The sequence below is a fragment of the Ammospiza nelsoni genome, chromosome 14 (genome assembly GCF_027579445.1).
Source record: "Ammospiza nelsoni isolate bAmmNel1 chromosome 14, bAmmNel1.pri, whole genome shotgun sequence".
NCBI classification, from domain to species: domain Eukaryota; kingdom Metazoa; phylum Chordata; class Aves; order Passeriformes; family Passerellidae; genus Ammospiza; species Ammospiza nelsoni.
This window is the reverse complement of record NC_080646.1, coordinates 6,030,905-6,102,452: the sequence shown is the minus strand read 5'-3', so window position 1 is coordinate 6,102,452 and position 71,548 is coordinate 6,030,905. Positions and strand designations below refer to the sequence as shown.

The 71,548-nt window shown below is 44.6% G+C and overlaps 1 protein-coding gene and 1 long non-coding RNA gene across 3 annotated transcripts in view; one reads left to right on the top strand and one right to left on the bottom strand.

The window, feature by feature from the left end:
- FAM174B (family with sequence similarity 174 member B) overlaps positions 1-13,739 on the bottom strand; it is a 16,010-nt gene extending 2,271 nt beyond the window's left edge. The window contains exons 1-3 of the mRNA XM_059482102.1: positions 13,465-13,739; positions 6,595-6,726; positions 1-1,500 (exon numbers count right to left, since the gene is read on the bottom strand). The exon at positions 1-1,500 is cut by the window's left edge and continues 2,271 nt beyond it. Coding sequence (XP_059338085.1) covers positions 1,497-1,500; positions 6,595-6,726; positions 13,465-13,739 — 411 coding nt within the window. The 3' untranslated portion in view covers positions 1-1,496. The remainder of the gene's footprint in view (positions 1,501-6,594; positions 6,727-13,464) is intronic.
- Positions 13,740-42,687: 28,948 nt separating this feature from the next.
- Positions 42,688-70,655, top strand: LOC132079380 (uncharacterized). Of its 2 annotated transcripts, none has more exons than XR_009419398.1 (5): positions 42,688-42,867; positions 59,906-59,978; positions 60,689-60,775; positions 64,885-64,945; positions 70,271-70,655. It is a non-coding gene; the product is annotated as an uncharacterized LOC132079380 (long non-coding RNA). The 2 variants fall into 2 exon arrangements; XR_009419397.1 differs by lacking the exon at positions 42,688-42,867 and adding an exon at positions 56,924-57,307.
- Positions 70,656-71,548: the final 893 nt, after the last annotated feature.

Below are 71,548 nucleotides of genomic sequence, written 5' to 3'. Positions count from 1 at the left end.
AGGGGAACCACACAGAACTGGCGCAGGTCGTGGTATCATGACAAAGCAGTTTGGTTTCTCAACAAGCCTCAAATCTCAATAGGGCTCTAAAAAACAGATAAAAATCCCAAAAGTGGCAGCCTGCTGCAAGGCTGGTGCTTTGCCAGGAACTGCAGTCTCCTTGAGGGACTGCAACTGCAAGGCTGGGAGAGGGTCAAGCAAACAGTGGGACAATCCTAAAACAATTGGAAAATATGCATTGCCCAAGAAAAGCAAGGTTTCAGCCACCTTAAAAACCCAAAATAGAAGGTGTTAAGGAGTGCAGTAAACAGTAAAATCTGAACTTCATCTGTGGTTACTCTGAAGGAAAACCACAAATGAAGAAAGTAACCCAGTTAGGTTTGTCCTTTCTGCCGCTGGCCTGGAATGCCTGGATGCCTGTGGTCTCCCAAACCCAAGCTTTCCAGAGCTGCAACCCAATTCCCACAGTGTCATCCCACAGCTCTGACCTCTGCAGCACAAAGCACAGCAGGGAACAACAGCTAAAAATCGTCCTTGAGTTAAATGAGCTTTGTCAAGCAGGTAGTAAAGGAAAACTTCCAGTTTGACAGAATAGGATCATTTACATGAAGCTTCCATGAAAAATAAGACATGTTCTCTCTGCAATCCAATCATTCCACATGAGGACTTAACTTTGCTTAGAAAAAGGTAATGAATTGTAGACAAGTTACAGTCAGCACAGGACAGTACAAAACACTGGTTTTACTCCCAGTGGAAGGGCAGAAAATTACAAAAATATATCTTCTTTAATCCAAGATTGTTGTAGTTTAGAGCATGCCTGATTCTTCCTATTTCCCTGTGGTCTCACTTACTGAAGTTGATCTGATCAGAGCTCCTTGGGACAATGAGTGTCATCATGAAAACTTAGTGCAATTGTTGTTTAAAAAAAAAATCAGTAGCAAGTCAAGAAAATTTCCTACATGAGTCGGCCTCCCCACCCCTTCCCACCCAAACCCTACACCAAGCACAGTGTGGCATTTCAGCATGGCTTACATTTTTACCATCTTAAGTCCTAAGTCACCTCTGTAAGGCCCAAAAATACTTCTTGATTTTTTTTAAACACATGATCCGTTTAACAGTGACTGAAGTGTTGAATTAGGATTTTAGAAAATAAAATCCTTGGGGCAGCTTGCTTTAATCTTCCTTGTCTTCCTCCTTCTGCAGAATTTATTTAGAGTGTAAGGAGCTGCACCTTGTAATGCTTTGGTGACACTGCAGCCCTCCTAAAGCAAGAGAGCCCAGTTTGCAAAGAGGAACTCTGGTCATTCCAACGCAGGAGCTGGGACACCAGGGAACCAGATGGTGCTGTTTGAGTCAGAAGATCCACAGCCTGCTGTACAAACAGCACCTCGAGGAGGTGCAGAGATGAAAGCCTCCCCTTTCACAGTTATGGGTTCAGCAGGTCCCTCGACAGCAGAGTGACGTCTGGCAGGGCACTGACGCTCCACGGAGCTGCTTTACCTGGAAAGCAGAAGAATTAATACAGCTGGAGATTTGCAATTAAAATTACTCACAGGCAGAGATGAGAACCCACGTGTGAAGTGGAGAAATAAAATCCCAACGGGCACAAAGGAAAAGGCAGCATCATTCACTGGGATTGCCACCGATTCCAGCAGTTTGTGTATCTGGTGGCAGTGATGGGATGTTAGTGCCATGGCAGAGAAGAGATACCAAGGGAAGACAAAAGCAGAGTTAGATGAGGGAAAAGCCAGATGCTGAAAGATCCTGTGGTCACTCACTGTGCAGAGCAGAGAAGGGAATGTGCACAGGGAGGCACATGAAACCACATTCTGCACCTCACAGCTTTTACACACCAGTGCACCCCTTACCCATCAACACACACGGACCATCCTCCTTGCTGTGGATGCTCCTCCTGACACCCTAACTGCTTCAGGGTTCAAAAAAAATCTTAACAGGAACCTGTTACACTGCAGGAATAAGGCAAGAGCCCTCCCATAGGACTGCAAGAGCAGCAGAACATGGTGTGCTCTGCAACAACTGTCAAATAGCATCAGGAAAGAACTGGCCTTCAAAACCCAGCCAAAATTGCTTTTTGACTATCTCTTTTTCTCCCCTGCTGTAGACCTATGGGAAATCCTTAACAACAGCACCAAAGCTTTGGCAATTTGTTATATTTATAGTGAGCTGCTGCCTGTGTTGGTGATTTGCACCCCCTTCAGATGAGGATAAATGATACCCCTCCATTTACACACAACTTGTCACTGCTGCCTGCTGGGGAAAAAAAAATAAGCTGCTATAAACCCCAGTACAATTCACCTGGCATCATCCAGAATTGCCTGCAGCTTTCACTGGAAAAAAAATCCATTAGAGCTGCTCCCTTGAGAGTGAACACCTCTCAGTAACAAACAGAACAATTCCATGCTCCATTCAGAGCTGCACACACAGCCAGGATCTGGAAAGGATGCAATCCTAGAGAAGGCACCAGGAGTGTAACCCATTTTTACAGATACTCCCAAGGCTTGGGTACATCAAAGGCTGAGCCCTGCAACTGTGCTGAAGATGTTTCTCTACAGTTCAATGCTATCAGTGCCTGGAAAAGGGATGAATCCAGGATCCAGCCCTTACATGTGGTGTATCTTTCCTCTAAAACATCCTGCAAGCTCTCAAAAGCCCTTTAGACCCACAATGGTCGAATAAATATTCCTATCCTCTTCCCTCAGCCTGCCACTTCTCCTTACACATAAATCCTTCTACTTTCAAGAGCACTTTGGAAGATGCATTCCTAAACCACTTCTGCGTTCGGCCGGTGCTGCTGCTGCTGTTAGAGGAAAAATGACAATCCACAGGGAAAACAAACTGAGGAATTTTACTCAGCCGACAGGAAGGACAGAGGCTTCAGTCTGCCCCAAGAAAAACTTTCTATCAGTATTTATTTAGGAGCCTGACACCAAAACTGGCATTTAAATTCCAGGTTCTTTCCCCAGCTCTGGGCTGTCACATGGCACATGTGGCCCTGGACAGTTGTGAAATTCACCCAGCTGGGCCCAGCAAGCGAAGCAGGAGCAGAACTCGCTGCCTCCAACAGCTGCAAGTCAGCAGGGAGAGGAGTCACTGCTGATATCCCAGATTACTGAAGTGCTTCCAAAGCCTTTCATGTGCAAGGCGCCGCAGAATTTATTCAGAACCTGTTTTCAGTTTCCTATTGAAGCTGACAAGAAATCCCCCAATGAGCCTCGCTAGAGTTAATAAGCTTAACAAGCTAACAATTTTATTTACCTTTTCAGAAACTGGTTCTTTTTGCAGCTGTTTTAATCTCTTTTATTACAGAAAATAAGCAGAGTGCTCTGTGGTGGGGGATGGACACCAGTTTGCTGGGGATGTTTGCCTGTAACCTACTTTACTTTACTGCTCTCTACTCAAGTGTCCCTGAGTGCCAAATGCCTGATGAATCCATGGCTGAGCTCCATCACAGAGATCACAGAACCCGTGCAAATTCCCCCTGCCCTCCTGAAAGAAAGAGCTAAAGGAGCAAAGAGGAGACGGAAATCTTCAAATCAAAATCTATTTGTAGGATGAGAAAAAGCACATATGGAGAGTGGGATCTAGCTTTCCACTAACTCATTTTTGAAGATGTGCACCAAATCCCATCATAAAACTTGAAAAACTATCTGACATCTGGGAAATTATGACCAATATAGTTCATATGGTCCAGGAATCAACTGGACAAGAATACTTTTTGGCCTTCAGCACAGACTGAATCAGTGATCAAGAAGCAAACACTCTTTCCATTGCTCTGTTTGCTTTCCTGGTGTAGCTTTATAGCAATTTCAGAACAATTCTGGAGCTATTTATCCAAATGCCTCTCTCAACAGCAGAGCAAATATATAGAGAAACATACATATTAAAACAGTGGTTTCCACAAAGCTTTTTAAGGAGGTATCAATGTCCAAGTGATCTGGCATCTTAAGTCTGTGACAGTCTTTGTTTCATACTTTCCACCTCTTTTCACACAGAAATGGTGCCTGCAGGATTAGAGGCCATGGACAGAGCTGCTTCCCTGCTACTGGAATGAGGTTGCAAAGAGGGGATCTGATCCAGCACACATTTGACAGAGGAAGCAGTGGGTGGCTTTTGCATCCACAGAAAGGACTCTGTTTGGGCAAGATTTTGAAGTGCTCTCATTAGTCTGCCTTACTGGAGAAAGGTGGTTATTTCTTGTTGCTCCACTGCCCAAGGGAAGCCGGGGGGGAACTACTGGGAGCCTAAAACTTTAAAGCTTCCTGAAAAAAAAATGGAAAAAAATAGCAATGACCTTCATCCAACAGCCCAATTTACACTGTCTGCTGTTCTTTGATGCCTCGTGTAAGACTGGAAACAAATCTGCACAAGGACAGAGCATTAAAGGAAAGAAAATTAACTGCACGAGAACCAATTGGAGAGGTAAATGTCGCTTCTCCCCTGTTGCTGCTCCACACCAACTGTCTTTTAATTAGAGAGCTGTTTGCATTACATGGGGAGAGAGCACAGAATCTCAATTACACCCCCAAATACAGATGCAAGTGCCAGCACAGATCTTTCAGCAATGGGAGGGGATCTCAAATAAATCAGCTCAGAGCCTCCCACACCATGAATACCAGCTTGGGGGGCAAGGACTGAGGCAGATATACCAAGAGAAAACCTGTTAGAAGTTTATCCCGTGACTCCCTGTGGGCAAGTGTGAGCTGCTCTTTCTGCAGCTCTATCTTCCCCTTCCCATCTGAACACAAGCACCTATGAAAAAAATCCTGAATAGTTCAATGGTCAAACTCAGCAACTCCAATTTGCAAAGGAGTCTCTTTACTGGTGACAGGATTTGTGAACTGTTTGGGATACACTCTCCAAGCTGCACAAAGGAACCAGAGAGCTTGACACCTTCCACAGCAAATGTATCCTCAAAGAAGCTTTCCCAAAACCAGCACTGCTAAGGGGCTGTCTGTAAGATGATCTTCCCCTCCAAAATGAGTAGCTCTGTTTGAGCTAAACAAAAGAATTCCTGAAACAGCAAGGACTGCAAAAATCGTGCAATTTAATAGCTGCTGCACTATGGCAGAAAGGAGGAATTCCCACAGCTGAAAAGAGGACTGCTTGGCCAAGAGCAGGGACCCAGGATGAGCTGATACCTTCAGTGATAGCAGCAGAATTCCTGCTCCAGGGAAGCAACACCAGACAACACAAACACAGCTCTCAAGAGACAAATGGTCTCCAGCAAGCTCTCTTTGTTCATCCAGTACTTCACTTTTAAACATCTTGTCCTGAAGCACTGCCATGATTGAGATTCTTCTGTTCTCACTCTTTGGGGAAAAACCCTCAGATCGCATTTCCAAAAGTTCACAGAGAAAGTATGGAGTTAAAAGGAAAAGGATGGGACATGGGGGCTGTTTAAACTCAGATCTCTGCACTCTGGGTTTAACAAAGCTTGATCACAAAAGACAAACTGCACAAGCTGAAATTATTAGAGTAAACCCAGGGCAGCTACAGGGAATGGCAAAAGTCAGGTAAGGACTGATAGGAGTCTTCTAAATCATGAACTAATTGTTTACACTAAGGCTTGACTCACACCCTTCATTGTTTCATGGCTCTCAACTATTTCCTGATTTTTATAGAGAACTAATGCAATGATTTGGGAAACAACCAGTGGAGCATATGGTGGGGTGTGGTTCAGATGTTAGCACACGTGCTCAGAGCAGATGTGGCGTTCCCCCTTTCCAAAGTTAGTAGATGGGCACTGTGAGTAAAGTCTGTAAAATCACCAGTTAGAAGTTGTCAAGATCTGCATTTTTATAATTAGGAGAGCTTATTTCAGCCAAAGTAGGACAGATTTTAGAGTAGGCCTTATTTGGATGAGAACACAACTTGAATAGTGTGGATGACTTGATGCAAACAAAAATAAAAGATGCAGATACCCTGATGCCATAAATCAACAAGCAGCATCTTTATGTGCTGAGTTGTTGCCATAAATCTTCAGGCCCAGAATAGGCAGCAGAACTTTGGGGTTGTCACACCACTTCCATCTCAAAAAGACAAACATATTTAAGGAAAGTTTGTTGCTAAGGGGTAACTGCTAACAGCATCACTGAGGGCACACAGTCCTCTGTGCCACAGACCAATCTGACACAAATCTTATGGAGATTCATTCTGATTTCCCTGCCAGGCTCACAGCCTGGGAAAGAAGCCCTGGATCCACAACCCTTGATCCACAGCCCTCCATCCAGTGTGAGCACACAGGAATGACTGCCAGCAGCTGCCCGAGAGGGGAAGCTCAGTCTGTCAGACCCTGTCAGCTATTTGGGACACGTGTATCCCGTTGTGCTGCTCTGCAGGGGAAAGAGGAGTTCAGACAGCCTGGGCAGTGACAGGGTTATTGCAGGAGCAGGGGAGGACAGAGCCCTGCTGGGAATAGCCCTAGGAGTGTAAAGGAAAGGGATAATACTTGGGCAAAGAGGGAGACTGTGACTGCGTCATCCCTGCCAAGTTAGCCCAGCAGAGAAATAAAAGAGCTGTTTTCACTAACAGGAGCTCAGTGAGCAAGCCTAACTGGATGGATGGCAGCAGTACCTGTATTTCACATCAAACACTGTTGAGTCTTCATCCTCGTCGTCTTCTTCGTTCAGAGGAGCCATTTCCACCCTCTCGGCCGGGGTGGTGATAATGTCATACTTCCTGGTCTTCTTAATCCTCTTGCCAGACCTGAAACACAGAGGGGGAAAACACTCTGTATAAAATGCATTATACAGCATTCCTTGGAGAGGTGAAGCTGCTCTCAGCAGCTCTGTTGGATTCAGACCCCCTAACAGGAACGCTTCAGAACCAGCCCCTGTCCCCTCCTGCTGCCTTTCCAATGCTCCTCTTGGTGCCTGTGTGTGGAGCAGTTCCTGGTCAGCTGCAATCCAGGTCAATGTCAGCCCTTCCACTGCTGACAAACCAGAGGTGCTCTGGCACCCAGGGCAGGCACACGAACGCTGCAGCCACCACGTGCTCCTGCTGCCACCCTCAATAAGTGAGACATGGGCTTAATCAGCTCAAGCAGCCACTGGTTTAGTGAACATGTTCAGATGAGAAAGCACAGGTTAAGCCCTGCTGAGCCATGGGAATGTTCTAGGCAGGATTAGGAGCAAGGAGGTGATGCTGTCTGGGTACAAAATTGCCTGCTTTCCTTGCAGTCAGGCCAAGCTCAGGACTCTCACAGCAACAACCCTGAGTCTCACTGAAGCAGTTTCAGGCTCCATCTGTGCAGGTGCTATGAAAAATAATCAACCATTGTTCAAAGCTAACTGTGCCTACTGCCTCTCCTCCCACAAATGCCAGCCTTACCTTCCTTTGTAAATGGACATACACACCTGCAAATCCCACAGTTTTGACAGATCTATTTTCTAACACTTACTTTCAATTAATAAACACTTTGTGTGTGGCTTTTCAATGTATTCTCTGCCTCTAGCTTGAATTGTGAGGGTCCTTTTTTTTTACTTCACCTACTGTTTTCATGTATACTAGGAAGGTCACACTGCTCATGCATGAATGCATTTTTGTGATTATGCATTCAAGAACATGTTGATGTGTACTCGGCCAGCCTTCAGGGAGAAAAGTGGATGGTTTTGGTTAACAAAATGCAGAACTTTCCCCTACACCTCTTAGCAAACAAAACTGCTACCTGCCAAGCATGACAAGGGAGCTGGTGCAGGCACAAGCAAGCAGCCCAGCAGAGTTTTGGTAATCACAGCTCTGAGCACATCCCGAGTGCACTTTCACCATCAAGAAGCCGTGCCCTGGCACATCATGCAAGGTGTGCCAGATTCAAAAGCACAGCTTTGCCTCAAGAAGACTTTAAAACAGTTCCACAGCACTGCAGAGACACTGGGACTCCAGCCCTGAGCGTGCATCTCCACCACAGTGGTCCCTTCCAAGCTTAAAGTTAAGGAAATTTAAATCAGTGACTATCTCTGATGTGGAAATCTCAGTACCTCTGCCAAGCACTGCTTTTGGGCAGTAGTCCAAGGCTGAACAAACAGGTCCCAGCCCTTGGGATGAAGCAGTTTGCATTTCCTCCCTGTTCTAAAGGCTGGGGTTGCATCAGGAGTGAGGAGAAAGTCACCTCCTGGTCTTATCTTTAGAGCTATCTGTGCTGCTGTGTCACGCAGAGCACGGGGTGGTTTGCTCTTTTACTGCTGTTGTTGAAACAAATGATTTTATATCCAGTACAGGAGGACTCTTAACCCAAACACTTCAAAATCCTTTTGAAACCACTTCTCTGTTACTCTGCTTCCCTGCTAAACTAGCAGCAAAGTGACGCAGGGAGGTCTCTTCTCACAAGTAAAACATTGTTTTTACATGAAATATTTACTCATGCTGGGAAGCCTAAACATAGACCAAGACTAAGCTGTCAGAACTAACCAAGCACAGCCTTACCACTCTGCACTCACAGGCTGCAGGGGGTTTCCATGGGTTCCATTTAAGATCCTGCCCAAGTATCAGGCCCACTTTACTGAGACCCCTCCTCCCACATTCCCTCCATTAGAAAATGTAACTTGTTCCACAGAGTTCATCTTAAAACTGTTAATAATGTAGTGGCTGAAGAAATTACTGCAGAACAGATATTTTTAGAAATAGGAAACTAGAATCCTTGTGCCTCCAGCCATTAATTAGTCTATTTGGGCTACATTTTCAAGAGGACCTGGAGAAGAACTCACTGTACAGTGACCTATTAATCCTCACAACCTCACTTAATGATGGTGCTCATCTAGGATAGGGAAGAAGCTCATTTGGCTGCTGGATTTTGGCTAAACTGTTACAAGCAGTTGTTTGCCATTGATAAGGCAGAAAGGTCTTTCTTTCCCTCCCACCCCTTTCTCAATCCATTCCAGCCCAGATTATCTAGCTAATTTGCCATTAATCTGCTTTCCAGCAGTCCGTTTTCTCATTTGCTCAGCTCCCCCAGGCTTCATAAATACCAGAATTACCCGAGCTAACTTTGCAGGAAAGCCTTGGGAGTTTCCCTACATGCCTGTCAGGAAACTGTTTCCCATTAAAACTCCTGAACCTCAGTGGGATCCCTGTAACCATCAGCAATGACAGCACAAAAAGGAAAAGCACTTTATTCAGCAGGTGGGACCAGGCAGCAGAGTCAGCAGAGCAGCACAGGGCAGGAACTACAGAACACAAATGTTTCATGAACTCTGGAGACCTCCTGGACAGGATCAGGACACATCAGATCATGGGCAAACAGAGCATCTCCTTTCCAGCCACATTCATTTTGTGGGGTTTTTTTTAAAGCAAAAAAGAAGCATGCTGGAAGCTGTGGGCAGAGTGTGGCCCTTGCACAATGACAATGCACTCCCTAGGGTAGAAGTGGTTCCGAGTAGTTTAGCACAGAAAACCATCTTCCACTTAAAAAATCCTGTTGCTTCTGCTGATTCAGCCACCCCCTGTAATTAGGAGGGAATGCTACAGGTCTTGCCCAGAATTATGAGGAGGAAAGAAAACCTCCTCAGAAAGGCTAACTGGGGGCATGGATATGAACCTTTCACTGCAGACCCAGGGCTGAGGCACCACACATCACACCAGGGTCTGCCTGCTCCACCCCACATCGCTCTCCAGACAGCAGGGAATGACACACAGAGAGCAGAACGCTGCCTTTGTGGCTGTACTTTGACCAGGGGCTATTTTGATCAAGCACCAGTCATATGCAGCACTTCATCCTCCTTTCTGAGGCATCATGTGGTGGGCTAAGTGCTCGAATCAACTCACTGGTTCATTGTATTATTTACGCCTCTAATCTATTTTAGTCCACAACCCTGACATTCAAAGATTATTCTTTTCCTGACCCAGAGAGAGAGAGGTCTCCACATTTTTTACCTCCTGCTAAGAGATGTAGAGAGAAAGGACCATCCCCTAGCAAGAAAGAAAGAAAAAAACAACAAAAAAACCCCAAATAACTAAAAAAAAACCCTTATCCCTTCTAAGTAGAGTGCTTACTGAAAGTCTTACTAAGCCAGTCCCTCCTAGAACTGCAGCAATGTTCTATGCAGAATGGAATCAGGACCAGTTTATTTCATGTTAATGGACTCCCTTAGAAGTTAAAAAAAAAATGGAATTAAAAACCTCAGGAAACTCCAGGCTTCCTACCAGCTGATGAATTAGATCAGCAATATTGCATTCCTGTTGATCTCTCTGGCTATCTCTGCTCTCTGGATGGTGCTGTACACAACAAAGTTGAAGCACTAAGCCAAGTCCTCATGTGTTTTCTGGAGATGGCACATTTCTGGACTGACAGGACAAGGAGGAATGGTTTCCAACTAAAAGACAGCAGGTTTAAATTAGATATTAGGAAGAAATTTTTTTACTGTGAGGTGATCTTTGAGGTCCCTTCCAACCCAACTGTGATTCTGTGATTCCATGATCAGTGCTGCTGCCTGCCCATGGCTTTCAACATAGGTCACATACATATATATATATTTTAAGGCTGGATATTTGGTTGATTTGGGTTTTTTTTTTCCTCTTCATTTAACATAATTTAATTTGAGCTTTTCTTCCCTGTTGCTAGCAGGAACATAAAGCCTTTTCTTTGCTGGAGTACTGTAACTGGTTATAATGCAATTATTTTAAATCAGTAAAACTCTCTGGGGTTAAGCCTTGGATGGCCTGGAGCAACTGTCCAGCTCACAGAACAAAGGGTCTTGTATCTTATGATCATATGCTTGAACCTCTCTCCTCAATCTCATTTATACCAGTTTTGCTATTACTGGAAAACTAAGCTTAAAGTGGTATTTGATGAAGAAATCAAAATTGAACAAGAAGAAAAAAGCCAACGCAACAAGATGCAAAATAAGCAGGTAGCTTTTCTCTAAAAATCTAGATATACAGCAGCCTTTCCAGCCTGGATTCTGTTTGTTCAAGACATGATGCAAACACTTACAGAGTTTTCTGCAAGTAAAGCTTTGGGTTGCTCTCAGCTGGCCCACTGGAGCAAAAGTAACTTATCAGCTTTCCCTAGAAGGCACACGGTCCACCAGCACAGTTGGCCACATCTGAAAAATTGTGTTTCTTGTGAGCTGATCCCAAAAATTGCATTGAAATGGAATGAACTGAGCTGCACCAGGGGAGAGCAACAGGGCAGAACACGGAGGTAAAAAAGCAAAATCCAAAACTCAGATCAAAGAGTGCATTTAGCCACACACAATCTGTTGCTGTGTGTCTTGGTAATGCAAACTACCTAACTATGTGCTTGAGAATAACACGGAATTTGGTTTGTTGTGGAAATGGTTTTGGGTTGGGAGCATGCAGAGCCCACGGCTGTAGGAAAGAAAGCAAACCCTGGACTGAGCTTGCAAAAAAGAATAAATAAATAAATACTATAGCAAATTAGAGCTTGCCACATGCAGACAAACAGCAAAGTCTTGGCTGGCCTTCACAGACCCCAGCAGCCACAGAGAGAAAGGAAATTCAGACCACTTCGGGTGACACCACATTCTGAACCACACAACCATCAGATGAATTCAGGGCATAGCATTTCCAAAAGGGATGAAAAGGAATCTCTGAGTGCTGCCTTAAGAACTAAGCTGAAAGCGGGAGACAAATCTATTCCTACTCAAACAAAAAAGGGAAATAATATCAACAGAAAAATATGTAAAAATGAGATGTAAATAAAAAATAAAATGTATAAAATATTAATCTGATGCCTGTGACGAGTATCTGGCCAATCACTGGTTTACTTAATCTCTACAACTCATACAAAAGGACAATTTACTTCCAGCAACACAGAATTATTTCACAGTGAAAGTTTAATCAAAGATTGGATTTCAGCAAAATCTCTTTAATAGGAATCCATGACTCTTCAGAAAAAAAAATCAGAATGTTTTTGACTAAGTGTGAACAAAGCTTGTATTCTGATGGAGAAAAGCTTTACATTTATTGAGGGTAAATCCCTTATCTCTTCTGCAACAGAATCTCCACTGATCTGTGTTGTCAGCTACAAGTGTGACGCTGTACAAACATACCTGTTGGTATTCTTGCCTCGTTTGCAACTGGGATAACTGTTTACAAACAAGTGCTCTGTCAGATAAAGAAACATTCTCAGAAGCCAATAGCTTCATTTTCCACTTCCCCAGCAGGTTCTACCAAAGATACACATGACATCTCAGAGGGTGTTTAACATATCTTTAATGCTGCATTAACTCTGATCAGCTGTATAATGACGACTCTGGCATGGGAGAATAAATCCATCCTTCCCAAGGTGACTTTAACTTGGACTTGTTTATGCTGATAATGGTATAGGGAAGGCCTTTAAAGGTTATCAGTTTGCCTTCTTTGACTACCAATATTCAGCCAGGTCTCCTTGACACAAGATATTGGTTCATACTCAGAAGAAACTGTAGCAAAGAAAATAAACTCCCCAAGATCACACGGAACTAGGAGTAGAAACTTAGTGCAGAATGAAAAGCCTTAGTTATAGACTTCCTAATTCTAGCTCATATAATCTCTACCAATTCTGCTGTTTGTATGTGACAACTCTGTACAGCTGCAAAGCAGACATATTGATTTTAAAAAAAACCAAAAAACACCTCTTCAACATTTTATTGGGCTCTCCCAAACCACATCACTTTATGAGCACATTTATTTGCATTGCCTGTGCCAGCTGCTGCACACACTTAAGCAGAATACAGTTAAATGTCAATTTCTTCAGAAAGTAGCAGCCCTGATAATTTCGGTTTATAGACCACACTTTGGAATACTACCATCGTCAACGCTGCCCTTCCTACACGGAATTAGGTCAAAGCAGGGGATGCAGAGCATTCAGCCACGCACAAAGGAGCTGCCTGAAGACAGAACAAGGAAGAATGGGCCAGCTCCACTTGTTTAACTGCTTCTGTCACTTGAGCCATGGCTTCGGCGCCGAGCGCCAGCTGTTCCCGTCTCTTTCCGGCTGGCCCTGCCCAGCAGCCGGACACCGAGCTGTGACACCGAGCTGTGACACTTGGCCATTGGGCCCCATCTCCGGCTGGGCTTTGTGTGTCCCCATGGCCAGGCTCCCCATGGCTCCCTGGGCACCAGTGTCCCACCACCATCCCCGCGTATTCCCCGCTGTTCCGGCGGAGTCTCCCGCGCTCCGCTCCGTGCCCAGCCCAGCCCCACACAGCGGGTGCAGCCCCGCTGGAGAATCCCATCGGGAGCCCAGCTCCGGTCCCGATTTCCTGCGGGAGCGGAGCGAGGCGAGGCCGTGCCAGGCCGGCAGCCCCGCACGGCTCCCCAGGGACCAGCCACACACACCGGGCTTTGAGCACATCACTAGCAGGTTATATAATACATGTCTATCTGTAAGATACGTATGATATTTATCAATAATAAAGCAATAATACAGGAGGGGTTTCCCCCCTGCGGCCCCTCGGCGGGTGCCGCCGATGGCGGGTCGCGGCTGCCGCGGGCGGTGCCCACCTGAAGACGCGGAGCAGGAGGCAGGCGATGAGCGCGGCCGTGAGCGCGCAGGCCCCGATGACGGCGGCTTTGAGCGCGGAGAGGTCGCGGAGCATCGCGGGCACGGGGCTCAGGCGGGCCCCGCTGTGGTTGCCGGGGCCCGGCGCGGCGGGCGGGCGGCTGCCGTTGCCCGCCGGCGGCTCCAGGCTGCCGCGGGCGGCGGGCGCGGCGGGCAGGAGCAGCGGCAGCAGCAGCGAGGCCGCGAGCAGCGGCAGCGGGGCGGCGGCGGAGCGCATCCTGCCCGCTCCGGCTGCCCCGGCTACGGCCGCGCTGCACCGAGCCCCGGAAGGCAGCGCCGGCCGGCCCGGCCCGGCCCCCGCCCCCCGAGAGGCGCCGCCTCCCGCCGCAGCCGCCGCCGGGGCCCCGCGGCCGGGCAGAGCCGGGGCCGGGCCGGGGCCTCCGCAGGCTCCGCTCCCGGAGCTCCCGCGGCCTCGCCGCCGCCTCGGGCCCCGCTGCTGCCGGGCCCGGCGCTGCTCCCTCGCTCAGCACGAACAGCTCTTATCAGAGAGGATGCAAGGAGAATGCGATGGTGGGGAAGGGTCTGGAGGGGCCATACGAGGGCATTTGGTTGTTCAGCCTGGAGGAGAGTGAAGACAGAGCCCACCGCGGGCTGCAGCTTCTCAGGAGGGGCAGCTCCGATCTCTGCGCTGTGTGACCAGCGACAGCGCCCAAGAGAACCTGGGGGTCCGGGGAGGCTTAGGATGGGTATTGGGAAAAGGTTCTTAACCCAGAGGGTGGTGAGCACTGGAACAGGCTGCCCAGAGAAGGGATCACATCACCGAGCCTGACAGAGCTGAAGCAGCATTTGGACAACAGTCTGAGGCACAGGATGGAAAAGTTTGCATCTCCTGTGCATAGCCAGGAGTTGGACTTCGATGATCATAGTGGGTCCCCTCCCCAAAACTCTCTGTTTCTGTGATTCTGTGGCCACTTTTAATTGCAACACACAACATCTGCCCAGCTGCAAAACAATGGCAGGGTTCATGCTGCCATCAAACGGGGCACAGACCTCCCGAGCTGCTGGGTCAGCACGGCCCAGCTGCTACATCAACAATTCCTACATCAGATTTATGTCTTTTTGCCTTTTCACTGATCACCAGGGCTCTGCTTCCAGGGTAAGGTATTTACAGATCTTTCATATCTTTAAAAATGTAAGATGTGAGAAAATCTCAGCCATGGTTCTGCAAACCATCCTGGGGCACTGAGCATGTGAGTGGTGCCATCAGCCAAGCCAGGCAGGGAGCATAAATCATAGAATTATAGGAATCAGAGAACATCCTGGGCTGGAAGGGAATCACAAGGATCACCCAATTCCTGGCCCTGCAGAGGACAGCTCCCAAAATCCCACCTGGTGTCTGAGAGCATTGTCCAAATGCTACAGGCTTGGTGATGTGACCACTGCCCTGTTCCAGTGACCAACCACCCTTCTCTAGATCATCCACCATCTTCATAACTCTTCTTTGAACACTCTCTAATATCTAATAAAGATATCTAAAATATCTTTAAATAGCTAAAATTCTAAATATCTAAAATGTCTTTAAATATCCGGATTAATAAAACACTCTCTAATATCTAATAAAGGCTTTATATCCTTCTTGTATTGTAGCACCCAAAACTGCAGTGTTTGAGGTGAGAGGTAAATGAGGGAGCAAAGAGCCTATGCCATAATACAGCCAAAACCAACTTTTGCTTTCAGTGTTCAGTATTAGCAAGAGCATCATTGCTGCTAAATAATTGTATGTGGAGAGAAGGGCACGTTGGCACTGAAATGATGTGAAACAAAGGGGGAAGATGAAAGAGCTGATTTCTGTCCTATTAAGCTCTGCACTTCACGGCTGGCAGGGCAGGGTATGATCAATATTATATGTGTGACTAAGCCGTGCAGGACATGACAGAGGTATTTCTGCAGGCAGTGTCCCCCCAGAGAGGTAGCAGTGGAATAATGCCTGGTTCATTGGCCTCCCTGGCCAATTGGGATGCTGTATCAAATGCCACCCACTCGGTAATAAAAGCATCCTGTGTGTTTTGCAGGAAATTCTTTGCATGAGGAAATTTTGACATGGACACTGTGCAGAAGGCCCCCTAGACCGTCTGAATTGGGCATTGTTCCGAGTTTATTTCACTGCTGACTTTTGTGCAGTTTCCCAGTTTCCAACACGCGGCCTTGGTTTATTTCTGTTCAGAAAAAAAAATAAAATAAATAAATCAGTAAAAATTCCATCTGGGCAGGAGGTCAGATTGGTGGTGCGGGCTATTTCCCAAACGCTGGTGTGAGCGCTGCTCACATGAGTTATCATTTGTAAACACTGACCCTGTTGCTGGCCCTGCCTGTTCTGAGATGTTTGCCAGCTGCTGCTGGCCTCTGGCAGATCCCTCTGGCATTCATCCTGGCAGAGCAGGAGGGGGAAGATGAGGATGAGGGAAGATGTGTAAAGGACTTCCAAAACAAGAACGACCTCCTGCAGTTTGAGTGAATATATTGGAGGTGAAGAGCCATTAACAACACGATTTTGGAGAGCATAATTTGTTTCAAGTGGCTTCAGGATTTCTTGTTTTGGTTTGGCCTTTTTGTAGGTTTATTTTTATTTTTTTTTCTCCTCAGATCTTTACTGATATTTCCCATGTAATTTGCCTAATTTGGGAATCATTCCTGGGTCCCAGTCTGGAATGTGGGATTTCGCAACTCTGTTCTTCAATGACATCATGTGGTTTGTTCTGAACACAGCAGTAATAAATGAGAGCAAGGGGAGCTTACCAGCCCTTCTCTAATAAACATTTTATCTGAACAGTCATCTTTTGGGGATCTGAACTAATTTGTGGGGTTTAGATTTTACCCAGTAAGTCATGTTTTCCATGTATGTAGGACAAAGGGTCCCACTTGGATAACAAGGAAGGATCTTGGTTTCATCTCCCCCTTAGCAGTGGTGGCTGTGAAAGCCAGAGCTCCCGAGAGCTTTGGTAGAAGAACACGACTTTGAGAAATCCAGAGGAAGTTCAGACAGTAAAAAATGCAGAAAGTATTTGGTTTCCCCTCTGATGAAGCTTGTGTTTCATTCCTGACACAAACACTCTCCTGGAGGAGAAGGCTCTGCGGGTTGCAGGGCTGGGAGTTGGTGCAGCTTTTCTCCCTGCTGAGTTTTCTTCCCGTTTACACCTGCTCGGTGTCATTACAAGTTGGAGCTCACAGTAGCAATTGCACTTTCTGCAGAAGAGCCTGTGCTGGCTAAATAGGAGTGAGCATTTCTGTATGCAATTGCTGCTGGGAATGGCAGATTTCTGTATTTATGGATGCCTGATACAGGAGCAGCCCTGTTTGTGGGGAAGGCTCTTCATGCACTGCTTAGCAATGCATATGAAGCTCGGGCTGTCCCTTCCTTTGTGCTCTCAGATGGCCTCCAGGCAGCACCCAGATGTATTTTTAGCTCTCAGAATAGGGGGAAATTTGCAAGAAATTGTGCAGAGAAGAAATAAGCAAAGGAGTGGAAGCTGGCTCAGTCGTCAGATTTGGGCATGCTGGATTTGCAGGAATAAATAAGTGTTGCTGTGAGAGAAATGAAATGTGTGCAAAATGAGGCAAACTACATTCCCAAGGATTTTCTGCAGAAGTAATACACCTCCTGGAAAAGACCAGGGTCCAGTAAGGAAGGAAATAAAATGGAGCTGGTAAGATATCTGTGCTCCATGAGCCCACCTCTGACATCTCAAAGCCAAAAAGCCAGGCTACCAGCAGAGATATAAATTCAAGGAGCAATCACCTCTCCATCAGAGAGTGTTTGAGCTTGGATGTCAGACAAGAGAGCACAGGGTAATTGCAAGATTTAATCATTCTTCCAGTGACTATTTCTAGATAACCTCAACCAGCAGTGCAGTAAAACTGCAATGCCTCATCTATCAAGTGTGGTCCAAGGGCTGCAAATATGTCCTATTGCTAAGTGAAGAGCAGTGGTGTAGAGCAAGCAGGAGCTTCAGATATACTTGGACAAGTCTTTGCACATTCCTAGTTAGCACATTACATTAGCCTGTTATTTCTATAACCCTCTAAAACATTTATGGCTTTTTCAGACATTAAAATCCAGTGTTACTGCTGCAAAAGGCTTGTAATTTAAGTCTTGATAAGCAGCAGATTCCTTTTAAATTAGGTTGGTGCAGTCATTAAGCTGGGGTGCAGAGATTATCTCTTGAGCAGGTTCTACAATATTGCTAATACACAGAATGTTGCAGTGCAGCAGTTAATCTAAAGAAAACAGGGAAAGGAAGGACAGCAGTAAACCACAAATCTTTGTTTAGTTTGGATAACAATAATCAAAGAACACAAAAGCCGATTAGGACTTTGCCTCCCACTGCTTCACTGCCTATTCATGCAGTCTGTCCTGGCTGGCCTGCTGAAGTGCAACCTGAAGGAAACTGACAAATAATGCAAGCCTTTTTTTTTTTTTTTTTTTTTTAAAGCTAACTTGCAAATGATGTCCTTAGACTGGTTTTCTTCATTTCAGCTGCATGGAATAAACTTGTCAGGGTGGTAGTGGCTAATCTTGCAGCCTCAGATATGGTTTTAGAGGTTCATTGATGATACTGAAGTGATTGCCAAGTAGCAGGACTCCATCCAGAATTGCAAGTGACTGGGATATGGAATAAACAGAATTGGATTTAACCTCTACACTATCTCCCAGTGCAGCTGAACCATGGTCAGACACGGCACTTATTCTGTCATTGCAGGAAAATCAGTCAGACCAACTCAAAGGGGAAATATCTGTGCTGTGATAGTGCTTCTCATCCATCAGAACCTACTTACCCACGTCTCAGAGGTCTGCACTGGCAGAAGAAGCAGGGAATCCAGCTGTGCCCTTGCAGGATGCTGCTCTAACACGTGGTGGTCATTGCTGCAGCGAGAGCAGCCTGGGCTGTCTGTGGAGCCCTCACCAGCACACATCCCTGTGCAGAGTGCACAGCTGGTCTCCAGAAGGGCTGGAGGGCACAGAGGTGCCCTGTCACACTTGTGTCCATCCCACGTGGAGCACTGTAGCCATGATATTTTCTGAAATATCCTTTCCTTAGGATTTTTTTCTCCTGAGAAGCTGAGAGGCCTCAGGAATAAAATGTAAACAATGATTATCTGCTGCTGTGGGATGCAACAGGTGGGTCTGTGATTGGTCTCATGTGGTTGTTTCTAATTAATGGCCAATCACAGTCCAGCTGTCTGGACTGTCTCAGTCAGTCACAAGCCTTTGTTATCATTCTTTTTCTATTCTTAGCTAGCCTTCTGATGAAATCCTTTCTTCTATTTTTTTTAGTATAGTTTTAATATAATATATGTAATAAAATAATAAATCAAGCCTTCTGAAACATGGAGTCGGATCCTCATCTCTTCCCTCATCCTAAGACCCCTGTGACCACGGTCACAGAGCCCCTCACCCTGGCAGTGCCTCTGGAGAGGGGATCACTCTCCCTGTCCCACACCGTGCTGTGATTTGGAGCTGCTGCTCCTGGGTGCTCTTCTGTAAGAGATGAACCACCCCAAAGGGCTACAGAAGAGGGAGTTGTTGGGAGTCACACACCTGGCCAAACATCTGTTTGCAGGTCCCAGGAATGCCAACACCCAGCAGAGCAGGGAGCAGGGGTGAGGCACAATATATCCCCCTTTATCCTCCAATACATCCCCCTTTAAATCCTGGTTTAACTGAGCACTGCCTGTAATTGTCATCCCAGCACAGCCTTCTCCCTGGAATGACAGTGATCTTGAGTTGCCTGGAATAATTCTCTGTGTGAAGCAGCTCCCCTGGAAGCTGTGAGATTAAATCCTTGTGGCATCTTGTTACAGGGATCAGCTCGTAGAGGATTATGGATGTGCAAGTGGCACCAGCTCTCAGGGAAAGTAGGAAAACATCTGTTAACATCTGCAGCCAGGCTTCCAAATCCCCAGTGTGAGCCAGCCCTCAGACTGCCCTGTGGCAAGATGGATATCAGGAGGAAGGTGTGCTGACCAAAAGGTGTGCTGACAGCAGGAAATCTGTGAGCTCTCACTGCAGTTTGTTGCTTTCTAAAAGGGCTGAACCCTGTGGTTTGTTGGTGGGGTTTTTGTTTAGTTGTTTCTGTGATTTCCAGAGAAGGATTTTTCTGGTTTTACTTTAGCATCATGAAGCCTTATCTTTGTGTGGCTGGAGGGTCTCTATGGATGAGTGAAGAAATAGTAGGATTATGACTTTACTAGATCCAAAAATAAAAGATAAGCAATCAGGAAAGGAAGGATTATTTCTTAAATTGCCAAAAATTTACTGTTGCTTGTTATAATCTATTTAATTAAAATATCAGAAAGACACCTGGGATAGGAATTGAGCTGCTCAGAAGATTCAGGTATCTCATCACTGTGAAAAAAACCTTACACCTATTTTCCACTCTCTTTAAAAAGCAAAGCAGAAAGGGAAAATGTCTTGCTAGTTCTTCAGCAGCAAACCTGTTTTTTTCAACTGAATTTTGACACAAGAGGAGTGGGTGTAAAAATGTATTTGTTTCCCTTCAAACCAACCAAATAAATGTCGCTTCCTACCACACAAATTGTCACTTAAAGCAGCCTTTGTGAGCTGCAATTTCTACCCATCTCTTGTTTTGCTTCCTGAAACACCATTTAAAATATTTTCAGCATCACCCCAAATACAGCTGATGATTTTTGGAAACAGCGCTTCAAATGATGTTGGCTGTGAAGAATTTGCCTGGCACTAAACATCTGCTGTCAGTGCTGTTATCAGCTGAGTGCCACAAACCCTTCCTCACCTGTGGGATGCTAAGAGGTTTTCTGCAGTTCAGATGAAAGATGTCTAGTCCATCAGCCTATCCTGTTTCTCCCAATTTTCTTTCCCCAGCCCAAACACCTGTGAAAGAATGTGGTGTTTATGAAGCTGGAGTCTGATAGCACTATTTGGAGTCAAAAAGAACATATAATCCTCCCTTAGGATGCACTGGGGTTCTAGCTAGGAAGATTTGCTAATTTAGTCCCTGCTCCAACTCCTGTCCCTGCCAAATCTGCCATGTCTCTAAATCCTGAGCACCAAAAGCCCTATGAGCCCTTCCCCTGAGCCAGATGTACTTACTGTCCTCCAGTGTACCATAAACTTCATTTCAAATCAAACCCCTTAAAACTTCAGTCCAAAATTCAAATCCTTACTGGTAGAGTGAACCTTGCTAGAGCATGAAGCCTCATCCAGAGCAGGGAACGGCATACCCATTTTCTAGGAGAAGGGCTGATAGAAAAATCAACTCATTTGAATTCAGCTCAGAAAAATTTTCCACTTTATGTCATGCTTCCTGCCAGCAGAATGCAAAGTCTTTTTAATCAGACTAAACATTCTCCAAATCCCTGGGCAGTGAGTAATAATGTCTACTTCTATAGTGTACTTCAAAGCCTCTCTTCAAAGCCTTCACTACCCGCAGAACACCAAAATGACCTTTATTTCACAGAGATAAAGGCACACTGGGCAGCAGTGCCAGCCAGGGGAGGATGGAGAGATGCCACAGGATGCTCTGCACATGGATTTGTACCAGCTTCAGTCAGGGGCAAGGTGGGACAGGCCTGTATGTCACAGAACAGTGAAATCATGCAGACAGCCTTTCCACAGGCAAGAGGACTTTAGCTAATGCCAGGCAGGGTGGTGTGACCCTACAGGCAATCATCATTCCTCTGCTCCCACCTACTCCAAACCCTTTAGCACTGGCTGTTCTGGAGCCATCTCAAGCAGTCTGGCAGTGGATGCTCTTGTCTCAGCTCCCTGCACTGCTCCATCCTGCCTCTCCTCCAGAATGTCCTTCCCTGGCTGCTGGCAGTGTCCTGAAGGGAAGGATGCCACAGCAAGGCAGGGACCCTCGCACAGAAGAGCTGCTCCAACTGGTTAAATCTGCCCAGTTTCCCCAGGGCTTACAGATCAATGATTCATTTTCAGTTCAGAGTGTCCCCAGGAGTCCTGTGCCTGTCCTAGCCCCCTGCTCTTCCAACCAAGAGCTGCTGGGAGATGGTTTAAGGGAACTCAACACTGCCTGCACACCACGGCAGGTTCCAAGGTTCTAAACCCTGTTTGGAATCTCTAGAATCCCTCCTTAAATCCAACTCCAAGCACCTAAACCAAAGGAAACACAGTAGAATTTTTAACTTGTAAATTTTCATCTGCCAGCAGAGGAGCTGAGTGTAGATTTCAGGGAAATAAGAGAGAGTTAGTTACGCTCCCCTGAATAATCCACTCCTGTCAACAGAGGTGGTTAATAGAGGTTCTGCCTGGGCATTTGGATGGAAATTAATGCATGGAGGAGACAAAGCTGTGTGCAGTTTGCAGGCATGACACCATCTCGGTGAATGGAAATGACACATGGAGTTTTATTAGAGAAGATTCTTGGTGGACATGTTTATTAAATGACCTGCCTGCCAGAAACGCTAAAGGACTCTCTGTTTTCCTTCTGGCTCGCTGTATCACATCTCTAGGGCTTCACATGGAGCATCTCCCCACACACTGCACTTTTTAGGCTTTTCACCCCATGGCATGATCCTAATGAGCATCCCCTTTAAAGCTAATAGACGTCTGCAGAGATGAAACTTTCAATCTGCTCAGGTCTGAGGTTCACTGCACTGGGATATTTTTGCCCCAAGTGTCTAGTCTATCCAGATTCCTTTGCATTATCCTTCAGCTTACCCTGGTGTTTTTGATCCTTTTCAACTTCCTGTCACTGTGTGAATGCCTGTCATCCTTTTGTTTAATCCTTTCTTAGAGTCATCAATAAAAATGTCAGTAAAGACCAAAGACCTGATCTCTGTGATGCTCTAATAAACATAATTCTGTAACAGAATCACTCCCTGTTTAGTATTCTTCTTTGCAGCCACTCAGCTGTGATTTGGTCCATGGATTATTGTATTCAGATCATCCAAAGAGCTAAGTTTTGTGATATGTTATCAAGTGCTTTGCCAAATCCAAAAAGGCTCACTGATTTTTAAGATCAGAAAGAAGCATGAGAACATCAAACCTTCTCCTTTCAACCATTGAGTGAGCTAAAGCATCTCTTCCAGAATGTCCAGAGTTGAAGACCCCATGAGATGAAAAATCAAACACTTTGCTTCATTAATCACACATATTGCCCTTTTGTTTTGTTTTGTTTTAAAAGACTTATTGTTAAATTTAATGTTAAATTTAATCAGTCTTTGCTTTCTAGACATTTGGTTTGTGTCTTTTTTTCTCTCAGATTAAAAATTGCATGTTATCCTGTTGTTTCTTGCTGTGCTTGTTGATGTTTCATGCAGTGATCTTTGGGTTTTTTTCTTTTTTTTTTTTTTATTAACACTGCTCTTGATTCTACAAACTCTTCTTTTCACATGTGCCTTTGTGGAGAATTCAGTCTCTGTGATGAGGAAGCCCTGCTTTCATGGAGCAATTTGCAGGCTTTGAACTAGAGCTTCTAATTCTCCCCATAAATACCTGTCAGCTCTGGCAAGGCTCCCTGTCCTGCACATCTTGCTATTGCCTGTGGGTTCCTGATATACTTTAATTTTCATGTGTCCATGCATAACTCATTTTCAAGCATTTCAAAGCTTAGGTAAGTTTCAAGACTATCTTTAAACAATGGTCCAGATTCTCATCTTGTTCAAATGTGGGCAAATGCAGAGCAAATGCTTTGAAGTCAGCATTGGAATACAGGTATAACTGTCAGGGGACACAGCCACAATCTCTTTTGATATCTCTGGAGCAGGTCATGCAGAAATAGAATCCCAAAGAATATCTGTGACCAGCTGTTCTGTTCATCCTGTGCCTCCAGTCATTCTCCACATACAGCAGATCTCATCTCCCAGCTGACAAGAAAACCAACTAATCCAAAAAATGGAATTACCTAATTTTCTTCCCCATTATCTGAGGCTCATAATAGAAATGTGAAAAGACCTGCTCTATTTCAGCAGCAAAAGCAAAGATGCCAGTTGACTCTCAGCTCTCAATTCTCACTACATCATATTTCCATTTGCAAAGGTCAGGGTCAAGCCTGGTGGGGATTTTTGTTCAGGAAAAGCTCCCTACAGATTAAATGGGATTCTTTCAGATTTAAAGAGGGAAGGGGAGAAAGAGAAAGACAGGGCTGCAAGGTTTTATTTAATGGAAAAATCCTGCTTCTCAGGTGGGGACAGGCTGCTGACTTAACACCAGCTGCAGACTGGGAGCATGCTGTGCCTGTGCTCCACTGTCTCATGCCATAAATTGTGGCCAGAATCACATAGGCTTCCCTGTGTCCCCTCATTTCAGCCATGCCTTTCTCCATGGGAAGGACAGGGACTCACCCACCATGCTGTGGATTCAGGGATTCTCTGGAGCCATCAGTGAAGGAGAGATGAGAGCTCCATCCTCACACTCGTACCTGTGATGGACAGTCATCCACAGGCAGGGAATCAAGAGGGAGAGATATTTAAACATTTCCTTTACTTGCTCAACCTCTGAGCACAAATATATGGGTGCCCAGGTCTGGGTTTCATCCTGTGAGCTGTAAATAAGGACCTGTAAGCTATCTTAAGCTTGCAAATCTCCCTGTCAGCCTGAGAAATCAACTGACGTCGTCTGCCAGAGCCGGCAGAATTCATTTCATAACCCTCATTCCTCAGGGCTGAGAGCAAAACCAGCACTGCCTGCAGAGCTGGGACATCACAGAGCACATGCAACAGGGACAGCACAGAGCTGCTGTCACCACCAAGGCCACCAGCAGGGCTGGGCTGCTTCCTCTCCAGGGCTGGAGCACTGGATGAACGTGCCTGGACGCATTCAGAGCCATGTTCAGGCTCCTGGCACCGAGGCTGCCAAGGAAGCAAAGTCACAGGATCTCCTCCATGACATCTGCATTGTCTCATAAGGCATCAAATCTCCCAAGGAGATTCCTCTCCTAGGCCATCATCTAGATTGGTGACACGTTTGACTTGCGTGGTAGAGAAGGTGAGAGGTCTGTGCTATGAGCTCAGTGCCACAGCAGTAAGGAATGATTTTGCTCTTGGGTTTGAGTTTCACAGTGTCAGAAAGGCCCACACCTTCTGTCTGAGCTCTACATCCCCATTTGTGTGCTAAAGGAGTGTTAGCCTCAGGCTGTGAATTCAGGCCAGGTGGTTTGGCAGGGCCCTGCAGCAGCTTTTTGTAACATGCTGCTCTCAGATCAGCTTCCTCAGCTGCAGGGCTCCAGGGAGGTGATGGAGGGCACAGTACCTGCCAGCAGTGCTAAAGTTATCCTTTTTCTCCTTTTCCCCTGACTATCCTCCCTTCCTTCCCTGGCCACCCTTCCACAGCAGAGGCTGCAGTGGGACTGTGGAGGCTCAGGTTTATCCAGAACTGTGAAGCCACAGGGGTGAAAGGGAGCAGCTCCCACAGCTCCTAAGTGAGGAAGGGGGCAGTGAGTCAGGCAGGAGCACTGACCCAGGTCCTGCAGGGTGAAGCTGCTGTACAGCACATCAGGGGCTTTTTGGAGAGAGAGGCCAAGCCCTGGCTGGCAGAGCTACATCCAGACAGTAGCAGTGATGAATGGGACGTGATTCATGTAGCAAATGTGCTCCTGTGATGGAAATCACTTTGCTGGAGGATTGATGATGCTCAGCATGGGTCAGTTCATCTCTCCCAGTTCCCTGTCCTAGATCCTGCCAGAAACAGAGAGCACAGCTCACACTGCACAGCCCTGAGCATCGCTCACACTGTGGGACTCACCAAGGGGATTGGCTTTTTGCATGGAAGATTTTCCAGAGCCATTTGTTGGGAGCTTGGGCAGCACAGCTGAAAACAGCTTTGCAGCCCAACCTGAAAGCTGCCCAGGGCTGCAGGGAGGCTGCAGAGACTATGACACAGGCTATGTAGTCTGGGGGAGACAAGCAGAGTCTGAGGGATCAAAGTGGTCTAAAAGAGGGTGTTTCTCACTTTGCAAATAAGAGTGGAAGTTACAATAGGGGAAATCCTTGCTGGGAAACATTAGGAAGAATGAAAGCTTGAGATTGTGCTACCAATTGAAAAGGTGTTTGGAACCCAGGCATCAGTTGTTCCTGTACCAGGACTGCACTCAAGAAACAGCTTAAGAACAGTGATATCACCTGGGATGGGACCCCAGTTCCCCATGAGTAAGTAGTTAAACCCATGCAATTTTGTGACTTTCTTTTCCCAAGGTCAGGACCATCTTGCAGAACCTCTGGGGATAACAGAAGGAATTTTTCCTGCTCATTGGAGGCACCATTGCCATGTGATGCAGGCCAGCTGGGGAAAACTGAGGAGCCACATGCAGTGGAAGAACAATGCCAGTCTGCCTCTGGGACTGGGGCTGCTGCAGCTTTCTCTCCTGCTGTATGTCAAGAGGGTTTTAGTAACTCTTAGGACCTCTTAAAACAGATTGTCTGATTCCTGGCAGCGTATTTTGAGCGCCCAATTTGTTTCATGGCACAGAAGCATTTGTGGACCATGATGTTTCTATGTCAACATGTGCTTGAGGAGGGTTTTCTTTCACCAGAAGTGGCAGGTGTTAGAATCCAGATCAGAGCTCTCTCCACATCATTATTTTTAGAAAAGGATTTCTTTTTTTAATAAGACATGTTGATATGTTTTCTCTATGTGGGATTAAAAGCACTTCAGGCTCATGCACAGAATTTTGCTTTATAAATCTGTGGGAGTGCAGATTTCCTCCACTCTTGTCCACTCTTGTTATATTGCCTTTGTGAAATGGGAATAATAAACCTTGTCTGCCTCCTGAAGGGGGAGAGAATTAACTCTTTGAAGTTTGTCAGACCATATAAATGCCTTCCTATTATTAAACTTACTACTGCTCAGGGCTTTTAAACAGCTGCCACATTTCACTTCAGAGGAGGTTGCCTTGAACTGGTAGGTGAAGTGAACACAGTATATCAGGGTGTTATGCTTGAAAAAAAACTTTGGGATCTGTTAGATTGAAAGGCCCTATATAAATATGAGTTATGTGCAGAAATAGATTTTATAACCCTATCATTCTCCTCTGGTGTACCTCTTAACCTAAGGGTTTCACTGTCTTTTATGAACACTTAACAAGACCTGTATTAAGGTTCAAGCCTCTTCAGAGCACATATTTTACAGGAAGTCAATGCAGAGGGGACAGACCCATTTTTTTGCCCAGCTTTCACAGCAGGGCAGCGAGACAGACCCACCTGGCCTGCTCTGGTAATTAGTAATTCATAATGATCTGCTGCACAGAAAATGCTGAGAGAAATACAGGAGCTTCAGGAAAAGATGGCCTCTAATGCTGTCATGTTTTGAAAGATTCACTGCCTTTTCCTCTCCTTTCAGCTTTTCTAGGAATAGCTGAAGACTGATGGTCTCATTTAACAAATGCAGGCTCGTGCTAAGTGGTTTTGGATTACAGGTTCAAGGTCCCTGAGCCTGGTGTCTCTGTGTTTGATCTGCATACACCCATTCCCATCCTGTTCAAGAATGCTGGGACAAAATAATAAGTAAAAGCTTGTGATTGTCCCAATTAATGCTGTTCTGGAGACACAATGGGGAAACTGAGGCAATTCCAGACCATTCTACATCAAGAGTACCAGAGTTTGCATTGATAGAAGATGAAGGAGAACAGCATATAAGCATTTATTGAAGAAAGATGCATGAGGATTTTAATGCTCTTATTTATTTTATAATATGCATTTCTTGCTTTGTGTCTTCAAACTACTCAATGAGCATTAGCTAATTGATCTTTCTAGTGTGGCCTGTAAAATTGGTAAGTATTATTCTTGCTCTGGAGCCAGAGAAGTGAAAACAAGAAGACACAGTGTCTCCATGGAGCTTACCCAGAAAATTGGTGTTAAGGCCAGAAGTGAGGGCTCCTGACTGTGGATGGCCATCATCATCTGTGCTGCCATGGGCATGCCTGGATGTTGCACCTTTCCTAGAGGAATTCACAGCACAGGACTCATTTGTCAGCATGGAGATGTGCTGAGGGGCAGCATGAATTCTCATTTCCAGCCTTGTCAGCCACACATGTTTCCCCGAGCATGGGGCTGCTAGAAGGGACAAAGCAGAACATGGTCCCACTGTGCGTTCAATGCTCAGCACCCTGTGTCAGCTGCATTTACAGGTGCCATGTGAGTTAGAAATTAAATACTGTGAGACAGCGCCTTCTTTTATAGACACTTTATTTACAGCTTCCAAGTAAATTTGTTTTAGAAAAGGCATCTGAATTTAGGATGTTTCTTTCCACTAAACCACTGAAATTCCCAGGCAGGTGAAGTGTGAAGTATGAGGGTACCCTGGATGTGAAACATAAACCAGTTTCCTATAACTGCTCTCAGTTTGAGCTAAAGTTTCCCTATTAAAAATAAGCAGCCAGCACTACAGATGGAAATTATTTGCCTTTTGTGGGTAACATAAGTCTTAATAATAAAAAAAAATAAATAAAAGCAAAGCCTAAGAGCTTCACACCATTTCTCCCAGTTTGATGATCAAAGGTGCTTTTTGTTGTTTCTGCTGCCCCTGTTGTTTTACACGGAGAAGATTCAGCAAACAGGGAGCATGGGGAGCGTGCGGGGAGGAGGATTAAACTCCAGGAGCGAGCACAGACGGTACCTGGAGGGGACACATTTTGTGCTGAACATTTCATTAGCTCCCACAAGGCTGACGCCTGTTCATTAGGCACAGACATCCCAGCCCAATTGCCCATGCAGCTCTGCGAGGGATCCCATCGCTTTATCCCAACGGTGCCGCATACAAAGCAGGAAGGCTCCAGATTTCAAGCCAGCTCCTCAGTAGGAGATGTAATTAGGGATCCTGGTCCATCAATATTTCACCACATCTGCTCCTGATCTTGCTGTGGGATGTTTCTCTGTAGCTCGTGTAGCTGCTTAAACTTATCTCCTTGACAACTCTTTAGTTTAAACAAAGATTATTTTGGAACAGGAGCTGTCAAAAAAAACCAGCAGCTCCGGGAAGTTTTCTTGTTAAAATATGTTGGCTCGGCAGCACCATCTTCTGTCCTGCCCTTCAAACAGCCTGGGATGTCACGCTGCGAACGGGAGCGGGTGCCTGGGCTAGCTCGGGGCTAAAGAACAGTTTGAAGAAGATTGAGTTAATGTTTTCCGTGCCATAAAGCAGCGATAGCACAGCAGATGGGAAGCCCGATCCAGCTCTGCAGGGACCGGCCAGCCCTGGAATCCACTTGCAGATCTCTCCCAGTCCAGGCTTTGGGGTGAGGCACCTTGGTTCTGGGGTTGTTCTCCTGCTCACAGGATTTATCACGGGCTGTGACCTCTTTCTGCTTTGGAGGGAGCAGGGGCTCGGTGCTGCTCAGCACAATCCATCCCACACTCACTGAGCCACGCTTTCCCTGGGTTTTCACTGCTTATCTCTGTTTTTTGCTGTTTTCCCTGGGTTTGCTCATCTTTGAGGTCATGAAGTTGCTGTATGGTTGCTCGTTGCTTGTGCTGCTTGACTGCCAGGTCCCACTCAGCAAAGCCCAGAGACAGGAGAGGAGGGAGGACTCAAAGGAGCCAAGGCAGACTGTGAAAAATCAGCAAGGGTGAGAAATCGGGAATTACAGAGAGAGCTGCTCCTTGTCCCGCTCCCCCACAGCACATTGGGATTCAGGCAGAGATTTGTGGCATGAAGGTTAAATTAGGAGGGCAGCTACAGTCATTTCTCATATGTTCCAGCTGGCTGCTGTCCCCTCAGCATCCTGCACACATCTTCTGGGCTGGCAGCTCACTTTACCTCCAAAATCAGCTCTGCTTCCTCATCCCACCACTCAGGCAACACCCATGTATATCTCTACAGTGTGTACAGGAGAAGGAGAGGCAATATCTGTATTTACCTTTAACTTTAGTGTGTTGTGGCAGGCCTTAAGTAATTAATACCTGAGCAGCTCAGATCCTCCTGTGACAACCATCACACAAGAGAAAAACATTCGTATGAAAAAGACAACAAAGCCCTTAAATCTAAACCACAGCAGCTCCCTTGTAAGAGAGACTCTGTGGCAGGATTGTGCAGCACAGCAATCAGTCTCGCTTTAATATACAGATCAGGGGAATGTAAGAAATACTTGGAGACCAGCCACAGCTTTCACAGCAGCTGCTGCTACGTTTTTGTCAGGATTAAGTTCATTTCAATTATAGAAAGGCTTGTGATCACCTGCTAGGAGGAGGGTTTCAGCCTTTCAGGAGGCCGGGGGTGTGTATACAGCTATATTTAAATGGCAAATGCACAGAACACTCTGGTGCCATCCCATTTGCAGAGCACTCTACACACATCCCCTAATGAAGTGTTTAACTATAGGTTCCTTCTTCCTTTACAGTGTGGTATGAATGGACTTTTTAAAAGGAGGAAATTTAAAGAACGTGGGGAGAGGGACTAAAATGGACATCATTTGTGCTGCTGCATTGCTCAGGCTGTGTCAGGAGAGGGCTAAGCACCATCCCTTCTGGTGCTGCTGCAGCCCTTCACTTCCTACAAGGCAGCCATGGAATGTCCTGTCCCAGTGTAAGCACATCAAACACTCAAAATGGCAATTTTATTTTGCACAGACATTGATGGACAAGATGCTGAGAAACCCATGTGGATGCCTGGAGGGAGAAGAGGAGAGACTGGAAGCTGGGACAGAAAATGGGTATCCAAGAAAAGGTCTCTGGTGAGAGGATGTGCAGTTTGACACAGCCCTTCTGCCAAGCACTGAGCCCAAAGGGCTCTGTAACTGTGCCCAAGCAGCCAGAGCCTCATGGCTGCAGTGTGAAAGGGAAGAGGCTTACAGGGATTGTTCCAAGTTAAAGTGTGTTTTCCACAGTACTTCCAGCCTGTACCAGTCCCTTCCTCACTCCAAACCAGGTGCAGCCACAGACCTCTGCAGCTCCTGGAGTTTAATCATATTAAGACTTTGCCCTCCTGGGCCCTTATGTGTAGGAGGTTTGCAGAATTAGCAGCAGATGGTCCCACAAGAAATTGTGATATCCAGTGTGACTGCAGGAGAAGGCAGAGAGGGACCCATTCACCTCCCACTCCCCATCAGCTGGCTGTGAGGGATGTCACCTTGCAGAACTGGCCAGCAAGGTCACCACTGATGCTCCTCTTCCTCCTGTGTCTGTCTTGTCATCATCAGAACCCACAATCACAGTGTCAAAAAAGGGACAGGAGGACTTGACCACTCAGGCAGAAGGAAAACCTTTCAGGGTGACAACAGCTGTGGGAAGTGACTTTTGGTGAGGAGGTCTGGCACCTCATGTTCTCATAGCACTCTTGCCAGGCAAGTCACAGCTCCCATTTGACCTGGGAAGCAATGTGGCTTGATTGTCCTTTCAAAAATAAATTAGGAAATGGCTAATGCCAATTTTAACAAGTGTCAGAACAAAAGAAGCTTCCTAGCACTTTCCAAAATGATGCCAGAAGGTTGCTCTCAAAAGAATTAATTTTGTCTAATTAAATATCTTCACAGAGCTCTCCAAGTAACAAACCACAGCATCAACATGCAGCACTCTGCAGACTAATGGGAATCACACTGGAATTGGCATCGTGTGCTGAAGTGTCAACAGATGGAGAGGGTGGTCATGATGGAGGAGTGGGACAACAAACCTCCCTTTGCACTTCTGCCCCCAATGACACTTCACCCCCATCTCAGCTCACCCATCTGTTACATCCATGGAAAATACTTCCTAAAATATGGATTTACCCAGAGGGCAAGCTGGCTATGGGCACAGAGCAGGGTGGCAGAGGCCTTGAGGGAGCTGAGAACTTTGGATTTTTTAAATGAGGTTCAGATGAGAGGGGATAGATGGATCTGGGGGATTGCATCTCACTCTGCACTACAGCAATGGGATCCTCACTGTTTGCACCCCCTGAGCATTCAGGCCTGCCCAGGACTCTCAAATATCTGGTTTGTTGTACATTGCAGCAGAGACAGCCTGAGGGTTGAGCTGCATCCTGGAGGCAGAGGGCTGCTGCCAGCTCTGCCCTGGAGCATCCTCTTCTTGGATTGCTGATTCACACCAAAAAACAGACCCATTTTCCTTCCAGCCTGATTCAGTTACTGTCACTGGCTCCTTCTTTTCCTTATTAATGTCCCTAGGAAGTGAAAACCTTGTAATTACAATCAGCTCTGTTGCTACCCCCAAGTTGCTGTTCTGAAATCCTCCTCCTCTTTATTGAGGAGCATTTACACCCATGGCTATGTTTTGGCAAGCTGGAGGGGTTTCTGACACTTGGAAATGAGAGCTTTTTAAAATGTACCATACATCAACACATCCTGTTTTATAAAACGAGGATTATTAGTTACAAATCAGGTAAAATAAAAAAGAAAAAAAAAGTGAGAAATAGCAAAGTCTTCAGAGGAGTATAAATAGCCAGTGGAAATTGCTAGTGCAGCCTGGTGTAACACAGCCATTCCATGCAGGCTCAATTATTTCTCCAGCTACTCTGAAATCCCCCTCACTTTGCTACCTATTAGGAGCATTTGCCCTATTTTAGGAGACACTGTAACAGTGAAACTCTGGATGAGATTGGACATGGATGCTCCTGGAAAATCCTCCCTGTGTCAGCTGCAGCTGGCAGGGCAAACCTGGTGCCTCAGCATTGCTTGGGGTCACCTGCCTGTGGACAGGAGCATCTCACCTGCTAAAAACTGTCAAATCACTGATCCCTTGCAGCAGACAATGCGATTATTCCAGGCTATTCTGGCTTTTTTAGTGAAGTGACAGGCTCTCAGATGAATTGTTTGCAGGCTGGATGATTTCTGTTGACAGGGATAGTCCTTCTGCAGTAGGAAAAAACATCAGAAACTGACTTTTTCTCTTGCAAATAATACAGGATATGAACAAAATTTTCAGTGCTGTGTCTATGTCGGTTTAAATGTGTTTTTTTAATGGTATCTCCCATTGCCACGGGTCTGTTCCCTGCAAATGCTGGATAATAGAACGTCTCCCACGGGTGGACAGGGGCTAAAGAGAATTTTCAGCAGGAGAGGGAGCTCTCTCTGCACCAACTGCTGGGGAACCAACGCCTGCTGCAGGCATTAAAAATGCCAGGGAAAAGCTGTGCTCACCATTTTGTCCTCATGTGTTCTCTCATATGCTTGCAGGAATTTCACAGGCTGTTTAACTGCAGTGATTTGGGGTTATATATCTAGTGATGCTCTATAAATCTAATACTTAAAAGAGCTTCCATGTGGGGTGTGCATTCATTTGGTCCAAGAAGAAATAACACACACACACACACACACACACACACGCGCAAAAGATTTTGGAGGAGCTTGGCATTGGACAGGGAGAGCACACTTGTCACATCCCTTAGGGAGCTGCAGGTGGGAAAATTTCCCTTATTTCAAGAAGTTTACAGAATGGTGAAATCTGTGTAAGACAAAGCCACGGTGATACTGAAATTCCAATTAAAAAATAAAAGATCAGATGAAAATATTGTTGTCCTTCTGAGGGAAGGGAAGGGAAGGGAAGGGAAGGGAAGGGAAGGGAAGGGAAGGGAAGGGAAGGGAAGGGAAGGGAAGGGAAGGGAAGGGAAGGGAAGGGAAGGGAAGGGAAGGGAAGGGAAGGGAAGGGAAGGGAAGGGAAGGGAAGGGAAGGGAAGGGAAGGGAAGGGAAGGGAAGGGAAGGGAAGGGAAGGGAAGGCCCACAATGCCTGGCATCCTGCTCTGGTAGTCAGGAGGCAGGAAATAAATAGGTAACTGGATAGAGAGTTGGATAGATAGCTCGATAGATGGCTGGATGGATAGATCCTTACACCCTTGAGCTCTCTGAGGCCGGAGCTTACAGGCACAGCTCTCAGGCAGGGTCAGACCCCGCACTGGGCTCTGCTCTGGCCCCATCGGTCCCGGAGGGGAGCGGGGGTGCTCGGCTCTCCAGTCCCGGAGGGGAGCGGGGGTGCTCGGCTCTCCGGTCGGTGCCGGTCGGTCCCGCCGCGCGGGGGCAGCAGCAGCCGGGTTCCAGCCGGGTTCCAGCCGGGTTCCAGCCGGGTTCCAGCCGGGTTCCAGCCGGTTTCCAGCCGGGTTCCAGTCGGTTTCCAGCCGGTTTCCAGCCGGGTTCCAGCCGGTTTCCAGCCGGGTTCCAGTCGGTTTCCAGACGGTTTCCAGCCGGGTTCCAGCCGGGTTCCAGCCAGTTTCCAGCCGGGTTCCAGCGGGACGGGAGAGGGAGGCGCCGCATCCCGGGAATGCCGCGGCTCCCGCGGAGCTGCCCTTGCTCTGAACTAGGGGATCACGGGTGGTTTGCGTTGGAAGGAACCTTTCATGGGCTGGGACACCTTCCACTACACCAGGTTGCTCAAAACCACATCCAACCTGGCCTTTCATGTTTCCAAGGATGGGGCATGCACCACCTCTGCGCCAGTTTTTCCACCCTCATTATAAAAAAACCGCTTCCTTGTATCTAATGTAAATCGACCTTCCTACAGCTGAAAACCATTGTCCCTTGTCCCATCCCTGCTGAAAGGTTGGTTCCCATGTCTCTTGTGAGCCCCTTTAGGTACTGCAAGGGGCTCTAAGGTCTCCCTGAAGCTCCTCCAGGCTGAACATCCCCAACTCTTCAGAGCAGAGGTACTTCATCCCTGTCAGCATCTCTGTTCCCTCCTCTGGACTCGGCCCAGCAGCTCCATCCCCTCCTGTGCTGAGCCCACGGGGCTGGAGGCAGCTCTGCAGGTGGGGACTGCAGAGAGGGGCAGAATCCCCTCCTTCCCTCCATCCCCTGCTGCCCACGCTCCTCTGGATGCAGACTGAGGTACATTTGGCTCTGTGGGCTGCCAGCACACATGGCCAGGTCATGTCCAGCCTGCCATATCCAGTCTCACACCCACCAGCACCCCCAAGCAGAGCTGCTCTCCAGCCACTCCAGAGTGCTGCCCTTTATCACCCCCAAAGTGCTCCATGAGGCCCCTGGGATGAGCTTTGCTGGGAATGGGTGTGGGTGGGATTTACTCCAGTCACCGATAAGGGCAATGCCAGGCAACTGGCAGGGTGTTAAAGTGGATTAGAGTTTCATTTAGGGTCATTAGAGTGGATTAGGGTTTGATTTAGGGGTGTTAAAATAGATTAGGGTTCGATGTAGCAGGCCCCAGATTTAAGGACTTCATGCTGCTGCTGCTGGGTGGTAAAATAAGGCTCTCCTGCCTTTGTCCTCTGGGATCCCCAAATGGATCTGTGGGAGCTTAGCTGGATTTTCTCTCATATTTTTTGCTTTATTTCATCCTGAATATTTAATTTAAATATCTGATGTAGTTCAATTCTCCTGGCTGTTAACACATTGAATAAGGCAGATTTTAGCAGCCCTTTCATTACTTTATTTTTCTTGTGGTTTTTTTCTGGTTTTTAATTGTTTTTTCTTTGCAATAGGAAAGTCTCGTTTCCAATTTACTGCTGTGGACAAAGCAGTACATGACAAAGATGTATTTCCTTTTCACACTCTGTGTTGGTTTTGGCTGGGTTTCAGGTGTGACCTCTCCCTATATACCAGATGTTTGTGCCCTGTTGTGGTTGGTGCTGGACAGAAAACATTGCCAGACAAGTAGATCTTCTTTTTTCTCCTTTTTAAGAAGAAAATCCTTGAAAAAATCCTTATCCTTGGCTCAAAACAGGAGGGATTTAAGTCTATTGGTATCGATTTGATTAAGAAAACAACATTTTTTATTTTCTGTTGTTTCTTCCCTGTTGGGATATCCTCAAACACCAGGAAATTGCACAATCAGAATGACTGCTTAACTCAAATTGCAACAACTCAGAATTGCAACAGCCTTTGGAGTGAGCTCATGCCTGACTGCTGAAACAGAATATTCACTGATAAAATATTTATGTGTTAAAAGAAGAAAGCCTGCAATACATACCTTAAAGCCATGACTTACATTTCAATCTCATAAACAGATTTGGAAAACCATTGGGTTTGTTTTGTTTCTCAGCGTGGCAGAGCCATATTCACCTCTCAGCTCTGGGCACAAAGTTCATGGCAGAGAAATAGCATTTCATTTTGATTTAATCCCTCTGTATTTCATAGGTATTTCCATGGGGCACACAGGGGACATCAGCATTTCACAGTGACAACAGGACTGAGGTGTGGACCTGCCTGTGCAAATCTCCCCAGCCAGCAGCTGGTAAAGGTTCAGGGACTGGAGCAGTCCCAGACCCAGCTAGAAGAAAGAAATGGGACCAGTGGGCCACATATTAACCAGTTCTTTAATGGAAACTCTAACAGAAGCTGCAACAGCTGGCATGAAAACTGATGCAACTCTCCCAGGAGGTCACTGGTCTCATTAGGTACATATTTAACAGGAATAAATTCCAGTGCTGAGCCAAACCACAGCATCAGAGGTGAAATCAAAGTCCCCAGGGAAAGCCAGTATCCTCTGAGTACTATTTTAATCACTCAACCACCTTTGATATTGACATTTATTTCTCCATGAAAGGGTTTTTGTTTACTTGGGATAATGTGGCATTCTTCCCCGGGGAGCTGGAATTTTAGCCAGGTGCAAGTCATAGCAAAGCTTTGCCAAATGTCCCATGCACTGCAGTGGGTGGCACAGGGAAAACTGCAGCTCCTGGGTGGAAAAGGACAAGCCCTGGTGCTGCCATTCACCAGCACAGCCTGCTGGGGGCTCGAGATGCAGCACAGCAGCCAAAATAGCAGTTTTCCCTTTCAAATGTTCTCAGGGGTTCTAGTTTGGCATTATGTGTGTCCTGCAGTGGAATGTGCGCCCGTTAGCACATTCCTCCAGAATTAATCAGACACATGGGACATGAGTCTCCATGAGCAGGAAGTGAAGGCTCATTTCCTGTAAATCTGTGTCCTGTATTACTAGAATCCCTCCCCACAGCAAGCACAGAGTGTGTGATGTGTTGACATGCACACTAATGAGCAGGCTGAAAGACAGCTGCCTCTGAGCAGGATGGCAGATGGCCGCGCTCACAGGCTTCCCACCCCGACTGTCTGGGGGTCAAGTGGGAAATGGAGTTTTCAGGAGACACGTAGAAACTTCTCTGCAGTTCTAAAACACGTCTTTCAGGGGCAGTTGGATGTGGCATTGGAGCTTGAAGTGTTTCAGCAGGCACTGGCAGAACGTGCAGCACAGCACTCCCCTCCCAGGAAAGCAGGATGGCTGGGCCGACCCGGGCCGGGCTGGGCCGGGCTGGGCTGGGCCGGGCTGGGCCGGGCCGGGCTGGGCTGGGCCGGGCTGGGCTGGGCCGGGCTGGGCCGGGCTGGGCCGGGCTGGGCTGGGCTGGGCCGGGCTGGGCTGGGCCGGGCCGGGCTGGGCTGGGCCGGGCTGGGCTGGGCCGGGCTGGCTGCTGTCTCACCTGACTCCACAGAACCTCAACCTTCTACATCTCCCAAACATCCTCAGCAGGGCTGGAGCTGCAGATGTCATCACACCAGAACAAGCTCCTGTTGGCTGGAGCCTGAGCTGTTTCCAGCTTTGTCTTTTTGGGGGTAACACAGGAATACTGTGCTTAGAAAATGTGTAAATACTGAAACCAGAAGTGGGGTAACTTCTTTCCAAGAGTGAAAGAGTGGGTAGGCTCCCTCTTACAGGTTATCTTCCTGCAGTTTCTCTAACATCTGGGGTGGCAATGCAGAGAAGGCCAGGGGCTCTTTCTCTTTGCCTGCTGATTTCATGGTGCACGTGCTGTGTGCTGGGCTCAGAGAGACAAACTTCCCCCAGTCCTTGGTGTGCTGGCTGCAGGCATCTTGCACTCCTCTGGCTCACTCCCCTATGTCCACTCTGTGTGTGCTGGCTCTAGTGCTCATGGAACTGATCCAGCTGAAAAGTCAAGGGAAAAGGAAAAAGATGAAGTTTGAGCCTGGATGAATCTGGCTGACAGCACGGCCACTCGATAGCAAGCATTTCCACAAGAGAAGGGGCTGCTTTGTCCTTGAGCAGCAGCTGATCTAGAAGCCAGCTATTGAAAAACATGTTCCATGAGCACTCCTGCTTCCCTCCAGCCCCATCTGCTGTGTCCCAACCCAGCAGTGCCCCTGCTCAGGGTGGTTTCAGCCTGGGCTGAGCTGGCTGGTGAGTTGTTAGCTAAATTAATTCCTGCCCCAGCACCCTGGGTGGCTGTGTGTCACCAAGGGTGATGAGAAGGACATCAGTCTCTTTTCTTAACACTACAATGGATTTGTGCCCAATTAAAATGACTATTAACTGTGGCCTTCATTAGTAGGACTGACAATGGAAACTTTTAATCAAGTGTTTGGCTTGCAAAGAGGTGGAGGAGGGAAAGGATCACTTCTCCATTTATCACGGGTAAGTTACGAGAAAAAAAAAAACCCAACCTAAAAAAAAATTCCCCGTGAGTAATCTGAGTGCAATACAGCTGGATTTTAAAATTCATGATTTAGGCGTGGGAGGGAGAAGATATATTTTAAACCCCTGCTTTCTCCGCCCAGCCAGATAAGTTTAGCAAGGATCAGGTTAAAGTGGTGACTGTTTTCCTTGTTGGCTCGAGTGTTTCTGCCAAAAGTGGATTTTTATGTCCACTTATAAGGGAGCTGGAGCAGGGGAAAGGTGCTGTAATGGAAGTGCTGACATCACTTCAGCACAGGGCAGCCCTGCTAATGGTGCCCACAGGGCTGGAGGAGCTCACTTGGCAGCTCACACTTGGCTAAGCCTGACAGAAAGGCTCTTTGAAAATAACTTACTGCTCCAAAAATAAACGCAGAAAGCCCAACCTTCTCCACACTGAACGGGTGGCAGAACTGCTCTCAGCTTTATGGGACTCCCAGGACATTGTCCAGGGCTTTCCCCAGCCAGCACTGCCTTGGGATAGGGTTAATTGCTGGAGGTGTGGTGGGAATTGTTGGGTGTGATTTAATAACACTCTATATCTAAAATAGCAGGGAGGAAAAACCAGCCAAGCCAGAACAGCCCTGGCCTTGCTGAGGGTGGAGGCCAAGAAGGGTGCAAGGGTAAAGGTGTCTTATCTATGCCGTGTCCTTCTGTCCCCAAGGAAAACTGCTGGCCACCCAATGTCCTCCCAGCCCCACAGCCCACCCACCCAGGACCGTCCCAGGCTGCTGTGGTCCCACTCTTGGCTTCCTCATATATTTTTCATGACAGTGATCCCTTTTCCTTGTGTGGAATGGGAGGAGGAAAAAAGGCTGGGTGCTTTAAACCTTCTCTTTCCTCCTGTTGGAGTGCATGTTATGCCACAAACCACAGGCAGAGCAACCCCACTGCAGGTGTGGGCAGCAACCACCCTGCTTCACACAGCACAAACCCAGGAGAGCTGGGCTGCAGAAAAGAAGGTGCTGTGCACACACATGTGAAAGTGCTTCAGCTGGGGACACCATTTATCTGATTTTTCAGGAAAGCAAGTCACTGAGTTAAAAAACTGAGTTAAAAAACTGAGTTAGAGGCAGTCAGCTTTTTGCAGAGGGGAGAACTGCAGAAATCAGGAAGTTCTCAGGGTTGTTGAAGCAGACATACTCATTCAAACCACAGAATCTGCAGCGAAATTTAAGGGAGCCTGGGCCTTTTAACGAGAAATTGTCCTTTTTACACAATGAGTGTTTCAGTAGGGAGGTGACACTTCGCCAGCAGGACTCAAGAGCACTGGGAATGCAAGGGATGCTCAGGAGGTGGGAGACCAGTGGGGCTATCACAGGAGCTGGGAAAATGAATTGAAAATGTGTATTTCAATGTGTATTTCAAGTGAACTTCCATATTTGGAAAAGTGATGAGGTTACTTGCAAAGCAAGTGAAGAGATGTTTTAAACTCAAGCTGAAGAGGTGAACAGCCCCAACACAGGGTTGTGCTCAGAGAGGCCCCAGCACAGTGCAGCACAGAACATCATTCACTGCCTTGCCCTCCCTTTCTGTGGAAAATGTGTTTATTTAGTGATGGCCAGTGCTGTGTTTACCCATTATGCAGTGACAACAGTGTCCACTGTGTGGAAACCCAGGTTGCATTAGCAAACCTAACAAAGCAGGGGCATTTTTGCATTCCCTCCCTTGTCTGTGTTGACTGAGATGAAACCCCCTTTGCTTTCTTTGTCTGAGAGCACAGCCTTGGAACTGCAGTAGAACATTCCCTTGATTCCCTCCAGCCGAGCAGAGGCTGCCACGGGGGCAGGTCCATGCCTGACCACGGGTCCTCTGTGCCTCTGTGCAAGATGTCTTTATGTAACCCCAGCCTCTGACCCAGATCAGCTTTCACCGAAATGCAGGTTTGCAGCTATTCCAGGGAGGCTCTGCAGGAAGCCTTGTGTGCTGCTGGAGGGTTTTATTTCACTTCTCTGTACAGCTTGTAAAAAGCTTCTTGGAAACCAGATCTTTGCTTTTTACTTGGAGTTCGCTTATCTGCCAAAAGCTGTTTCAAGTTACTCTTTCCAAACCATATTAAATTAATCCTTAGGTAAGAAGGCAACAGCAACAAGTACTGTGTATCTTTGTTGAGAACTCGCCGCTTCTAATTATGTGTCCCTCTTCTAAGGTTTAATATCGAGGACTACAAAATGAGGTCAACCTCTATTAAATATAATGACTTTCCCTGTGGAGCCTGCAATGAAAACAGCTTCACAACAAAGGCTTCTATTTAAGGGAGAGGAAGTTTCTATTACAAAGTAGTCCCCTAACTTGGTGCAGGGGCTTTGTTTTCATTTACTGGCTACAACAGAGTGAAAAAAAGATTTGGGTTGAGGCTGTAACCAGTGCTTATCTGAGAAAAAACAGGCAAATTAATACATGAAGATAAGGAAGAACAAAAGCGCTGTTGCTGCAGGAGCTGACCTAGAACCAGTCTGGCATGCAACATGTGATCCTGAGTCACACCAGGGCCACCACGAGCTGCGTGCAGTGGGCAAAAAAGGAAAAACAAGAGCAGCACGTCTGCGTTTCTATTTTTGCTGCGGGCTGGACACAGTTCCCCATAGGTACCCCAAGAACAGGCAGCGTGGTCTGCTCCTGCAGGAGACAAAATGAAACTTGTAAGGGACACAGGAGCTATTTTGGAAGACTTCTGGGAAAGCACCTTTTGGTGCTGTGCTGTCTTGCTGGGCAGCTCCCATGTGCTCCGGGGGCAGATCCTGCCCTGCCCAACCAGTAAGTCTGCATATCTCTGGTTTTCAGAGGTGCAGTGCCTCGAGCTGGCTGTTGGGTGCTTCTGTAGCTATTTGCGTGGCTTTTTGGCTTGGTATTAAAAGCTAGGTGAGCACAATGCTGTCTTATTAACTAAATTCTCTTTTACACCAGAAATGGAGGTAAACATGGCCATTATTATTATTATTATTATTATTATTATTATTATTATTATTATTATTATTGCTGTTGTCCTGATAGCAGCTTAACCACTGCCAAAGTTATCTCTTTCTTTAAGGATATTTTTTTTCTTCCTGCAGCCTTGCAGGAATGTGCCAGGCAGTTGTTATAACGCTGCTCCTGCCAAGCGCGGGAGGGTTATTTTGGCATCAGCCCGCAGCCCGTACGAACTGCACCGCACCAAGGTTGCCGTGTTCGAGAGAGCACCCCGAGAAGGGCAGCCCTCGGCTGTTCAGCTCCGGCTGCTCCGTCCCCCTTCCCTCGCTGCTTTACGCTCCCGATGGCCGCAGCCGGCTGGAATGGCATGTAAATGGTATTTCAGTGCATTAATGCCCCGGTGCGCGGTGACGCGCTGCAGCCTCCCGCAGGAAACACGGGCCGACCCCGGGGCGCGCTGGCGAGCGCCGTGCGGATCAGCCTGCTCCGCCAGCGGCGGTGCTCGCCCTTTAAGAAACAGCCTGCAGTAATTTTCCATTACCCTGCACGCTCCTGTCTACGTGGCAAGAATTGTTTGTGGAGGCTGGAGCATCGCGGGTGAGGCGCAAGCCCCAATCCGGCTGCCGTTGCCTGGCTACGCGCTCGGCATGCCGGCAGCACGCCAGGCTCCTGGGAAGCACCTTTGTTCCCGAAAAGGGATTTGAGTTGTGTTTCCATGCCCAAAGCTGGGGACAAATGCTGCTTTTCTCAAGCAGCCTGGCAGAACTGGGCTTTTCAAACAGCGCAGGCCAGCCAAAATGCTCAATAGTAGCAGTAATAATAATAATAATAATAATAATAATAATAATAATAATAATAATAATAATAATAAAACATGGAGTCCATATCTTGCGGCAGTTTCTCTTCCTCTGCACAAGGAAATATCTTGTAATGTTTGTTTGCTGTTGCTCTGATCATAGCAGTCACTTAAGGTAGAAATACTGTTAGCAAAATCCTCCCCCGCTCTTGTCCTTTCCATCAAATAAACCAGACGGATCGCTGTTGTTCTGCAACTTGATAAACAGGTTTTTTGGTTTGTTTCTTTTTTATGTAAGCTCTGGAGTCCTTATAGGACAGTAGTCTGAAATGCCTAAAATATTTCAAATGCTGCCAGCAGAATCTGCAGCAGCAGGAGGAGCTGGTCTGTGTGCTGTCCCTGCTTGCTGGGGCTTAGTTTTAAGTATGGCAGCAGCGTCAGTGCAACAGGCGTTTCCGTGATGCCTCAAGCATGGCTTCAGCTCCAGGATAGCTTATTTTATCTGTTTGAGGCTTGATACTTGTCATTAACAAGAGTTCTGTGGTCCTGCCAGCAGCCCATGCTGCCAGGGTCTCTCATAGCCGCAGCAGACAAAACTACACTGGCAGTTGTCACACAAACAAGTGTGCCCCCTCACAAGTCCCCCCACTGAGGTAATGCTGCCACTTCCCTTCTGCAGCAGCTCCAAGAACCCTCAGGAGCTGCTCCCGAGGAGGAAGGAATGAAAATTACTTTGGAGTGTCTGTCTACCACTGGAAACCTGAGAATTTAAAAATTTGATATAAAGTGGAACACACTGAGCATCAGCCTTAATTCTGCTTCATGGAGCATGCAGCCAGAGGGGAATTGTGTGCTGGCGTTTTGGCATCCTGCACTGCACAGAGGAACAAACCTCACCCTACAGAGCCCTGGCACAGCTACACAGGGGACACCTACCCAGCCCCACTCCTTGGGGAGCTCCACTTGCATTGTGACTTTGAGGCATCTCTCCTGGGCACAGACAAAGCCTGTCCTGCAGCCCTGTCACCCTGTCACCTGTCTCCTAACCACAACCTTTCTGAGGTTTACAGTTAAGAAATGTTGCTTTCCTGCAGTTTCTCTCGCAAATTAGCAACGTTCTGTGCTTTTTGAGCTCCTTTTTGGTCCTGTTTCCTCACAACCAGCCTTTGCACCACCTCCTCCTCATCCCTGCTGCTGAGGGCTCTGTTGGTACCACCCAGCAGCTCCATTGATGCCCCGGCCATCTAGGGACCTGCAGAGTGTTCCCCACCTCTGGGAGAGCCATGCAGGAAGGGTGGAGCAGGGCATGTTTAGCAGCCTGGCTACATGCCATCCATCATCTGGAATATGCTGGTCCTCCATCAGTGAAGTGTGCCTTGTCTGATGGAAACAACTGAGCAGACATTTGGGAAGGTGAGTTTCCACATCCCTAGGTCAAAATTTCCCACATGGGTAAATTGATAGTTAGAATCAGCACCTTATCCATGTTACACACTGCTTGGCTCTCTGCTCAGTGAACTTTTGGATTTGTTTTTTCTGTCCTTGATGGGTTTTGTTTGTTTGTTCAGATTTTTTAAAGTAAACTACTGCCTCAGTATTAAAAAGAAATGTATGTGAGAAAAGATGGGTTTGGATCTTAAAAACCAGTTGTTAGTAGTAGCCCTTTTTCCGTGTGTTTTCAGAAGTGAAAAGCAGTACTTGGGAACTCTTTATTTTTTCAAGAAGGTAGAGGTGTGCAAAAGAGGCTCCCTTTCCAAAATACATCTGCCCTGTGCTGTGTCTGCTCTAACACACCACCACAGTCACCTTTGCTTGGGATTTGCTCCACACAGGAAAATGTGGAGGATCCTGACTGCCAGAGGAGGGTTTGCCTCCCTTGTTTGTGCAGTTAGGAATGTGGGTGAGTCACTGCTTTCTTTGAGGGATGAAACCTTCCATCCCAACCCCTTATGCCTTTGTTTGCTTTTGGAACTGCAGTGCTGTTGAAGGTAACTCACGCTCCTGTGGCTTCTCTGGGGCTCAGGTTTAACATCTGGTTTCACGCTTTGTATTCCCTTTTTAAAAGCACAGAGATGGGACTACATCTTCCCATGTGTGATCCAAAATCCACGGGATCCTGAGGACCACAGGAGATCAGAGATCAGAGCAGGCAGACCCCCAGGCTGTCCCCAGTGAGCGAGGCTGGTTTCCAGCACCACCAGGGCAGCAGGGTGTGGCTCTTGAATAGAAATATCCCCAATTAAAAGAGGCAATTTACAACGACAAAATTAGAACAGTCTTTGAGGTCATTTCATTTCAGGAAGGCAAGAAAAGCAGAGAAAGAAAAACCGTGCTAGAAAGACACAAACCCCAGAGCACAGTTTTCTAACTTCTCTAGCTTTAAGCTTAGAGACCTGTGGCCATTTTGTGAATGAATTATCTGATTTCAAAGGTTTTTAAATGCCTTGAATGATATTCCTGCTTTAGAAAATGAGGTCCTTGCTTTATGGAGAGGCTTAAGTATCAGTTTGAGCTCTTTCTTTTATGTTTTGCAGATTGAAAAAAAATATATATAAGACTTCATAATTGGGCCGTTTTCCTCGGCTGAAATTTGACATCTAAACCTGATCTTTTTTCCATATATAATAGATGGTTTCATTCTTGTGTTGGTTTTGGTTGTTTTTTTTTTTTTTTAACACTGTAAATCTGCAAGTCATTCCCAAAAGCCCAGTATTTATATTTATTCCATAGCAAGCATGTGACTGGTGTGACTGCATAATTATATCAAAATGAATTTGAGTTTCTTTTGTTGCAAAATGTTCTGAGGCTACAGATACGTTTTGAATGCGTAATAAGCTCTGGGTATTGAGATTACAAGAGAAACTATCTGCAAAATCCTATGGATTAAGGTCATGCATGAGATATTTAATTCTCCCTCCTGTGAGGTTTGATTGCAAGATAGTGTGCTCCCACTGACTTCTTAAAATGAGAAAGCTTGAAAAATTGACCAGATTCTGTCAAATTTGCTGCACTGCTAGTGGAACTGGAGGTGTTGAAGAAATGGGAACTGTGAGGAAAGGAAGAAGCAGAGACCAGGAGGGTCAAAATCCCTGCTGGTTCACAGCTTGGAAGTGAGGAAAGATAACTTTTTTTTTCTGCCACGATTTGATCTACTATGGAATTCACTATATGAGAGGGGGCAGCTCTTCCCTCTGTTGCTGTGACTGCAGCAGTGTCTCAAGCTGCAGTTGGTACCAAGGTTCTGCTGTGCCAGGCCAAAGGATGTGTCCTTGAGGGAAAAGAATGCAAAGTGTGGATGGGAGAAATGCGAGGAGCAGAATGGAGGTTGTGGAGGGAGCACCTCAGTGCTATGAGAATTCAGTGATATCTCTTCCCCCCACCCCAATGTATATATTATCAGTCAATACACCACAGAGACTTGATGGAAGGTAAAACTGGGTAAAACTCTCTGGGGGACAGCCAGTCCCCAAGACTATTGCTCTCCTCCACATTTGCCAGGAGGTGGATTGAGTGAATTCTTTTTTTATGCAGGTGGCTATTCTGCCACTGAAAATCATCTGATGGGAATAATAACTTCCAGTAACTGATTCTGTCATACAAATGGGGTGTATCCTTATAGAGAACAAACCACCCTGGGTTTAAGTTAAATATAGATCAGCTGCATGGACTCCCTCTCCAAAAAAGGTGTGGATGTAACAATTTCACCCTGTTGCAGACACGATTAGTCACTGGTGCTCTTCATGCCGCCTGTAACTAGGGCATCGCTGCTGCCTCACTGCCTGTCCGAAGGGACCTGGGTGGTGTTTGTGCAAACGCGATTGGGCTGAGGAAGGGGTGGAGAAATGCAGCTCTCAGCCCGGGATATATTTAGTGAATGCAGCTGTGGGAGGCAGCAGGAACAAGAGAGCTTTTGTATTGCTTGTGCTCTCACAGTTCACATGCCTAAATAATCTGCTAGTTTCTTACCCATATGTTTCCTCCCCCTGGTCCCCAGTGTTTTTAATTTGAATCTAAAATTATACTTTAGACGGAATCTTTCCTAGAGCTTAAAAGTGGGATGTGTTAGCCTTGGTACAGCACTTCAGACGGGGCAACCTGCTACTTTCAAGGACACTGGACTTTCTCCATGGCAACTAGGAAAATTTAACTTCATCTTTTAGAGAAGATAGTGATGTTCGAATATGCCTTTCGTGTGCACTGCAGAGCTTGCCTGAGGTGGGAGCAGACTTGCAGCGCTGCTGCAGCCCCTCCCAAGCAAATAAATTCTGCTTCTTGCCAGGGCTGCTGAGCTGCGGTGCAGAGCCTGCTTTTGGCACCCTGGACACTTCAGTGAGCTGTACAAACTCTGCTGCTCCTCCTGGCATCCCTGGGAGTCTGATCCAATATTCGCTGCTACGTCATGGGATAAAAAGGAGGACAAAAATAGGTTTACTGACCCGCTGGGTCCAGCGGGAGCAGGTTACTGTGGCTGTGCTTTAGGACTAATTTGTCTGTGCTCTCTGGCAATGTTCAGACTTGCCCCCAGAGAAAAAGATTGAGGCTGAGAATTCCCTGTGCAGCTTCTTCCCTGGCTTGTTCAGTGACACATAACAAGCCACGAGCTGGCCTGCCTCAGGCTTTAAAGGTTTATAACAAATCACACTGCAGCATGTAAAAAGAATTTTATTTTATTTTTGGTCTTGTTCTGATGTGGTTAAGGGGTTGAAAAAACAAGACTAGTGCAGAGTAGTGCTGTCTGGATGGTGGAGACATCACATTTAGAGGGAGACAGACTCTGCCATTGCTTTCCTAGAGCTGGTCCCACCTTATGGTGTTTTTCCACCCACAGCAGCATTGCTGGGAGATGTTGCAGTGACACATCTGTTCTTGGGCAGAGCAGCACTCTAACCCTTCCCAGCCCGCCATGGACAGCATGAATTTGCTATTCCTGTGGCAGGGACCTGATATCCGTATCGGAAATGCACCTCCTGTGGGTGGCTTTTATCGTTCCACCACAGGCCAGCACATCCAGCTTCCATTAAAACTGTGTGGTGTACGTGTGCAGGATATAGCTGTGCCACCTTTGCATGCTGTGATCTAACGGAGTTTCAGTGGCCAGTTTGTCTATCGAAAGTATTTATTATTAAAGTATAGGAAAAACGCATTTATGAAAAGATCTGTACAAACACGATACCCTGGGAACCCCCACGGTCTTTTCTGTCTCGAATCCCGCGGACTGCGTGCCCAGACTGGCTTTGTTTCCGCAGTTAAATGGTTAACAGGAGCACTAATTGGCTCTGAGCGCTCCAGCCCTTTGCAACAGATTATTGGCATGCTGGTAGGAGCAGCTCCCTTCCTTCCCTTCCCCCTTCATTATAAAAACATGTACTGTAGAGAAACCAAATACCACATGGCGCCCTGCGCCGAGCCCGTCACCGCTCCCGCTCCGTGTTCAGCACAAAAACTCCTTTTATATTTGGGAAGCGGAGGGAGAAAATTCTGGAAAGGCAAGATCGTGGCAATAGCGGCTGAATCGGCACATTTATTTACAGTGTGCAGGGGCTGGAGCCCACAGCCCCACACACCCAGGCCCGTGCGGGGAGCAGTCCCGGGGGGGCTCCGAAAGCGGAGGGGAAAGGCCGTTTTATGAAGGAGAACTCTCCCCGTCAGGTTTCGGCTTTGCGGGGGAGCCGAGAGGCTGAATGTGAAGAGAGAAAAATAAATGCTTTGCGAGGAAAATAACAAACAGAAAAAGAAGTTGCATTTCTGTTTTCCCGAGGAGCCGTGGGCGTTTTGAGGCAGCTGTCTGCAGAGGCAGGCGCCATTTCGTGAGGCGGCATTAATGCAGCGAGAGCAGACATGTTGTGTTCGTGCAGTTCGGGTTTAAAGTTTTTCCCCTTGGTTTGAAGCGAGAGGCTTATTCATCCTCGTTCAGTCCATAGGGTTTTGTTTTTTAAACTTAAAGGAAAAAAGTTACGACAAGCGAGGAAAACCAGGGAAAAGGGGGAAAGTTCTGAGGGTATCACAGTGTACAAGCAAAATCAGATCTCTCTCCAGCAGACAAAAAAATCTTAGAGGCGTACATGGTTCCAAAAATGCCACGAACTGTGTGGGGAGGATAACCAGGCTGTATACCCAGCCCAGGTGTGGGGTACATCAGGAATGTTTTAAATAGAGGATTTTTTTCTGCTAAAAAAAAAAAAAAAAAAAAAAAAAAAAGGTCTGACTGGTCTGTGCAGACACGAAACTGGCCTTTTGTGATTTACACGAGCTGACTTGACTTGCAGGTTTTGAGATGCCAGTTTTGATCTAAAAGCCCAGACTATTGCTAGTGCTGCAGAAGTGCTCTTTTGATCAAAGGAGAGAACAGGAGTCGTGGCAGGAGCGAGCTCAGGCTGATGCCCTTCAGTGCAGAACTCCTGGAATAAGCTGCAGCATTTTCATTAAGGGCTTTTGGTATGGGAGTTGACTTTTTACCACTCCGGGACCTTTCACTTGCAAAATGCATTATAAGGCTCATTTGTTTAACAAGTCTCTGAGAGCTGGAAGAGGGAGAATTAATGCTGGCATTTGGGAATACAACTGATAGTGCTGCATTTGATTTTGGTTTCATGTCATTATTTTCTGCTTTCAGAGTCGGGAAAAGCTGCTCATTTATTTTTCATGTAGTTGTATTTTTTTCTCCTGGCTTCTTAAGTAGGCAGAGCTCATGAAATGGTGCTGTTAAAGGCCTGGAGCTTTTGATCTGACCTTCAGTTTCAACAAATTTCTGTTCTAGAGGTTCTGCACTTTGGGGAAGGCTGCATGCTATAGAGATAAATCAGTGCATCTTCTAAAGGAAGAGCTGCACAATGAGTGCAGAGGGTCTCTGTTTATTTTCCTTGCTGATCCATCAATGACCATCTCGTGGCCAGCTGACCAGTCCGTAATGTGTAGATCAGAAATGTTGCAGCCTCTGTGGGAATATGGTGTGGGATTGGGGATGCTGCAGTAGTGCAGCACACTTGGGTGTGGGGCTGCTGACTCCCAGGAACGCAGCCGTCGTTATTTCAGCTGCTCACAAAAGACTTGAAAACTTCCAGCCACAGTATTCAAATCCCAGCCAGGTTTTCAAGGAGTATTAGTCATATTTAAGACTCCTCCATGTTATGTGCAGCTGAATTTTGCAAGGTCTTTGATCTCCTTGCTCTGGGTCTGAAGGTTCCTTTTTAAGCTTATCACCTGCAAAGATTTCTTTCAGACGATGATTCCTTTATTACAGAAAAGCCTCTTTACCATCTCACAACTATTATTTTTCTTGAGTGCCCTTTTTTACTCTTCTAAGGTTACATTCCATCTGCAGTTCAAACATAACCTGGGTGCAGTGCACTGATGACCAGCAATAAATGTAGACCTCTAGCATGACCTTTGTGTATATCCTTGGTTTGTTTGTCTAAGACTGTGCCTTATAATGATAACATAAAGCATAAAATAGTTTCCATATCTAAAAACCACTTTTTGCGCATATATTAATGTGCCTTTTGGAACCTCTTAATTAGGTTGTTTTCCCCTAAACTTAATTCCACATTATTAACAGCACTTGAGTAGACTTCAACATTCCAATTTTGGTTACAATTTTAATTCTGCTCAGTGCGTGTGTGTGTGTATATATATGTATATATGTATATACACGAAGATAATCCTTTATTAATCTTTTGAGTGGAACAATTTTCGTTTGTGCAGGAGAAGTCTTGTGCCTGAATGTTCATTATCAGCACCTGATATGCTAGCCTGGAGCACAATAGCTTAATAATGGGAGTTTAAGAAGGGGGGAAAAAAAGCTAGTTATTAAAGTCACAGTGTTTCATTTTCATGCATGTTATGATTGTAAATTATTCAAGCATTTGCCTTTAGCTCCTACACATACGAACTTATGCTCTCCACACATTTTTTTCCCCAAAGTGTTCTATGGTTTCCTTTGTATTGCACCCCAGGTTGGAGAATATAAATGCACTGTTTAATATCAGCAGCATGTGTGCCTCGTTACAAGAAAATCTGAGATAGTTTCTAAATTAAAAGCATTTTATTTTGACCTGTTTGTTTCTATTTCTGTCTCATGTCTGGTCTCTTCATAGCCAATACTCTGTTTTAGGGAAGGTTTTTAAAGGCATACTGAAGGAGAGGAATAAGAGGTGAAGTACCTAGCACAATTTATATTCTTTGTTTTGCCATTATTAATAAAAATATGAATAAAAAAGAAGTGTTGGGAAAAATTAAAATAATGGTGTTGCAATTATATCTGTATGTGCAAAGCTACAACGTGCTTGCTCTTACTCTTGAAATTTAGACCTCTGCTTCAGGTTTTCTTTCCCTTCTACTGACTGGATTAGTTCACTTCAGTTGCATTTTCCAAGTACTGCCGTACATGTTCATCCCTAATTCACTTCATGTGCTTCCAAATCCTTAGGACAACATTCATTTTAGACACCAAGAAAAAACTGGAGTGATTCCACGTGCCTAAATGTAATTACTCAGCCCTGAATTAAAGACACGGGCACATAACTTATGTTCCATGGGTTTAGAGTAACAAGAAGATATCAAATTCTCAGCTTTTGTCATTAAAGTAAATGTTTCTACACTTAAGACACATTTGTAGAGAGAAGTGATAGATTCTGGTTAGATGCATGATTAAATCTTGAAGAAAACAAATCTTGTTTTGGGCACATAAATCACAACAACACCTTGTTGGGATCTTCCTCTGGGTGAAATGGCAATGAAGGTGACAGTCAGATTTTTCAGGTGGCGATCAAGCACTGTGCATGTCTCAGCCAAGATGTCTTGTGTTTGCTCTGCTGCTTTAATTGCACAAAAAGCCATTGACCTAATTTTGTGACAGGATTGTACCAGCAGTGTTTTCTAGGGCTGCTTAATGTTTTGTCACAGCTCACCACCTAATATAAAACTTTGACTATTAAAAAATAAAGTGCACTGTGAATGTTTTTAAGCTGAGACAAGATTGTCACCCTTACTGGTTGGTCAGCGAGAAGGGGAGTATTTGTTTCAGGGTGAAAATCTCTCGTCTGCAACAGTTAGGGCTGGTAATTCTGGAGTTTATGTGCCTGACATGCCCAGAGCTGCTCTAGTCCCTGGGCTGATGAGCTTTCTGAGTTGGGTAAAGTTCTGGCAGGAGCCAGTTTATAATGAATTGACTGTAAAAAGAAAATATAAAAGCTCATAGGAAACATCAGCCTGACACGAGCTGTTTCTGTTCAGGTAACATTCTAATCCAAGTGTGTTGGTGCCTCACTACAGCAAAAATTGAACTCCACATCTAGCAAGTATTGACAAATACGAAGAAGTTTGTTTTGAGCTACTACATAAGTGGTCTTATATATATGGTACACTACAACAGGGTGATTCAGTGCTTTGTCACACTGTCCATGAAATAAAAAAAGTATATGCTTGTAAGATTACAGAAAAAAAGGTACCATTTCTTTTCCCTGCATGTGGCAATTTACTGAATAATGCATCATTTTGTCAACTTTTATATACCAATCAATAAATGCCCTATGGTGCCAGCTGCACACGGGAGATGAGAATGAAGATCATTATAGAAACGGGCTTGAAACTTGCTTGAAATAAAAATCCCAGTTCTACACTCGCGGTTTTGGAGACCTGGGCTGTTTTTCTTTTCATTCTAGAGTAGCTGTAATTTATCTTGTTCAGTCTGAGTGAAATTCCTCATGTTTGCAAGGCTGGTATGAAACCTTTTGCCTCCAAAACTCCAAGGAGATGTACCAAGAAAATATAGTTGTTGTTACAATCATCATCATAACTTTCCAAAGTCTCCACTAGAACTGAAATAGAGAGTGTGTAAAAATAAAAATTAGAGCTCATAGTTGGAATTTTATTTTGTCCTAGATTTTGATGTGTAAACATTTTGTGCTAATCCTGTTTTTCCCTTTCTGATCGTATTCCTTAAACACTTAAGCAATCAAGCTTTACTGGCTTTTGCAGGAAATAAGTTTCAAGGATGGTCAGGTAAATGCCTTTGGAAAATGAGCTTTAAATGTGCATAAGGAAGTAATCATGCTAGAATTTCAAAATATCTGAACTTACAAAAAAATTAATTTCATTGTCTAGATCTTCTAAAAATTTTGCAGCTACATTTAAAGTCAGATATTCTGAAGATTTGGCTTAAAAGTTATAAAATGTTCTGACTAATTATGTAACAATTCCATAACATATTGGAAAATGGGAGAACAGTATCTATTTTGAAATGTAAGATGGAATTAGGCTCCCTTAATTGTGCTGATTTTTTTTTTTTTAAACAAACTCTTGATAAAACAATGACTACAAAACACTCCCGTGACTCTGCAGACTGTTTCCAGCCGGAATGGTGAGATAAAGAACACTACTTGCAGCTTCTACCATTTAAAGTGATTTTAAACCCTATCAACACATTTAATCCTTGTATGGTTCCAGTCCTGCAAGTTTGCAGGGAACTTGATCAGTTCAAGTGTGTAAGCCAGGTCACAGCACCTGCCTTGGTGTGCTGTGCCTCTGGCATTACAGTCCCTGAGAAAGGTGCACTTTAATTTCTTATTTGCTTTCAAAGGTGATGTCAGCAGTAAGCAATAATTTTTTCATGTAAGGAAACATGTAATACCTTGTTAACAGTTTTATAAATGCCAGTGTCTAAGTGGAGACAAGTAAAATGGTCAGTATTTTTCTACCATGTCCCAGTCCTCTTATAAAAGTTTTCCAAGCCAAGCAGAATAGTTTGTTACCTAAAAAGTGACCTTGAAGAAACAGAACATTCCATACAAGAAATAGGGGCTAAAAAGGGGGGGAAGGAAAACAGATTTGTTGTTCCAAGCTCCAATGGTTTACTTTAAGAAGCAATTAAACATATTATTATCCTATCACCCACATTATTTAAGTTTGAAACAGTCTAGAGTTTTAAACTCTCTTAAGATTTCACCAGAATAAGGACTACTGCTTCTTTCTGACTTTCTTATATCTCTAAGGCTGCCATTTAAGGCAATAGCTGTGTGTTAGACAATGACCAAATACAGCATAAATACCTTGACTGAGATGGTCTCTATTTCTTACCTCCAGTTAAGATGGCAACAAGGGTTAGTTTTGAAGATGATCTGTAATAAAAACGAAGAACTAAAAGTCTCAAACCCCCTTAAGAAAAGTGGATTTGATTTCCCAAGAAAAATGTGTGTATACTCCCTAGTAGAGTTAATATAAAGCATAATAATTAATCCTCTCACTAGACAATAGTTGCTGGTCTGCAATTTGCTTTATTGTACACAGGAACTCATGCAAAACTGAAACAGCGAGGTGTGTCGGTTGTTAAGGAGCTCTTAGATCTAAACTTTGAGCTCAGGCCACAAGATCATGTGTACAGTAACGGTACTGACTTTGATACATTGCGACCAACAAGCTAAAAATTTGCTTCAGAGAGACCATTAAGTCCCAAAAAATATGTTGAATCCATTTCTGACTTCCATTTCATCTTTCTACTTTTTATTAATAACTTACTTTTCTTTGAAAGCAGGAATAGACAGAGCTGAATCTTGGTTAAAATGGCTTCATTCTGAATAAATTGAAAAAACACTGGGGTTTGGCTTAGATTGAATGATTTTTTTTCTTTACCATATGTTTATAACACTGATAAGAATTTGTTTCTAATTATTCATAGTAATAAATCTTTTTTTTGCTGCTCACAAGGTTCATCGTTCTGAACATGAGCCCCACAGAAGTGCCAGCAAACCCCCCATATTAACATAATCTCAGTTTTCGGTGTTAAAGCCCAGGAACAAAAAGGGCATATGTAAAAGTTCTCTTGATGTGTGTCGATGTGTTTGCAATTATTCATTACCGGCTGGAGCAAAAATCTGGATTTCAGCTCCAGTTCCAGACTTGGAGCAGAATGAGCAGCATGAGTTCATTGCTACAACTGAGTTTTATCCTTGCTGCTGCAGGGTTTATTGCTTGTGACATTAGCAAAAAGCTTTAGCTGGGATCAATACAGTGGAATCATCTTCACCAGTCACACAGGGAATGTGGTTCCATGCTTAGAAGGTGAACTTGTACCTACTTGAGCGGTTACTGTGATTTTAATAGTCAATTACTGAGGAAGGAAACAGAATGGGGGAGGAAAAAAAAAGCAGATTGACCAACATATTACAGGTTATATACAAAATCTGAAAATAGAGCCCCTGCCTGATACAGGACAAAGTGATAACTTCAATAAACACCCAGTTCACAGGAAGTTAAATGCCTCCCACAAACAGCTCGCTGTGCTCAAAGGGCATTCCATATCCTGTTTGCATATTCTCTGTGCAAGTAATCTAAACTATTCTGTTTGGCCTAGGGCCTAGGAAATTGGCATTGATTTCTTCTGAAAAGTGAGAGGTTTGGTTGAAGAAAAGTTTGGTGACTTTTCTTCAGTTCAGACTCCTGTTTTCTACTTCAAAAGGCAGATATAACACTTAACCATTTTGTCCAATATTTGCCTTTCCAACCATTTTGTCCAATATTTGTCTTTCCATTATATTTGTGTCTCCAAAGATCTGTGGGCCATGCTGTATAACAAAGAATAAACTGCTTCACCAACCTTTTGGTGTCCTCTTGTACAGAGGGCAGGTTGGGACAGGGACACTGCCCTGTGGGATCACAGTGTGCCTTTCTATGTTGTCCCTAAGGGATAATAACATGGGGCTGGGGGAAGGAAGGAAGGTTGTAGAAGAAAATAAAGTACCAGAAAGTCAGGTTCTGTGCCTCCATCTGGAATTCCAGCCACAGACGCAATCTCAGAAAATAGTTCCCAAATTAGTAATGGAAACATTAACTTGTGTCATTATTTTAGACGTGGTTCATAAAATATGGCTGAAGTGTTTGGTCTAATGATACACAAAGGAAGAAAATGTGTTATCTGAAAAAGAAGGAATGAACTTCATAGAGGAAATGGCAGTGTAGAATTTCCTCTATGCTGAATTTAGGAGGGAAAAAATGGGGTAACTGCAGAGGCAGTAGGAATGAGAATTTTGTTCCACTGTTTCATTAGGAAGAAGAATGCAAACAGTCTGTTCCTGGTAAGGAACAGCAACACCATGGCTCTGCAGAGTGACTGCGCTTGTGTTCACCTCCATGCAACTGCTCAGGGCAAGGAATGGAGGAGCTCATGGATACATGGAAGGATTTTCAGAGCTGCTTCAGGTCTTGGTGCCCAGGAAGCAAAAGAGCAGTGCTGCACATATTTAATGAAGATATTAGACTTTGAGTAATTTTTTGGTTACACATAGCAGCAATAGAGTAACAGACTTCCAGAAACATTTATCTATAAATTTGCATAGGGTTGTTATGTTGGGTTTTTTTAAGAGGAACAGTCTATTAGACTAGACAGTCTGGTACAGCTAGAGAAAATCAGATAACAGTCTGAGCACACAGGTTAGATCTTGTTCAGGCACAATCTCAACTCTCCTGGCTGGAATCATACTACTCTTACAAGGCACTATTATGTCTAGAATCTCTGATCTCTTTTCTCCCTTTCATCTGGTTATTGCAAGCGGTCTTGCATATATTCTGCTAGAAACATTCTTGTGTTTTGGGAAGAAACTAGAGAAAGGCTGGAAATTTTACATGGAATTTCTAATCTTGGTCTTTGCTGTGAAGTTTTACCATGCAGGACTGGCTGAAAATGCTGACATAAGGAGAAGTGCTGTTGCTACACCCTGCGTTCACCTGGATCCTGCCTCATCCTTCCCTCTTTTTTCACTTCTGGTGGTTTTCCAAGGAGGAAAACCTCTGAGTTCTGTTTGTGCAGGCACCTTTAGATACAGTTATAGCTGAGCAGTTCCACTGAGAGCAAGGGGATTGGCCTTTGCAGGAATCTAAATGGGAAACAAGTATGGATAGCAGAATAGGCTTTCTGCTATCCAGTCACGGTAGACTAGAACTTCAATTAAAAAAAGGCATTCAAAAAAACTTTTAAAAAATTGGCATTTTGCCCCTTTTCAGTGAGAAGCTGCATCAGCTCTTTTGCACCACCACTGATTCCTTGACTGGAGGTTCCCATGCTGTGGCACCTTTATGTGGGACATCACCATCCCTTCTCTAAAGATGGTAACACCACTGTCTACAAGTAGTAGATATCCCCAGCTGTCTTATACACGAGGTCATCTTTGCTCTGTATTTTGAAAGGAAATACAACTCTTGGCTCAAAATCATAGGGATTCATTCTTTTCAGCTGGTCACTTCCTCGTGGTTTTTCCAGGACTCAGCTCAGGAGAGAGCTGCCAAAGTCCAACTGTGTGATCTCTAGTGCCAGACTGGATCCTGAGGCCTTCCATAATAATTTGAAGTATTGTTAATTTAATCCTGTCATAATTACCCAGGTTCATTCATATGAAAAAGGAAGACGTAGACAATTTCTTTCTGCTTTTAATGGAGCCATCTGGATAAATGAAAGAAGGTGAAAGGTGTGCATGTTATTCAAAGTGACTGCTGAAGTGAAACTTTCTATCAGTAAAACTGATATAAATATCAGTTCTGTCATGTTTGCTGTGTGTGCTTCTTGCAGAGGGCACCATAACTGGGGCTGGTACAGGATTCATGACAGTGACCAGGAATGTGAGGGATGCCTTTCCATCTTGTTGATATCTGAAATGGTTTCCATGGCTCTAGTCAAAACAGGAGACAGTGTCCTGGTGAGGCTGGCACACTATGAGTTTCTATGGTGTTGGCTGAGAAAGGCAGGATACTTAGTTTTATTTGCGCGTCTGTTTCTGAGCAGCATTAATGGGGATTGATGTGGCAGACGGGCAGGTGACTGGGTTGTGCTCGCTCTGTGCCCCAGCCGGGCTCTGGAGCTGAGGGTGCACGACATCGGGGTGTATCCCATCAGAACAGAGGGGTTCGAGGCCCCCCTTCTCCGTGGGGACCCTGCCGGGTGAGCTGTCCCTGGCTCATGTCAAGGGCAGATAACAGAGGTGGTGTTTGTGGAATGGCGGCAAACGGGGCCGTGAGATGCGGGGCGCCAGCAGCCAGCTCAGGGGGCTGAGCCCCGCTGTGTGTCAGTGCAGGCCGGCAGCGGCAGCATGAGCAGTGTCTGCAGTGGGGTCTGGCAGCGCTCGGGCCCGGCGGGGTCAGGGCTGTGCTGGCCAGTTCAGGTGGGACGGCCCGGCCAGGTGGGGCTGGGAGGGGGCGGCGGCCGCTCCTGCTCCCGCTCCCGCCTCCCCCTGAGGGGCGGCTGCTGCGGCCGGCGCGCGAGGAGGCGGCGGGAGCCAATGGGGGGCGGCCGAGGCGGGGAGCGCGGGCCAATGGGAGGCCGCGGCGCCGGAGCGCGCGGGGCCCGGGCGGGGGGAGGCCAATGGGGAGCGGCGCGCGGCGCGCGCGCAACCGAGGGCGGGGAGGGGCGGGGCGCGCGCGCGGTGCCGCCCCTTCCCCGCCGCAGTGAGGAGCGACCGGGCGGCCATGTTGTGCGGGGGGAGGGGAGCAACGAGTTGAGAGGAGACGGCGGAGGCTCCCTCACACACACGGCACAAGATGGCCGGGGAGCAGCCGCAGCTCCCGCCCGTCTCCCGGCGCTGTCCCCGCCGCTCGAGCCGGAGACGCCCGGCGGGCGCCCTCGGTGCCGCTCCGGGGCGCCAAATCGGGCCCGGCGCTCTGTGGGCTCCGGGGCTTCGGAGGGCGGCGAGCCGGGCTGCCGAGCGGGGCTGCCGACGGTCGGGCAGCAATGGCGCCGGGCTGCCGAGCGCTGCCCGCGCCGCTCCCTCGCCGGGCGGGCGCGGGGCCGCCCTTGGCCGCGAGCAGGGAGAGCCGGGAGCAGCGCCCCGTCCTCGGGGCCCCGGGTGTCTGTCAGCGGGCTGCTCTTCGCCGGGTAAGTGCCGGAGTCTCCGGGCTCCTCATTGTCCTTTGTCCTTGGGAGGAAAAACAAAATGTCCTTGGAGCCGGGAGGGGGAGGGGGCGCTGGCTCCCCCTGCCCCCTCCTTCCCCCCCCGCCGCTCGCTGAGGGGACCTGCGGGTACCCTCGGGGACCCCCGTCCGTGCCCGACACCCGGCTGGGCTGAGGGGCAGCGGCGGGACACGGGGAGCCCCGGTGACCCTCGGCGGCTGCGGGCGCTGCCTTCGCTCTCCTGCAGCGCCCGGGAGGCTCCGCACGCCCTGTCCCTGATGCAGCCCCGGGGGCAGCCCCGGCGGGTTTTGGCTCCCCTGTGCAGCACCGAGCACAGCGGGGGCTGCAGACCGGTTCCCCCCAGCGCAGCGTGCGAGGGGGGTATCTGCAAACCAGCCTGGAACTCCAATGCAGCAGTGCGGGGAGGGGGGAGAGGTGAAGGCTGTACGACAGCATCACTGAAATGTTTAGCCCCGTGTCTGTGTAAAGAGCGTTTCTTGCCCGTCGCTGGTCGGATGGGGATATGTTTTCGTAGTTTCTAAGAACAAAGACGCCATGTCCTTTTCTCTTAAAAATAAAACTTGGAGTGGTTTTTCTGTGGGGTGTTGGCTTTTAACTCTTTGTAAACCAGTAAGAGAAACGGGCTGCAGATGAGACCGATCGGTACTTTATGAAACAATAGAGAGAAATTGATTTCACTGGAGAAACAACAATTCAGGTGCAGAAGTTTAAAAGAAAACTCCTAGGAATTACGTGCAAATTTGATTTTGCAATTAAAACGGCAGTGTAGAAACTTAAAAGCTTGAGAAAAACAAAGCTCGGTCATGCCAAGTCTACCGTTTCAAGTTGGCAAAATACTATAGTTGTGATTTAGGCGACACTACTAAAAGAAAAGAGTTACTTAAATACGAATTACACGATAAGGAAACGGATGAGTTTGTGTCTGACATGGAAAGCTTTTAAAAAGCATTTAATGGGTATCACGTTTGTTTTTATTATTCAGTTTGTAGGGTTTTCAGAGATCTCACAGTTACTTCTCTTTACAAAACATTTTAATCGTCCTTTCGGTGTTCTGATAATTTAGAAGTTATACAAGACCTATTGCAAGACTTTCTAAAAATGCAAGTTTAAATGTAATGGCTGACGTTTGTTTTGGGTTGGCTTGCGTTCAGCAATTACCAATTTAAGGGTAAAATTGTAATTTTAAATGTATAAAAAGTCCCTGTAGAAGAGCAAAAGGTAAATACTAAAAACTTTCGTTTTAATTGGAGGTTGTGTATAGCCATATTTGTTGGCTTTAATGGTGTATGCTTGTGCAAGGTTATAAAACTCTCGTGCAGATTTTAAATACTGCAGTTGGAGGTAAATCTACATTTTTCGGTACTTCCTCTGCAAATAAGAATCTGTCATTGCAACAATTGAATTTAGCCCTTTTTTTGGAAATAGAGATAGAAGTTTTAGCAACCACTGGACTTGTGTCACCTTTATGCCAAGTGTTCGGTGGCTTTATTTTCGATTTGGATCATGGTGGTTTTATAACCCCAGCAACAGTTCTGCAGTGTAGAACAGGTTCTGGCATACACACTTTGCCCTAAAGAAAGTTCTAGCTTTAGGTGGGTGTCTGCTGGATTTGTCTTAAGTATATTACAGGATAATTTTTAAACAGTTTTGACTGGTTTATTTTAATAAAATAAAAATAAATTAGCAGGTAATTGTCCAGAAAATAAATTACTTGTAATTCATAATGTGTTTTATTTAATACTTCTGCGGCGGGTTTTTTATGTTTAAGGTGTAGGTGTTTGAATTTATACATCTTTTAATCCAGCATAAAAATGGTTTTTAGAATTGTATATTTACAGAATGATTCTCCACTTCTAGAGTATGAAGTAATGCTGGTGATAGATATAATTGCTGCAAAATAAAATGTTATGGCTTTTCACAAAAGGCAAGAAAAGTTGGCTAGAGGTTGTGCAAATATGGTGTTCCTTGTGTTAAAAGAACGTAGTTTGAGATCTGATTAAAGGTTAAAGAAGCTGAAGGCTTTAAAACCGTATTCTAAAGGGCAAAAAAGATGTTTTTCTGGGGAGGTGAAATAACTTAGGACTTAAAATTCAGAGAAGCTGATGACAGAAGCCATTTTAAAATAACCTTGCTATCAGCAAAGGTTTTATTTAATTTTGTATAGTGTACTGCTAAAGATTTTAATGTGGAAAAGAAAGTAAAAGGGCTGAGGGATATTGTGTGATAAATTACTCAGTAAAAAAAAATCTTAAATTGGAATTTTAGTTATAAGTCTTTCAAAATTAAAGTAATGGGAGACAGAAGAGCTGACTGCAGTTCTTCATGAAAAACACAGATCATGCATGTTGTGTGTCAGTCACTCATCTCCAGTGGGTTTTTCTTCATCCAGGAATGTACAGCCCCTCATACTTTTATTTTTCACAGTTCAGTTCAAAAGGCAGTTACTGTGATCATAAGTTTTTCTCAACTTAATTATTATCTAAGGATTGGTAGATTTCAGACATACGACTAACGCTGCTTTTCTAAAGCAAATACTGAAAATTTCCATACTTTGTTTTTCAGGTAGGATTTCGTGAACAGAACCGTATTTCCTGATAAGCTTCCAGAGGATTCGTTCATGCCTTATTTTCCTTAGGTAAGAATGCTTATACCTTGGGTTAGTATATTCATTTCCTTGTTTTATTTTTTTTGAAAGTGGAAATTGCCTTTTTGCTGCTGTGCAGATGTGAAGAAGAAAGAAATCTCATTTTTATATGGAGGGGACACATTTTATAAATTGTCTTGACTTCTAAAAAGCTTTTCTTTGCAGTTACAGGTAGATTGTCTTCATATAATGTCACTCTTACGTGCTGCTTGGGTATCAATTTCAGTTTACTAAGGCTATTTAATAAGTGGACTGTTTATTTTTATAATATATAGGTGCTGTATACATTTATTGTATTTGGTGGAAAAGGACAATATTTGCATATAAACTGAAGTTTTGTGTGTCCTGTTTCACCAGTGAAAACCTGCATTAAACTTGGGAATTATTTCGGTTTTTTACTTAATGAGTTTGTAGCATTAATATTTGGGGGAAATTGTGGAATTTGTATTTGAAGGTAGTAACCCAAGACTTCAGGAGTTCATAGAAAAGGAGATTTTGGGGGCCTGTTTTGTGTTTTTGGGGACTGATATTTAACAACGATAGGATATGGGTTTTGTACTGTTGGTAAAACTTTGGTTTATTCAAAGACATTTCCTTTACGTGTTTTCAGAAAGTTTGTCAGTCAAAAATGTTAAGACTTAAAGAACTTGTGTGTACCTTGTTTTCAGACAAACCTGGTTTTGTTGTTTTTTATCTTTAAGGGTTATTACTGGATATGGTTCTTCCAAAGATTCAGATGACTGGTTGGGCAAAAGACCTTGAGCAAAAATCTGTACTGTGCATGCCAGGTATGTTACACTGTTGTGGGGTTTTGTTTATTTTATGTTTTTTGTTTTTTAATCATCCTGGAAACAGTTTTTTCAAAATAAACATTAAGCATTTAAGTTTAAGTGTTTTACCTTGTTGAATTTATTTTCTTTTGAGCTTGGTGGATTTGGAAATGGTTAGTATGTACGTACTACAGCAATGTTAATGTCTCCTGCATCATTGAAGATTTTATGTTCACTCACAAGTACAACTTTTTAACAATCTGCTATGACCATGTTGACATGTGGTGAAGCCAGAGGATTGTCATCTCCTAAGGATATTGTCTAATCAAACTTCAGGAATGCTTTTCCTTAGTTCAAGGTATTGGTTTATTAGCAAGGGTCGCTCATAAGCTTTTCCTTTTCGAGAAATTGCTTACACAATAAACTTTAAAATTCTGCTTTTGGTGTAAATTTTATTCTAAAAGCCTAAAGTGGTACCCAGTTGTTACGAGCTTTCTTGCTCTCCTTGCAGTGTAAACAAAGCATCTTTTCAATGTTTATTTTTTGTTTTTACGCTTCAGATTCTGCATTTAGGATCAGAGTAACCTTTGAGTTAGGCTTTTACCACTCTGTAATTAAAAGTGGGGGATCCTGTTTGCCTGTCTTAACTGGTTCCTTTTCACAGCTTCCCGTGCTCGTGTACTTCTGTGCATACTCAGGACCTCAAAGCGTAAGGCGTCTTCACGAGGACACATGTATCAGGATTCCCAAAAATACTTTTCATGATTTGCTTTTACAAGTTACATAATGCATCATGATAACCAAATAATACAATTGTGAGTCCCCACCTGAGTGCAGCTGTGGTTTTGTTGTTTTTTTTTTGCTTGGCTGAAGCCTTCAGTCTGTTCACAGAAAAGAGATTGTACACAGTTTTCCATAAGCTTTACAAAAATGTCTCTTCAGGTTGTAATAAACCTTTATCTGCAGTGAGTCACTGCTGATGTTCAAGGTAGAGTTCAAATTATATTTATAGATACTGGACATGTGCCACCATCATGGATGTCCTGCAGCAAACACAGCTATCGAGCAAGGTGATATGTCAGAATGTTCCTGCAACTTCATCGTGTGACTGTGTGATGGCAAGTGTGAGAACTAGAAGTTTGTGTTAGAAATTATCTCATACCTTAAGAACAACCGGGCATATCTAAAATCCCACGTAAATTTTCAGTTTAGAGGGTCAAAAATCACAGATACTGCACAGTCTAGTACGATAAAGGCAAGCCCAGCCTGGGTCACACAATAGTCTGATAATGCTGATGGGATTGAACCCGTCACACTTGACTTGTATTCCTGGTATTAAATTCTGAAATGTCTGAATCTGCAATTTCTAACTGATCTGCTCTTAACAAAAAAAGAGTAGCAAAGTAAAAATTAGAAAACCACAGTGCTCAAGAGCAGATCTTGCCTGACCTGGGTGTTTTATGATAACGATGGAATTCAGCACTTTGATCTTAATGGTCTTGCATCTTTCCAGTATTGTCCTAATGCTGAATAGACATTACAATAAAAACAGCTTTAACTTCTGTGAGCTCTTCAGAGCTGCCTTTTCTTGCAAGAACAACTTGTTTTCAGCTCACAGTGGCTTCCCCTCTATGAAAAGTAGACCTCAGTGTGTTAGATGCACACTAGTGGGACTTGAGAGAAGTTCCAGGTTCATGGCTATGCTACAGCGTGCTCGTGAGGATTGGCGGGGCTCAAGGAAAATCTCTCAGCTTGAGCCCAAACCTCCTTGGTAGAGGAAGCTGTGTCTCTGTGGGGACACAAACCCCTGTTAAATATTCTCATAGAACAGATTCTGGTAGCAGTGACAGCATACATGGAAGAACATTGGTGGGGTGATACACGTCGTCTTTGCCAAAATACTTCGTGAATTAAATAATACAAGAGAAAGTAGAAAATGTGATACCAGCTCATAGCTTTTGGGTGTCTGACCTCACCTCTTGCTGAAAAAGGAGATGCACTGTGTGATGGTTAGTGCCAGTCTTAGGGGGAAGGAGCCATGCACCTATGATGCCGGGCATGTTTTGTGTGATAGGCTGTACTGTACTTGGAGTGTCTGTAATTTAATACAAAAATAAACCACAGCTGTTAGATAACCTAGAAAAAGTAAATTCACATTTATTTTTAAATAGGGGATGGATTTTTTGAATCATCCAGACTACAACAATTATAGTAGGTAGTCTGATTAAAAAAATTTGACATTAGGTACATGAAATAGAGCGGTTAACATGAAAAGTTGTTTTCTTTCAGCCATGACTTGTATTTCCAAGCTCTGGTTTCTGGCTTGTGACATAAACCTGTCGCTTTGCTGATTTATTCTGTAGTTTAAGAGTGAATGTGTTTCGGATGTAAAAATTAAAGACTCAAAATACAGGGGCTATATTCTACAGTCGTGAAAAAATAACTAATGTGAATGAAATTTAACATATTATCAACATCCTCATGCTGTTTTTACAAAACTCATTGTTTGGTTTATCCACTCACTTCCAAGAAGAGAAATGTCACTACTACTCATGATACCACTCTGACACACCAAAGATTCCTTTTGCACAAGTGTGCTGAGGTCAGAAGAGCAAAACTCCGGTGGAGTCTTCATAACACTGCCATTAGAGGAAGGTGCTTTGTGGTGACAGCCATGTTAAATATTACCCTTGTTAAAATTTCTGTCAAACTACCATAGCTGTGTGCCTGCTCTAGAACTAAAGAAAACAAAAGCCGACTGTGAAGCAGTGATGGATGTGTGGCTGTGCCAAGAATTATTAAAAATGGCTGAGAGCTGTAAACTGAGAGTCCTCCAGTCATTAATTTTACCTGCCTTGATATAGATTGTAGTTTCTAAGTGGCCTTTTTGGAGTGAAATGATTCAAAGGGCCCAAGTAACACTTGTTTTCCTGGTTCATTTTCCATGCCTTGGATGACTGTTGGGTGCCTCACGGCTGATCAGGGTCCAGCAGCCATGTTGTGTTCCTTCTGAAATGGTGGATGGGCACTTCCCAGAAGTTCTGTGCTTCCATTTAGTAGGAGCTGCTTGTGCACATTCAAATACATACATTTAAAAATACCATTAATACATTTTAAACCTCTAAATTTCACATGCATTAGGATGTTCTACATCTTTTTGCCAGCCTACTGCTCTTTTTTTCGTCATTTCCCTTTTTAAAAAGAGAACTTTTTCCATAATAAGAGTTTCAAGTAAATTACATCAACAAAGAAATTGCTATCTTCCTCATCCCATATTTCTTTCTCTACCTCTGAGTAGCTGTCAAGTGGAAGAGAAGAATTTAGAGGATTGCACAGTACGCTGTCACTGGATAGGTTCATTAATTTTTATGCATTTGAGGCTGTATTTCAATATAAGTAGATTCTGAAAGATGACAAGGGAAGTGGTTTGCTTGTATGTGTCAGGAGGATAAACTTGAATGCCTTGCTTCATGTAGTTGAAATTCACCCTGAAAAGGGGGTTCATGAGTTGTTTAAGAGTTTTAGGTCTTTCTACCTTTGCTTAAAGTAACTATGATTAGGAATTTATTGATGCAGATTGCCAGTAGGCATTTTCAGGGTCAAATTCCCACATTTGAACCTTGCCCATGCATGAGTAACTTTGAGATAGCGTAGATAGTTTGTTCTACATAAATGTTACATAATTGCCCTCCATCCAGCTGATACCTCCTCTCAATAAAAAGAGCATTTTATTTTTTATTGTGAAGGGCCAGTTAGTTTGCTTAAGCATACTTCTACATGATGCCTGGTTGATCTTTTTGAAAAACTTAAAGAATATATTTTTTGTTGTTTTTTTCTCAATGAATTTGTGGATTGGGTCTGAATTTCTTGGGTTGTTTCCAGGTTCTTTAATAACAGGTTCCTTAGTGATACTTTAATTTTTTTATAAAAATAGCTCCAGTAGCACATGCTGTGAGCTAGGAATGGTTGGGTTTTTTTCTGGTTGAGGGGGCTTTTTTTGTTTGTTTTTTTATGAGGGTTTTTGTAATAAAAGCTAATGCTTGGTCTTATAGACCTCAAGGTCTAGATCTCTTTTCGTTTTTAATTTATATTAATTCAAGTGTTTTAATATCCCATTTTCCCTACAGATGTGTTGAGGAGCTGAATTACTCACTGTAAGCAAAATAGCTGCTCTTGGTTGAAGCACTGGTAAGTTGTTATTCCTAATAACATTTACTTTTTAGCTTTAATAAAGGCCCAGCAAGCACACATGGCTGTAATGTTAAAGTGGCTGAAGGCTTTGGCTGAATACATTCTGAAGGTCATTAGTGTGTGGCCATGTGTGCATGTGTGTTTCAGAAAAGCTGAAAAGGAGCCTGGGTCATTCCTGCTGGCCCTGGGGAAGTGAGCAGTGCTTGGATAGTGCTCTCTCCCTGGCTGCCTGCAGAACAGCTTTCAGAGCTGATTGTAGTTCTGGGGGCTTCCATGATTTGACTCCAGATTGCACTGAGAACTTTAATATCATAGTTGTGCTTGTTCAGAAGGGTTTTTGGTATGCAGATGTCTGTCTCTAGAGAGGTACTACACACAATTTGGATAACAAATGGTGTGGAAAGTATAGCAGGAAGAACTTGCTGTACAAGCATCTTGTGTTGTCCTTATGCTTCTGTCAGGATCAGTGGGAGCCTTTGAGCAGGCAGTGACTGTCTCCTGTTCTACGATTGTTCTGTTTCTGTTCTTCATTCATAAAACTTTGGCTTTGCACAAAATGATAAATGCCAGTACAGTTTCCTGTATTTTTTTTAAATTAAACTTCTAGCTGATAGACTTGAAATCGTTCCTCATATAGTCAAAACATAAAGTTGGCAGGCTTGAGTAGGTAAATTAATTCAGTTCTATACTGGATGAATATAGGGACAGAATTTTTTTCCATTTCCTTAAAGGGATTTGGTATTGACCTTTTGTTGTCTCTGGCACATTTGTGACTTTTTCTTAAGAGTTGCTTGTGGAAAGACCTGAGTAGTTTTGTCTTTCTCGCTGCTTCAAATTCAGAGTCCTTGATTCTGCATATTTAATTAGGGCATCCATTGCATTTTGTGTACATGGGTTAACTTTTTTTTATGTGAAGCTCTATTCCTGTAGCACTGTGCTTTGGAATATATGCTTTTCTTTAAGAGACAATTTATTTTAGTCTGACATGCTACCTGATTGAGCAAGGCCTTCCTTAGGCTTCAGATAGCTTGGGAAAATATTCCAAGATGCAGATCCACTATTTTAGTGGCTGGATGGCAGTGAATTTTAGCTGTGCCATGGCTGTGTTTGTTAGCAGAGCCCTCCAGCAGCCCCTGCCTTTGCACTGCCTCAGGTGCTGGGAGAGAAGCTGGCTTTGTGCTCCAAAGTCCTGTGCTTCTCTTCACTCCGTGGTGTGGAGCCTAACATGGAGCCCTTCTGAAAAGGAAAAGCAATTTGTGGGAGATGCTGCAAGCCTTGCCAAGCTGTCAGTCTGGCCTCCTGCTGCTTCTGGGCCCATTTTATTTTGGACCAATTTTATCATTTGGGTTTTCGGTCCTGAAGCAAAAGAAGTAGAAAAAGATGTAGTGAAAGAAATCATGGACTTTAAAGAATTAAGTTTTAATGTGTGTACACAAACTCATTTTTGATAAGTATTTAATTTCTTCTACTACTATTGTCTGTATGTTTTATTACTTTGTTCTTTCAGAAATCTTAAGCTGTTTTTCCCACTGCAGGTGTGTGTTGAGCAGTATATTTCTTGATATGTTTCTTCTCCAGCTGTTCCTCAAAACTCTTCCTATGCTATCCAGTGATGCCTTCCTAGCCCCAGTCACCTGCTAGAATCTCTAAACATGTGACTCATGTTCCATTTTAATATTAATCTTTGTGTGATTGCTACATCTTCCTGTGTGCATTTTTGTTTTTTCATTGGGTTGTAAATTAGCTATTGTCAGATCTGGCTCTTTGAGTAGAACTTGGCTTTTCAGTTACACACTGAGTAATTATTCCATCCTTTTCTGGTTTACAATCCTTACCTAAAAGGAAGAGGTGAATGTGAAACCCTTAAATGACTTTATTGAAATAGTTGTATACAAATAAGTTGTTTCAAAAAGCAGTTGTTGAAAGTATTGCAGTGTGAAAGGTCTAATGTTGCATTCTCTGGTTAACATGGTGTTTAGTTGAAGCACTGATTTTTATTTTTAGCTCTCTTTTTTAAGAGAAGAGAGGAAATACTTGAAAACAGCAGGGGCTTTATTAAAGCTGGCATACTTTGGTTCATGCAATAAAATTTATTATTTAAAAACAATACCCACAAAAGAGTGCATTTGTGAATAAAGCCACATGTTATCTGGAATTAACCTTGAAATCTGACAAACCTGGCAAATAGCCTTTCTTACCTAAAAATACCCAAACCTACATGAGTGGTGCTTTTACTGCTCTGCTTAAGGAACATCTGATGGTGGTAAAAGCAGATTTAGGGCTGTCCAGAGCACTTAGTCCTTGCTAAAGATGGTACAGAATAAAATAATGGACTTAGCTGCCAATAGAGAACACTCCTTCAGTGTAAAAGTTACCAGGGGTGTTGTTGAGAGTAAAACCTTGCTTTAATGAACTTTGAAGCGCAGAACTTGAGGTTTGGTTTGCTCAGAACCTCCTTTTGTCCATTCAGCTCCCTCTGTTGGAGTGAATTCCCTTTCCCAAGTAGGTCACCTGGGTTAAGAGTCTAAACCTCAGGTTTCATTCTGGAATAGTTTATAAATGTATTGGTGTCTTAATGCGTGGCAATTGTACCTGCTGGGCTTCAGGCTCACCCTTTAAGGAATGCAGGGTCACAGGGGACCTGAAATGGCTGAAGCCATGGGTTTGGCCATAAGCAATGTCTATTGTTGCTGTGATCTTTTAATACAGCAACAAATTATTGCAAAAAAAACTGAAGAGAAAAACTTTGTAAACTCAGATGTTTCGTAATTGTTGCCTTGAACCTTTAGGCAGGTTTGGAATGGATGGCATGGAGTGCCAACATGTTACCAGTGGTTTGAAGGAAACTTTGTCAGGATTACAGGACTACCCAGGTCCCTGATTTATCATCACCAAAATAACAGTGCTTGGAAACCAAACCAGTAACTAGTAGATAACAGAACCTTGAAAAATGGGCAGATGCCTAATTAATTTTACAGAAGGAATGGTAGACTCATGTCATCTAGAGAAAAATGGGTTTTTTCAGTATCTACCTCAAGTGTAGGGTCACTGCATATGTCTTCATGGAGGAGTGTGTTTTTGTAACATTATTGACATTTCTTAGTAAAATATGCTTTAATTTATAAGTAAACAAACACTGAAATCTTTTCAAGCAAATGTAAATTTCACAAGTGTAGAGGCTGCTGTTAATATTTTGGCCATTCCTGTGGCATCTTTTTGATGTAGAATATCTTGGAGAACAAGAATGTGTTCTTAATTATAATACCTCATCGGTTCTGTTTACTGCTAATTATTTTACAAGGTTTAGAGAAGCATTTAAGATGAAGGTCATGGGGTTACTTGTGAAGTTCTTGGTCCAAGCCAACGTAGGTGAACCGAGCAGGGAAATTTGCCCTGAGATTGCTTTTGGCAGGTCCTGTGAGTGTCTGAGGCACAGGGCTGACCCAACTGGAAAGAGCCTTTTAAAGGGTGACTAATACATAACTAAATTACCTTTTTTAGAGGTGGGGAAAGTTGATTCAGTAATTGCATTTCTATATTTTAAGCTTATTAAAAATAACTTAAAATAATTTGAATGATCTTATTTTTGGGGTTTCTACTGTATGTATGTTAGTACTTCAGAGTGTTTGATTGTGTCAACAATGGATGACTTTGTGGGGGTTTTTTTCATGTTTTGATAGTTCGGTCAAGGCATTACCGTGAAAAAACATTCAAAATTTTAATTAATCTTCAAATGCCTAAATAGATTTGAAATTAATTTGGTGAGAACTGGGAAAAAACCCCAAACCAAACCTAAAACAACCCCAAAACCAGCTTAGTGTGAGGGAAAAACACCTTTACTTAACACATTGTCTTAACTGAGGATGAGTTGAATGTTTGAAACAGAGCATTTCTTTACACTTGGAAGTTCTGTTTCTGAAAGCATGAGTGTCCTGGGCTTGAATACTCCTGCAGCTATGCATGTTTTACAATGCAAAGTGAAATTACCAGATGCCATATTGCACTTCTATGTGCAAGACTTTCCCTTTATATTTGAAACAAGGAAGTCTATAGAGGAGCATAAAACAGGACACATGGGCCCTTGTGAAAGTCAGACTGGGGCTTCTTGCACCGCTTCCAGTGCCTTTGCTTTGCTGTAACTGGTTGTTTTGAGGTGAGACTGGGCAAGCTGGGATGCTGAGGCAGAGACCACTAGATGGCCCCACTGGTTTCTGCTGGGCTGTGGGTAATTTCTGCATCCCTTGGCAGAATCTGCCCAGGATTAGCAGGGAGCAGAGTGGTGGTGAAGTTGGTTTTCAGACTAAAATGAGGTTAAACCTATACGTATCCAAAACCAGAAATTGATGTTGGAGTGCAGATACTCAAAATCATGAAGGCATCCTAAAACCCTTTTTGCATGTCAGCCTACAGTCAGTATTGGTTTCAAAATGATGTTCTTAACACTTAGTAACTTCTGTACCTGTTTTGCATGTGAGGAGGAGTAAGGTTTTACTTGAAGCAAATTGAGCTTATATTTCTTGGAAGAAGATAGGAAGATGGGAACGTTGGGTTTGTATTTATCCATGTGGATGCTGTTTGTTCAGTTTGGTTTGTCACTCACCTGTGGGCTTGGTTGCAGTTCCATGATGAGTGCAGTTGGAATATGGCTCTGGAGCCTTGCTGAAGGTAGCTAGGGTGACTTGTGACCATTTTTGTCTGATTTCTGGTGTGTCCTTTCCCACCAGTAACTAAACCAGCCATTCCATTTGCCTGTGTGTGTGCTGTTGCACTGTACATCTTTCATGAGCTGGAAAACTGGGTTAAGATGGTGGAATGTCTTGTGTCCAGTCACCATCTGTCTATAAGAAACCAGTTTTCATTGGTTTTGATGGATCTTTGTCTTTGAAGAAAGGAGCTTGAATAGTACTTAGTTAAAAATTTTGGTTTGTTACAAGAACCTTGTGTTCTGCTAAGCAGTGTCAGTTCCAGGGGATGGGCCAGTGCCATGAAAATGGTTGCAAGAGCAAATTTCTTTGATTTCCCACCACGGATTTCTCTAGTGGTTTAAAAATGTCAAATGGAATTCATGGATCCTGAAAGGGTTCTTGGACTTGTAATATTTTCTCCCACTTTTTTATAGTTTTGGTTAAATTTTCTTTTTTTTAATTCTTGAATTGATTATTTTATATTGTTTCTGGTGAAAATAGATATTGTGGACTGTGTAACACGGAATGAAGCATCAGTTACATGTTTAAATTATCTTCAAGGTACAGTAGTTGAATGTCTTAGTTTAAAGCAATGATGTGTATTCCAACAGCATTTTTCTTCTAATTTTTCATAAAGAATCCATTGAGATGAAGAGTGTCAAAAGGAGTCTGCGAATGAGACACCAAGATGGCAGTTCCACTGGGGAATGAGAGGTTGAGGAAATGGACTAATGCATGAGTGCTGGGATGTCTGTCCAAGAAAAGGATGTTAAAACGTGGACTCTCATGTTATTAAACCAGAGAAGATCTGGGTTGTGATCATCCTATCAAAATGGACTTTGCATTTGAATTAATCAGTGATATCCAATGATGGATCTGTTTGAGAACTGGGTGGCAAAATTTTCCTTTTGGGTTGTTTTTGCATGACAGGCAAATTAATTTGGTAAAAGATCTGTTGCTATTGCTTTTGAGAAAATGTAATTTATAAAGTGACTTTAAATAAAAGGTTTTGGTTTATTTCACACTTTGTGTTTGTCCTTTCTGGCTGAATATTTTTTATTGAGTTGATACTGAAGTGGGTTACATTTTTGGTTGCTATTAAACTGAGAAATACTTTAGCTAAGTACTGGAGGCAAGGTAAAATTTTGTGCTATACTTGGTATCAAATGTGGTTTTCATTTGCAAATTATGTTCACTTTGCCATGACTTCCAATGAATTTTTATTCGCTGGCTTGTTCATTCAGGTGCTTAATATGAGGGGTTTTCAGTACTTGGCCTATTGTCAGGGCACTGCTGCTGAACTTTGTGAAGTTATTTTAAGATGGAATTGATACCAATTGAAGGCTGAGAAAATACGACAATAAAAGAGTACTTGAATGTTTTGTGTAACTTTTTTAGGTATGTTCTTGGGTTGTGTGTGGGTACAGAAACTTTTCAACAGATTTCCTGGACTACAGACTTCCTGAGCAGTCTCTTTGGTCTTAAAATTGTTCTGTGCAAGTGTCCAATGTGCTTCACTGCTCTTGCATGTAGCCTTAGTGTCACAATACTCTGCCATGTTGGTGAGAGAAAATGAGTTATTTTTGATATGGCTACAGATGACATATTTACCTTTGCAAATTAATTCTAAAATGGTTCTAATATTCAAAGTCACTATTTCTTTACAGGTGTCTGGGTGGATCTAATAATTTAACTATAGGCATTTATTTTCTGTATGTTTCACCTGAAACTCAAAGTTGTCTTTGTTTTGTGCTGGAGGGTCAAGATGGTAAACCTGGTGCTGAGAGAACCTTGAAATTGTATTTGAAAAGCCAAACAAAATCCTGTTCATTGTCTGTGTTTAACCATTTGCCTTGCTCAGACTTTTTTGGAAATACCCATTTTTGCCATGATGAGTTGCTCATACCTGTTCCAT